This window comes from Vidua macroura, chromosome 7 (genome assembly GCF_024509145.1).
Source record: "Vidua macroura isolate BioBank_ID:100142 chromosome 7, ASM2450914v1, whole genome shotgun sequence".
Classification (NCBI taxonomy): Eukaryota; Metazoa; Chordata; class Aves; order Passeriformes; family Viduidae; genus Vidua; species Vidua macroura.
Genome location: NC_071577.1, coordinates 24,098,429 through 24,170,517, shown reverse-complemented (window position 1 = coordinate 24,170,517; position 72,089 = coordinate 24,098,429). Strand labels below are relative to the sequence as shown.

At 37.6% G+C, this 72,089-nt stretch overlaps 1 protein-coding gene and 1 long non-coding RNA gene across 5 annotated transcripts; both read left to right on the top strand.

Moving 5' to 3' along the window:
• The first annotated feature begins 32,509 nt into the window (after window positions 1-32,509).
• Window positions 32,510-62,696, top strand: TANK (TRAF family member associated NFKB activator). 4 transcript variants are annotated; one of them, XM_053982005.1, is made up of 10 exons: window positions 32,510-32,576; window positions 37,237-37,383; window positions 40,466-40,574; window positions 41,414-41,523; window positions 49,060-49,239; window positions 50,498-50,568; window positions 52,711-52,829; window positions 54,482-55,062; window positions 59,349-59,517; window positions 62,202-62,696. In XM_053982005.1, exons 2-9 carry the CDS (start codon window positions 37,285-37,287, stop codon window positions 59,514-59,516), a joined length of 1,437 nt encoding a protein of 478 aa, XP_053837980.1. In that variant the 5' UTR covers window positions 32,510-32,576; window positions 37,237-37,284; the 3' UTR covers window position 59,517; window positions 62,202-62,696. The 4 variants fall into 4 exon arrangements, with proteins under 4 accessions (XP_053837980.1, XP_053837981.1, XP_053837979.1 ...); XM_053982006.1 differs by lacking the exon at window positions 62,202-62,696 and adding an exon at window positions 55,221-55,259 and having other exon boundaries at window positions 59,349-59,436; XM_053982004.1 differs by lacking the exon at window positions 62,202-62,696 and having other exon boundaries at window positions 59,349-60,785.
• A 5,355-nt stretch (window positions 62,697-68,051) lies between these two features.
• LOC128809760 (uncharacterized) lies at window positions 68,052-69,012 on the top strand. The gene is made up of 3 exons (XR_008437841.1): window positions 68,052-68,409; window positions 68,499-68,577; window positions 68,936-69,012. It is a non-coding gene; the product is annotated as an uncharacterized LOC128809760 (long non-coding RNA).
• The last annotated feature ends 3,077 nt before the right edge of the window (window positions 69,013-72,089 follow it).

Here is a 72,089-nt window from a genome sequence, read left to right as displayed (position 1 = left end):
TGAATGCAGCATTAAGTTTTTTCAAAGATGTTTCATATGATTCTGCACAGTAAATGTAGTTTTCAGAACTGTATATTCATGATTCAAAATCCATGCTCACTGTTTGACAGTGATTAAACTAATAAAATACTGACTACTGTGAGTTAATATTATTCTTGGAACAGAAAAAGGCAGTTCTTAAAGACTATAGTAATTAAATATCTTCTAAAATGCCACAGGCAAATTTATTCCACCTAATCACAAACTCTGTCCAATATAGTGTGAATATTAATGAGATGTGTATTCATTTTAGGCAAAGTAGAAGGGGAAATCTGGGAAAATTCTATAGAAATCTAAAACAAATTTGGATTATATTTAGGACAATGACCTATGTCAGCTTGATTTCATTATCTTCTTCTAGAACCACAGCTTTCTGGCTTTGTCTCTCATTTTTAAAAGTATAAGTAGCCAATAATCAAAGAAAATAGCTGTGCAAGGTTGGCACCATCTGCCACTGTCATGAATATGCTTGGCTTTTTGTTTTCACTTCTGTCCTCCGAGTGAAATAAAGGAAACACACATTTTACTTTTTTTACATATGCAATGAGCTAGTCACCTTCTCCAGGCTGCTCCTTTATCTCCTACTTGATGAAAGAAACCAATGTAGGCAGTAAAATACTGGCTAATACATGGCTGGCAGAATTTCTTGGAAGTTACTTTAACAATCACTTTTTGGTTACAGGCAGATTTGCTATAATTACTGCTTTTCTGTACAATTTATGAATCCAATTATGCAAAATCTCTCACTTTTGCTGTTATTGATAAACAATTATAGGAAAAAATATTTTGTACAAGGAAGACAGAACTGGTGATCTTCTGTTACATGCCATGCAAGAATGACATGTGGGTGGATGCTGCAGTTGTAATGTTGAAATATCTTTAATTAGAACTGTTGGGACTTTCCCTCTCATGTTTCATTTACAGTTTCTTCTTTCTTTTATCTTTTGTTGCTTTTTCCTTTTTTTCAACCAAGAACTCTCAAATGTCAGTTTGCATTCATTTCAAATTATTGAACTAGAGGGTTGCTGTCTTTTATCTTCTGTTAGTATGATTATAATGTATGTTACAATTCACATTCCATTCTATAAATATATATTCATTACTTATTATCAAAAAATAATTACTAAAGTAAAAGCATTATTAAATCATTGTACTAAATTTTCTGAAAAGTAATATCCATTTCACCTTTAATTTAATATTAGTGGAGTCAGGTCCGCACTAAACATGAAACAAATATTGCAGCATTAACAGAAGAATTATGCCTAAAATAACAAAGACGTTAATGAATTAAGATTACTTACATTATATAACTGCATTAGGCACAGCCAATTTAAAAAATTAGTTTCAAGGCTGTTAAAATATATATCAATTCTACTGCTAACTTTTTTTTCTTAGAATATTGTAAAGTATATTCAAAATTTTTATGCTACCATGAACGTTTATTAAACAAACCATCAAGCAGTCAAAAGGCAAGTATTTTAAAGGTCTGGCTTAAAAATATTCATGCCAATTGTATTACTTCATAGAAAGTGCTGTTTAATAGCTCTTAAAGATTACAATTTGAGACTAAATTTGAGGTTGATTCTCTGATCCCTTTCGTTCAGGTTCTGCAAAATTGCACACAGTAGTTTAAAATTTGAATCCTTACAATTTCTAGATTACAGTGTGAAAGGTAAAATAATTCACATGCTTTTCTTTGTCTATCAGAGTGAAGCATACAAAAAAAAATTAATAACAACTATTTATCCATCCTAATGATGGAGTATCCTTACAAAGACAACAGTATTTTGCAAAACAATTCATTTAGGAAACAGTCACATGACCTCTTTAACTGCCTTTAAGATAGCAATAAAATTGGCTCAGTCAGCCAGCCCTAATGAGGAAGAGAGAGAAAACATCAACCTTTTCCCTTTCCTCTATCTAATTATAAACAGCATTGTCAACTGACTCCAAGATCAACCAAATCCTAATTGACCTCAGACACTGTACAATAAAAGATAGTGAGAAGTGCCAAAATGAATGTTAAAAACATAAACTGTAATTCACGTTTAACTCTTCATTTTTCATTACATTTTTCTGCTCTTCGCAATCACAGCTTTTTCTTTAAGAGTCATTTTTAGGCTGAAATTTACTAAAATTGGGCACATTCTAGAAAGTCTATACAATGTGTCCCTGAAAAGGAGTAGTCAGTGAGATCGTAAAATTCAGTGGGAAATAAAAAATGGTGACTGTGAAGTACATCTTTTAATACCTCTACCAGTGATCTATGGAATTATTAACTTTTATTTGAACACAGCATGGTCTTACCCAATCATCTAAGTTTTAGTTATATTTTCAAGAGCTTCTTCAAGGACTGTGATCCTCCAAATATTTAAATGAATGTCTTAATTTAATTCCATATTGCTGTCCTGGGCTTAATATAAATGGTTGAAACTATTAATACCAATAAGAAGCATGACTTAGTCCTAAATCTTCACAAGGTTTTACAGTCGTAATGTTTTTAATATTAGTTAATGGAATCGCCATACACAGAATTTATACTGGTAAGTAGTTTATCTAGATTTCTAGCTACATAGATGGGGCACACAGACTTATGGTTTTTATTACATTATTGTATCTGCCATAGCTATTCCAAGGACAAACTTATAAAGGCTGAAGCCTTTCTCAAATCTTGCCTTACAGATGAAATCCTTAACATGGGCTGTATTCTGCACATATTCCCTATATTTACTTTAACCTATATATTTATACCTAATATAAATACCTGTCTCATACAAAATCAATCTTACCATAAGAAAGCATCTAGAAAGGCTTAAAAATGCAATCATCACCTTCCAACATTTTACTCATCACTTGCACCTAGCATCTATCTTAATGCAACATCCAATCAATCCAATTAGATCTTACACATTTGCACGATAATATTTCATTAAGACATAGCTTAGTTTTGACAAGCAGCCTTCTTTTTTTTTTTAATCTCTAGGTCTAAAGAAATGGCTATTTCGAGTTCTGATCCATAAATGACTAGCCCTCTCAAATTTAGAAATTGGTTGCTGCAATTCCATATGTTTTCATCTCTTAGCCCTCACTAATGCTGTAATGATTTCTAATTTTATATTGCCATCCTCCCACAATTTCATTTGTTGTATTTTTCTTCCATTGCTACCTGAATGTCATTCCTACAGGGCACTTCAGTAATGCAAATCACCCTCTAGCAGGGATGATGCTTCTAATCTCAATTTCCATGATTATTCAGGTAACATGATGATGAGTCTAGAAAATCAGGCTAAAGTGGTCACTCTCGTCTAGCCCTTCAAAGACTAAAAGGAGGATGCTTACTTGAGGAAAAAAAAATGGTAATAAGGAGGAAGACTACTTTTTCTAAGTTCTTACTCCTTCAAAGTCTCCCTGACAGTCATCTTCTCTAGATCTGTCATTTCAGAATTTAATTATTTTCAGAATTGCTAGAGCCTCAGCAGACTGAATTTGTATGTATGTTATATTTTTGCAGCAAATGAGACCATAGTTTGATAATACATTAAATTTAGCAGTGTTATTGGCTTAATACATCCACTTTCCAAAAAAAAAAAAAAAAAAAGAAAAAAAGGGAAATTTGCCTTATACTCCACAATCAACTGCATTGGCACAACAGAGAGATGGTTACAGAGCAGGAGCTGGTGCTGGGAACTGGTGCAGTCAGAAAGCAAACTGGTCTTAGTGCCCAAGGCAATCAATGCTCAAGCCACAGTCCCAGTTGCAATGGTAATGTGCACTACTGTAATCTGAATTTCTTATCCATGTTACTTTATAGAAATGCAATGGAAAGGGTCTTATCCTTCAGCAGCAAACAAGTTACAAAATCTATAGGGATTTTGGGTGGCTAACAAATACTATCACTTTTTCTGCTGTGTTTTCACCATGATTATTAGGTTTGCAAAATAGCATCTACAGGAATAAGTCCTCCTTTCATTTACAGCACAAATACATGTCCATCTTTCTGTTCCATCAAGCTTGTAAATTGGCTGACATTTCTAAATTTTAAAAGGTATGGTGAGAGTGTTAGTAATTATTACTTCAGGCAATAAGTGATCATTGACTATAATTGTGTATATTACTGCTCAGCAAATAAATAATAGCATAAAGAAAGAGGACAAATTCATAGTGAAATCATAAAATGTATATTTCTTGCATTAATTTATGTAAGAGAGAAGTTCCTTTAAAAATGCAGATATAAGCGTTTTTTAAATTAAGCACCCTTTTTAAAGCGTGCATTTTACATGGATCAAAATGTGTCTTGGTATTTTTAATCTTAGGCCAAGTGGTTAAAGATATTTTGACACAAATGTTTCAAGTGTGAAATCCTCCACATAATTTCTAAGCAATCTCTTCTGAGTTTAAAGAAATAAACCACTTATTTCTGTAATTTAAGATGTGCAATACTAAACTTTATAACAACAAAGTCATTATAGATGCAAAGATCTCTAGATAAATACCAGCCACAGATACTAATGTCAGTATTACAAGCACGGGTAGTAAAATAATTTAATATGAAAATAAAGCTATCTATAAATTAAAATCTTAGGTTTCACCACATGACAGTTTGCACAAAAATCTTATGTAAGCCACCACTTTGTTTCCTTTTTCTTTCCCCTCCAATGTGACATTCTTTGGCTTATTCTTTTGAAACCAATGCTATAACACAAAAGAAATTATATGAGACCATTTTTATGTTACAGGCTATAGTCGTGCATTTATATGAATTTCTCAAATTTAATTATATGAAATTCTCAAATTGTATCTATCAAATAGATACATATAGTCATAATGATTATAAAATCAAAGCATTTTTTATTATTTTGGTTTTATTTTCCAGTTTATTGCATTGTCTCTTCTAAAAAATCCTGTGATGTACTTAATAATAATGGGAAAAGCATAACTGAAACTGAAAACACTTTGAAGTTAAAACCAATAGGTTCGGAACACAGAATTTCTTTTCTGTATGCCTTCTCATAGTTCTGTAATGCCAAGTAAAATCACAGCTAAGTATCAGGTAAATCCAAGTTTCTAAATGCTTCATTCCAAATGGGAGAATATATGTTATTCAACACTTTTTTTAGTATGATGATTCTTTTCAGGTAGGATAAGGATTATAAGAAAAATGAATACCAGAATCAAATCCTAGCAGCAGATAGAAAGGAATTTTATGATCACAAGCAAAAGAATGACTATGGGTATGTGAAACATTTGTTTGCAAGATACAATGGTGTTTTAAGCACATACCTAGTGCTTTCTCCACATGCTGAGTAACCAGGCTAATTAAAAAGCCCATACAGCTCTTGTTAAAATCTGTTCAAATTTTTGGAGCACCTGTTATAACAGAATGCCCACAGACTTGATAGTTTAGAGCCAAGACACCTGCTACCTTATGTCTCACAGTATGTTCAGTTTTATACTGATAGTGAAAAAAAAGTCCACTTTCTGACATTTAACAATCTCATAAATTATGAGAAATAAATTGCAAAATTTCGTAATTTAACCCTTGACTGTCACTTCTCTTTACCTATAATTTCTTGTGAGCAAGCAATGCAATGTACTTTTGGAACTATCTCATTTCTTTGTTGCTGAATTTATTGTATGTTATGCTACACTGAGCACAGTGTAAAATTCTTGCTTGGCTTTGCCCCATACATTTTAAAGGTATGGCAGGTATATAAGTAAATGTAGCTTATCTGAAAAGGGAATGTGCTTCACACTTGCAGCAAAATCCAGTAGTCAGTATTTGTGCCTCCTTGAACCAGACTTTCTTCTCCACTACTGATCAAAAACTAATTAAACAATTACATTTTACTTCCAAACTTTGTTTAAATATGATTTGGCAATATTAATAGAAATGTACTTCAGCACACAATTTTGTTAATAAACGCTATAAGCCCCGATCTCTTGAGAGTGGAAGAATTTTTGGAATTCCAAAAAAAGGGAAAGTTATTAACAAGCAGTTACCAACAGGTATAACAAGTAGAGAAATATTTTATTAATTAAAAAAAATCATCACAGTAGCCTTGTGACAGTGACTCAAACCTTGTCAATATTTAGGTATATGATTAATTTTACATGTATGTAAATAGAGTGTATCTGCAGAATCATGACAGTTACCTTTTGTAGGTATCTGAGCCATGCTGGAATCCCTTTATGTAACTGATTGCACTGGGAACTATGCATCTATGGATTCTACAAGAAACTGTTGTACTTATGTAGCCATAGCTACTGGTTTAATCAGACTTTAGTATTTAGAAAGAAATTGGGAATGAAGAGACTCCATGAGCACATCTTGAAGTCAGCTTACTTTCCTATTCTGCAGTTTAGATCTATAAAAATCTGGATTTAAATATTTTTTTCATATAATAATGTTTTAGATATACTGATGAACAGAAATACAAACCTCTCAGGTTCACAACTACATTTTCTTGGATGACTAGTCGAGACCTCACACACTAAGTACTAGATATCAAGCTATTCCCATATCAGAATACACTACAAACTTGGACAAAAATGTGGAACAACACTCCTTCAAAGTACTTTGTATACTTCTGCTTTTTGTATTTAACATTTTTATATGAATACAACTAATAGTGAATGAAAACCTGGTCTTCAAAGCATAACATAAAAAAAAATACATGAAAGAACAGAAATGAAGCAAAAATAACAGAGTAATAAACCAAATCACATCAGCACAGCTCTTCAACAGGTAGATTTTATTTACCCATAACACTTAGAAGTGCACAGTGAATATTTTACTGAGAATAATGAACTATAACTTAAATAATTATTTTAATTCTTTAAATACTTTGTATTTCAAAACTCATTTTTACATAGCTTTTCTATGCATTAGAAGCATACATGTTGTTGGTTTGCACATCCCATTTCCATTTAGAATTTATCTTAATTTAAGCCAGGAAAACTAATTGGTAACAGATATTAAAAGTTCTTGCAAGTTTTATTAACTCTTAGTTGTGGAAATGGCATTTTTTTCCATATTCTGCCTATTGATTTGCCTTGGAGATAAAATACAGCAAGAAAGCAGGTGATAAGCCTTTGTTAATGCCTCTGGGATGAAATGCTGTAGCTACAGGCTACTGTTGATAAACAGATTTTGAATTAATTACTTCTGCATAATTATCTGAGTTACTAAGTCTTAAAATTGAATGCAACTGGTCTTCATACATTTGTTTATATACCTTCTGCCAGACATGAAAAATGTTTTTATTTTATAAAAGATCATCAATTAAAAAAACTAATTTTAAATAAGGTAATAATAGAATCGTCTGCTACCGTGCAATGGCATATGGCAGAAGAAATACTAATTGCAGTTATTTTTGTTGAATTCCAGAGGCAAGTAGGACAGCTAGCTCTGCAAAATTCAGGTCACTCTGTTGGCAAATGAAAAGGTGGGCTCTCTGCTGTAATTATTTTAGTATATTTACATTGAAAAAGCTAGACACTTAGACTTTAGAATTGAAGGGAATTAAGAGAAAAGCACTCTGTACTTTATTGACTTGGACATCATGATTTGAACCATTTCAGACTGAAGCAATTTTGAAATATTGAAACATTACAGCTTTATACTTCATATTATTTTGAAAGGTTAGGTGTTTTGCAATACTCTGGGTTTATTTATTTCTCTGCTAAAACCTGACTCCAAAGCTCAGGGTGACTCTTGCCAAAGCTTTGAAGAATGTTAATATACAAAACAAGAACAGAAAGCTGTATTCTGCAACCATAATCTCCATTTTAAATTGCCTGTTTTGTTTTTTTTTTTATATTTGCGTATGTCAAAGATAAAACATGCAGGAAAAAAATTATTTATTCCAAAGGGTAGCACATAGGACATGATGTCCTGACAGATATAAGCAAATTATATTATTTTAAATATTTAAATTTTAGTGTGGATATTGTAATTTGTACAAATTACATGTCCACTAATAATTAGGATTTAAATCCCATAAGTTGGAACAGCATTTTGATCCAACTTCTTTGAAATTGCAGAGAAGAAATGTTTACTTGCGCCTCATCAATTTCAAAAATTTCAAGGAACCATTGATACCAAAAACCGTAAGACTGTGACTTGTATTTATTATAAGTAAGCTCTGAACTTCTCTTCAACACTGAGATGTATTCAAATATTTAAACCTGCCAGAATATCTTTAAAGAGCAGTGCCAACCACCAGACTCTATATTTCAAAATCTGCCCATATAACTCGACATAGTCCTTTACTGCACCAGCTATTTCCAGGGTACTATTATCTTCTGCCAAAAAGTGACCATAGTTCCCAAACTTCACTTTCAAAAAACTGGACTTCTCCAGTTTTCAGCAGGAACTATTGGGACACAGTGATCCTGGTTTACATTGTCAAGTAGCAGAATCGATTTGCAGATTAATGCAGGTGTTAGTATTTGTCCTTCAGTGAGATAAAAACACTGCATACTTGGTACACCTTATGCTCTGTAAGTACTGAAACTGGACATTACATCAATGAGATTTAACTGTAAAATTAAGAAAATAGTAGAAAAAATACATTGAAATTCAGCATCTATAGCACATATGTTGCTAATAATATTCAATTATTTTAATATTAAATTTTTTCACATTATAATATAGCTTAGCTGATCAAAAACATCCTCTAATACAGGGCATTCTTAGGTAGATGTGTTTGCATTTTGCATTTATTTGCCTATGTTAAAGAAACAGCAATTTTTGGATATAGTTCACCCCATTTTCATGAAGTTGGTCTTTAGAACTAGTGTTAATAGCTTGAAGTAGTTCATTTTTTTTCATACACTTTTCATGTTGCCTGAAATTATTGTAATATGACTATATATTGGTTTGGTAAGAGTGACTTACTGATTTGTAAGACTGAATAAGAATTTTATAAAAATATTTACCTGAAGACACACTTTTATTATCTTGGTATGTGGATACAGAAGACTTTTTGCCCATGTCTACAGAACGACTGCAGCATTACAAAGCCTGGGTGCTCAGCTATTACCAACTGCGGGCTCTGGCAATACCTGCATGGCAAGGCCTGGGCTGGATTTGATGTGCAAATGCAAACCACACACAACAGCTCAAAGCCAAGAACTGCTAAGGACAAATATAAAGCCCAGTTTGAGCACTAGAGTGTCCACATTCATTGATCCAAATGGAAAAAGCAAAAAGATAAGCAGAAGTTAGTTCAGTCAACGAGAAGACCCCAAGATGAAGGGCAGGCAGAAATGAAACAGATCAAGGCAGCATGACTCCAGTCAGAATCAAGGCTAAAAGATTAGAAAGTCAGAGCTCAGATTCCAGGATCAGGACTGAAGGGAAATCAGAAATAAACCAACACAGTGAATCTTTCTCTCTGGGAGCTTTTCTTTAGACCAATTTCATTTCTGCTGACTCACCGAGAGTTTTGAGCACAGACATGATCCTGCTGACTAGAAGTTTCTAGGAGCCAGAAAAGAAGTTTTTAAGCAAGAACCTCACTTAAGACTAGGGACAAGACCATTTATTTTGGAGATGACCTGCACATAGGTCCCTAATATATTGGACTGCTTCTTTTTTTCAGAGTTTGTAGAGAAAAACACAGAAGTAAAGTTCTTGGGACGGTGAGAAAAAAAAGGAAAGGTTTCTTTGAGGAACTTTGAAATTTAGGAACTTTGAATATCTAAGCTTCTAACATGGTGGGGGACAAAAACACCTCAAATGTAAAGATACACAGATTTTTAGACAACCTTTCTCCTTCGGCACTTATGTAAGCGTGTTGTCCTATTCTTCATTGTTTTACTTCCCAACTGTGTCCCAGTGTCCCAGCTATTGGGACATCTTGATTGCCATTGGGAGATCTGTATACAGTAGGAACATTTCCCCCAGTTTGCAGTTCTTTGAGCTCTCTGAGAATTGAGCTACCTAATAGATGCAATACGTTAGCATAAACATCTGGATCAGCAGCAATAGGCTGAGTCCTGAGGACTCAGTGCTGCTCTTTGGAGCTGGATCCTGGCTGCAGTCACACTCTGGTGCTCAGCACGCGATGGCAGCAGCTTGCTCACACAGTACTGCCTGTGCAGAGGCAAACTGAGTGGGAGGGCAGTGGTTTCCTGGGACACTGAATGTTAGGCAAGGCCTCAGCACTTCCCTTCACATCTTCTGTGAGTCAGAACAAGAAAAGTGATAAAAATAGGCATGTGGGAGGTGGGGAAAATGCATTATAGTTCTACTTTAATTGCAAATGGATCACTCAAGTCACAGTGCCTTTACAGATACAAATTTTGTATTGTGCAGAAAATAGCAACGGGAGGCTTAAGCAACTTAAGAAAGTAGCAGTGCTAAATGTGGGATAATCCTAAAATGGGTGGGTGTCAAATGTGTCTACAGGACGTCAAGGGATCACAATTTTTTAACAGAAATCATGGTGGTGATCAAGTAGTTCTCAGCTGGTTTCTTCCTCCCTGGAGTTCACACTCACAGACACATAAAATAAAACAACAAAACACCCTCAACAAATTGATTAATTGCTTACAGCTCAACCTTCTCTTGAGCTTCTCTGTGTCTGAAGATCATCAGATCTACCTTTAAAATATATGAGTTTCCTGTATAACTTTTTGAAGGGATCAAAACGTAATCCCATGTCATTTGGGATTTTCCAAAGGAGGAGACAAGGTATACAAGTTCTCCTGAAGTATACTGATGTCCCACCACTCAAAGCTATAGTCAAGGGTTTGCTCACAGTAGTTGAAGCTAGACCAGAGTATTTTCTTTTCTAGAGCTATTGCAGGTACAGGAGATTTCTTTCTTTACTTTGTAAAGTAGATCAAAAAGTCTATTTCTTCCCTTTGATACGAATATAAAATTTAGATAAAAACTGATTTGCACTGTGTGTACAAACTAGAAGTCTGTTGTTCATTGAGAGATGATGCTATTATTCATCATTTGTATGTGCTGTAAATAGAACATTGGAGTTGAGAGTGAATTATTAGCTACTGAAGATTTATCTATCTAAATTAAATCAAGAGCTCATGCATGAAGCATTAGCCAAAGGAAAAGAAGAAAAGAAAGATCAAGAAGAAAATGTAGTTTTTACAGGGTCACATGAAAATTTTATCCTGGTGCTAGATGGCAATGAAAGCTCTTCCTATTAAAAAAAAAAAAAAAAGATTATTTATAGCCTGTGGTGACAGTGTGACTATCTAAGCTCTTGGTTTCTCAACATTACATCTCTAGCATGTCTAAATATCTATAAAAAGTACCCACAAAATTCTGTTGGGCTACCTAACTGAATCTTCTTAAAGACAGACTGCTTTTTTCTTCTGAAAATCTTGCAGAAATAAGAGCTACCAAGTAAAAAATACAGAATTTGAACATTGCAATGAACAAAAGCACTGTCAGACTTCCCTGCTGCCTTCTGAACAAAACTTACATTAAAGAGCAAGGATTGTGCAAGATGAGTACACAACTTCTATTTATCCAGTGCCTAATTCTCACAGTTCAGTGCCCAGGTCCCAGCTGGCGTTGAACACAGTGCTAAATCTCACCTCAGAGTCACCTACACATTCTGGATTCAGCTCTCCTTTAATCTGTCCCCAGAGGTATCATCACCTCGATTTCTAACATGTGACTGTTGTTCATCTCTGAAAGTCACTTGCTACCCTCTGCCTGAAAGTGGAGCCCATGGGAATCTACACCTTGTGACAGACAGATCAGGGAAGCTTCTGTGTTTGTTGTGCTTTCAGAAAACTCTCTTGCCTAACTTGAACTTGTCTGAGTACACACCTACAGCTGAATGCAAGATAGACTTGTGACAAAATTTTCATAGCAAATTCAAAAAGCTGGTATTGTCACCAGTAATATTAAAATATGAATGCCATAGTAATGACTATTATACACAGATAATAAATGTATATGGAATTACAGCTCCATTCACAATTTAGCAATAAAAAGGGCATCTTAAGGTATGTTAATAAGTATGCCTGCCATATACTACTCTTCAGGAAAATTGTGCAAATTGGTTAGCAAAGACATAGAATTATTTCAGAGCCCTGGATACATAAAATACCTGGGTTTTGCAATAGGACTACCTTTGTGAGATTCAGAAACTAAAATAGTTTCAAGTATTTAACTCAACATGCTTAAAACATAATCAGAGTTGAACCATCTAGCAATGCAAACAAGATCAATGCATGGGTCTGAAAGCCTAGGTCTGAGGGATATTTCTATTTTAAAACTAATAATTTATTTAGGCCAAAGAATATGCTTAGCACTTAATAAAATGGAAAATAAAAGAGGCTCTACTTTGAAATAGGCAACCAACTGTTGCATCCTGGGTTTGGGTTCAGATTAGGGGTTCTGATCTTTGTTAGTTTGCCAGTTCTGTGTACCCTCATGTATCCCCGTGTTTCCTCGCCCCCCCGCGGTGGTTAGCTCCAGGCTGCCTGCCATTGGAGCTTCCCCCGTCACTCCTGTAGCCGCTTCCTGCCCACTCCTGAGGATTCTGTGTCCATCACCCCATTCCCACAATCCCTCTTGCCCCGAAGCCCCATGTCCTCCCCTGCCGCATTCCCATTGGTCGCCGTGGTCACGTCATCGCCACGGTGTCTGCCCTCATTGGGCAGGAGGGCCTTTGCCCTCCCCTATCCCTCCCCCATATCATTCCGCAGCTCCCCAGCCCCGGCGCCATTTTCGTCCATGCGAGGTTGGGAGCAGTCTGTGGCTTCTCCATCACGACTCCCGCGGCCAGGAAAGCATCCAGCCACCACGTGGACGGATTTGGATGTTTTCCCTGCCTTTTTCTTTCCTCCCTCGCGCCGATGACAAAGCGCGGCCAGCCCGCCCTGGAGCGCGGAAGCAGAAGCGCCCGGAAATCACGACAAGCACCGGCCCCATCGAGAAGCCGAGACGCCCAAGCCAGACACTCGGGAGCTGACCGGGGCCAAGAAAAATAACACACTGTCGCACCAACAAACCTTGGCTGCTAGAAAACAGAGCTGACACAGAGATTTGAAGTACCACCTCTCTAATCCTGTATTCATAACATTTGGCAAAACTTATCTCAAAAACAATGTGAATTACACTTACATAAAAACTACAAAATTACCCCCCTGCTCTGTTACATGATTACTAGTTCAGTTCTTGTCTCTGTTGTGACAGTACACCAGAGGTCTCAGACTTTGAGAGTTCACATACTGTACAAATACACTGAAAACGTTACTGACTGTCCTGAAAATTCTACCTAGATTTGAAGAAAATGTGACAACAGGAAGACAAAAAATAAGAGTAATTTATTTATGCAGAAATAAGGGGAGTATTAGTATACATAAAGGTATCAGAATGTGGTTTCTATTTTCATATGACCATAATTTCTATGCAGAATGTGCATCTGCATTTAATTTATTGTGATGGACAATACTTTTTTTGGACAACTTTTGCGGTTATTTTTTGTTTGGGTTGTTTCTGTAGGGTTTTTAGCTGCAATAACTGTTTGAATTTCTTACTGATGTAATGAGGTGTTATTGGTCACTACTTTTCATGTCTTATACACATACATTTCTAAATGTCTTGTACTCAAGGATAGCCTCCGTTTGTATTACAGTGCGCAGAAAGTGCATTACAGAGGAGACATATGTAGGGATTTAATTCTTTTGTTTTCTGTTTATTTTTTATTTTAATTTAAAGGAAAATTAATTCAGACAGAATGTCTAGAGTTGATCTCTGGGTAGGGAAAAACATGATTATTATTCATGCAGCAGTGTTTATTTCCATCTGTCACCATAGCAGTTCTTTTAATAACTTATTATACAATTAGTTCAATAACCTTTCTGCTCCTTTGCTACCACTGCAACATGAAACACTCTTATTCCTATAATGTTTTCACTGTCCACATTATACAATCCATAAGTAATTCTGTTTTCAAGGTTTTATTGGTATGCTGCATGTATTTCCTGTGTAGTTTCTGAGATTAATCTGCTAAACCTTAACCTCAACCTCTAGAAACTACATATACAAAATACATACATGGTGACTTGTGAGAGATGAAACCAAGGACTATTTTTGGAATCAATTTAAATAGTGTTTACATCTCAAATAAAAAATAAGTTTTACATCTGCAGAACTTTTCTGGAATTCTTCATGAGGACATTTCATTCAATCTTCAGGGAAGTGGCTGAGCTCCTTCAGATCAGCAGCTTCACCAAGGGAAAACTAATGCAAAGGCTTTGTACTCTTTCACAACCCCACAGGCTGAACAGGAAGTTTTATAGCAAAGAAAGAGCATATAGGGTAAGTTTATATTTACAGAACCCACAGACCTTACCAAAACAAAACAAAACAACCAAACAAATGCCTGAAATGTTATTGGGAAAGGAAGAGAGAAGCTGGGAGCAGAGGAGAGAAAGAACATGAGACCAACAGCACCTCTGCAAGGAAAGATCTGGGATCCTGCTGAGCAAGTGGAACATGAGTCAGCAGCTGTGCATTTGTGGGGACAAAGGCTGTATTAGCAAGGACGTTTGGAAAAGCAATGTAGTATTGCTGCTCAGAGAAGTTGGGAAATTGCCACTTTTTTGAGATTTTTGGAACTTAGATGGGTGAATTCCTCATGAAATGCATTCAGCTTTGAAGTTGACTTTTTTGAGGATGACATTGGGCTAAATAATCTTCAGAGGCCTCTTCTAACCTAAACAAGCCTCTGATTGTAAATATAATGCTACAGAGGTGCATCTTTTCTCATCATTGTATCTCATCTTTTTAGCTAGGTCTGCTTCATCAATATTCCTGCCCCTAGAGGAGAAAATAGGAACCTGAGAGTCTACTCTATCAGTTCTGTTCTTAATTTCCAGCCCATGTATCTCTAAAGAGCTGATATCTAGAGAATAATTTCCTGCCAAATCTCTCTCACAGAATTACAGAGAAAAAAAGTATAAGAATGTATTAGCTAAGGAAAAATATTTTATTTCTATTTGCCTAAAATGCTGGATGAGGGACAATATATTTCCTAATATATTTCCCCTAAAAAAATAGGGGGGGTTGATATAAATGTTTTAAATGATCACACAGTGCATAAGATCCATTTAAAATCTGTGTATAATTTATAAATACAGAACATGTGAAAAAGCAGTTGTGACTGTCATTTGATTTAAAAAAAAAAAAGAGGCCAGGGACATTCATGGCCTGTGGAGATGCAGGTGAACAAATCCAATGAAGAGATATTGACATTTCAATAGTTGCTATTTCAGTAAAAAAATACAGAAACCTGTTAGTGAGTGTGGTACTTTTTACTTCTCATTGTAAGGCTAAAAAACCGCCCATCTGCCATTCTGAAACCTTAAACAGTCTCTGAACAGGAAATGTAACTAAAAGTTTTATATCTATAGCACAAATGAGAGCATCACACTACCAAAGAACATAGAGCTTTGCAGTTTTATATCTGTAGTGACTGATTTCTGCAGTCCTGGAAGACTGAAAATGTATTAAAATTATTCATTGGGTTTGGTGTACTCCAGAAATGCTGATAGGCTTTAAGTGATTCTGTGGATGGTCATCACTGAAGAAGACAGCTTTTCCTGAATTTGCCCCTCCTCACTCAGGGTTTGAGAAGCATCCCCGGTTGCCTGAGATGAAAGCTATGGGATAGGTATGGTGTTCTCCTCCTATCTCTCTCATAGGTCAGAACATGACACTTAAAGCTGCAACATATTGCTGCAAAGACATTTCTGTTTTGTTTAGTTCAAAACAATTCAAAACTCATGATCTGAAATCTAAATGTGTTGAGAGATAAGAAAGGAAAGAAACTCAAATAAAAATAGGCATGCTATAAAATATATGTGTAGTGTTTCACTAAAAAGGCTTTCTTCCTGTTGTAAAATTAAGATAACCACGGTTTTATGGGCAGCTGGTAGCCCATATGCCAGAACTACCAGATTTGAGTAAAGGAATTTGGACTAATCTAGTAAGTGTGCTATGGGAGAAAAGGGGGGAGATCCTGTAGCATTTTATTATACCAAGTGAAATGCCAAGAAATTTAGCTATTTCGGCCTGACCTGAACACATCACTGGGAAAAAAAGGGACCCCGACCATATGAAACTTGATTTTCACCAAACCATGCATGATTTTTTATCTTCACTCCTTTTGTCAGACACAGATTCTTTTCTTTATCATATGTTACAGGAATTCAGTTCTTTTTGCTCTTCCTGCGTTTGGGGCATTTTGTGTTGTTTATTTGTGGTTTTTGTATTCAAGATGTTAGCTTCTTTTTCCCATTTGAACTACAGAAACAAAGGTACTTAAAGCCATGGAATTTGTGAATAAATAGGCTAGCTCCTTATAAAATCCATGGTTTATAGTAAAACTTTTGTGTACTAATGATTATCTTTGTGTAAATATGTTTGGATTAAATGTTTTCTTGCTATTGCACCTCTTCCTGCAGAAGTTCCTTTTAGCATATACCCACAAACCTGACTTCCCACTGAAGTCTCCAGCCTGTATTATAATGTGCATAGAAAGGTATCGGCAAATAACAAAAAAGTTCTCTAAATGTCAATATATAAAATGATAAGACAAATTGCTGTACTGAAGAGAAATTACAAACTGATTTAGATTTCTCTAAATTTCTCTCTATAGAATAATTAATATTTAATAGATGAAACTGAGCCTTGGTGAGTGTAAAGGAAATGTTTTCAAAAGCAGCTTAGTTAGTCACTAAGAGATTGCACATAGCAGGCAAACTTATCACACAAAAAATTTACACCTTCATCAGATATCTTGTGAAGTCAATCATTCTCGTTTGGACATTGATTTACAGCACTGTGTTGATGGAGTCTTTTGAGTAGTCTTCACTGGTGCAGGGCAAAAAGACCTGAGCAAATCACAAAGCCTGATTTGCTGATCTGCCTGAAGGTTCCCCTGCTAGTTCCAAAAGTACAGGTCAGATGATTGCAATGATGGAGGAACTTGGTAAAAAATACCTATTTTTGAGTGGGTCAGAAAGTCAATGGCAAATAATGAACATAATGTTCAGAATGCTTTCATTCCCTTGTAAATTAACCACAGAGCTTCAGTTCAAAGTGTGCCCAGGTAAAGAAGTTGTCATCATTGATACTGGTACACTGGGTATAGGCAAAGAGAGCAGAAAATGTAGTAAGCATCAAGACAGAGTGTGGTACAAAACAGGGATTATACCCATCTGCTGTTGTAGATTAAGTTAAAGAGTTGAAAAAAAGAAACCAGAAGAAGTGAAGAGGAATAGAGAGCTTCTGTTTTTGTTGTGAGGAAGTGGAATCTATGTACATTTTTGTACACTAGAAATGTTTAGGATATATTTATACTGGAAACCATTAAGCCATCAAATCTGTGTTAGAGCTGCAAGCAAACAGAAACCTAATTAGAGTCAGGTAATTCTTGGTTATCCTAATTGGAAGAAACATTTTAATGAGACAGCTAGAAACTATCATGGAAACAAATGGCACTAGATTGTACACATCTGATAAACAGTGATGCTCTAAGCCAAGGTTCCTCTTTGGAGTGGCTGCAAATTTAAAAAGGGCAAAGCATGAGACAGTCATGTGCTAGACCTTAGAAGGGAGTCAAAGCAGCTCCCTCAGGGAGCAGGAGTAACTGGAAAGTCAGACAGAGAAACTATTAGCAAACTGTCTGTTGTTGTTTATTCATAAAGTATGTACTGAAAAAGACTTTGTATTACCTGACCAGAAAACAAAACAAAGAACCCCAAAACATCCTCAACCATTAATTAACTTCTTCATGTAATCATAAAAGGTCTCAAAACAGTGGCTGTCTGCTTGGGTCAGGGAGCAATAATAAAGCATTTTGGTAAGAACTACCTGCTTTTGAGAAATATAGAATACCATTTCAAAGATTTTAAAAGAAAATTTTAATTTAAGACATTATCAAGCTCAGTAATGTGATACTCACTACAAAGCACCTTAGCAAGTCCAAGGCTATCTTAGCTCTGATGAAAAATCTCACAGATGGTTGCCAAAAGGAAAGAAAGATAAACTGAGGTTGCAAGTACTACTCTATCTGTGGATGGTGAAAAAGAGGAATGCAATGTAGACTAGGGTCAGTCATCTCTTAAGCAGAAGGTAAAATATAACTCATTAAAAAAAAAAAAAATACCCTACTCTCTATGCTTGCTAGCTCTGCTTAGTTAATATTAGCCAAAATCCAAAATTAAATCAACTTGCTTCTATACTAGGCAAGTGATTGACTGAACAATGTCAGGAGTTGAATCCATAATTCAGAGGGCAAGTTATATCCAAGCTGATGCACACCTAATAGTGTTTAGTTTGTACTCCTTGCCATCAATATTCCATGGAAAAGTCTTGGTGTGGAAGCTAGCTGTCACATAGAAATATTTTCAAAAGAATTTTGCAGGAAGAAGTATGACAGGAAGAAAATCAAGAGTCCAAACCTATTTATGAAAATGCAATAAAAAAGCCTCATGAAAATTTATAGTCTAGATCATGCCATCCTATCTTTTCAGAAATTATATGTTTGTAAATACTTCATTCCTATACTTCAGGTAGGAATGCAGGTCTGTAGTTCACCAGATTCTCCTCCTTGCCTTTTCAGAAGATAGGCATAGTATTTGTCTTTTTGCTAGTCAGCAGGAATTTTCCCTAATAATTATGACTTTTCAAACAATTTTTTAGAGACCACTTACACTGAGGAACTCCCTTAGCAATACGAGATTAATCCTATGGTCTTAACACATGCCCCGTTTCTCAAGCTGATTCTGATTCAGTTGTCTGTTGTGGACAGTAACTTTCTCCTGTGAACTTTGCTGCTGGGAACAGAGATCTGTGAGGCCTGAGAGCAGACCTTGCCAACGAAGACAGAAACAAAGACATCCTTGGCGTCACTATTAGATTGCCTGCCCCATTCATCAAGGGGAACCATTTTCTGAGGTCTTCCATCTGTTGCCAATGTACCCACACAAGTTTGTTCAGCTTTTTTTGCTGCCCACATTCCTTTCAGTTTCAGCTCCAGCTCTAGCTCTGGTCTTCCTAATTCCATCCTTGCATGCCCAAGCAATGCTTCCATATTCCTTCTTGATATCCCATCCATGTTCATGCCAACTGTACACTGTCTTTTTGTGCTTGAATTGCCAAGAGGAAATTATCAGAATACGAATGGTAATTATGTGACATTACGAATGACCAAGAGATAATCCAAGTTTCAAGACTGTATTGATGCAAAATCTGATTAATTTGTGAATACCAGATAAAACTTAAGTACTCTGTATTATTCCTTACACTTTAATAACTCTGGGTTTCATCTAGAAGTTCACCACTGTCTCAATGGCCTAACACAAAGACTTGAAATCCATTATATAAGACAATTATTGGGAAAACTACAAACCTGAAATTTTGTGAGCAATCAAGAAGCACCATCTGTAATATTCTGTTAAAAGCCTATTATAAGAAAAAAAAATGTTGAGGTAGAATGTCTGTTGTTTTGATATTCAAAAACATATGATGAACCTAAATGCCAAACTAGGCATTTAATGAATCATGCTGTTTTATGATATACACACAAAAATTATGAAAATTAAGATCATAAGAGGACAGCACTTTTAATAATTTCCAAAAACACCTTCTCGATTTAACAGCATTTCAAATCTTTTAGTGCTTTTGTATTTTCCACCAGCCTATTTATATCCTTTGCATTATTCATGTAGACATGCTGAGACATGATTACTAGCAATGTATGCATGCTCATCCTCAAGGATTAGCAATAAAAAAATTAAAAATAATAGGGAAATGGGACCTGAAGCACAGAGCAAAAATCCAAGAAGAATTGGATAAGCTTAAGGTAAATGTCATTTTTCTAAATTAATCACCCCCCCCCCCACAAACTTCAAGTCAGTTTTTGTTTTCTAGAAGCCATTTACTCAACTTTAGCCAAGCAGTTTGTTTGGGTTATTTTTAACATTACCCTACTGCTAAACACAGTCAGACATGAAACATAGTCAAAATGAAATAGGGGTAGAGACAAAAAAGATAAAGAAATATGCTAAATTAAGTAAATTTGGTAAAATAAATAAAATTGGTAATATAATAATTGTATATTCATTACCCTTACTGCCAGGCCAACATTTGTAGGGCTCTCAAACATCAAAAAAACGTAAATAGATGTTTGCTTTCAAATCAATTCGTTTTGAAAACGTACCGATTTAAACAACAACAATTTGGTTCATGTGGATATTCTCAGCTCAGTCAGAGAGAAAAGAAAAGGTTTCCTAAGCAGGCGAGAGCCTGGAAAACAGTTGGAAAGAATGTAAATAATTATCTAATCTATCTTGTCGTTCATATTGTTTATAGATATGTCCTGCCACTGTGCGTCATTCACTGCCCACCAATAGTGTGGGATGTTTTTACTCTAAGACCAATGAAATTAGTCTTCTCGATGTTCTCTGTATATAGAGCAGTACATTTGAAATAAATCAGAGCTCATTTTCTTAGCCTTCTGATCTAGAGTTTTCTGTTCCCGTCCTGCTCAACAGCGTCAGGTCCAAGCCCCCATCTAGTGTATTCTGAATGCTGAGTGCATTTAAAGGTTCAGTCTGAACATTACACTGGAGGTTGTGAAGGCAGTGAGATTGGACAGTGAAAAATTTGCAATACAGAGAAAAGGCAAAGATGGCCAGAGAAGTAACAAGCGCTATGCAGGCTAGAACCCAAGAAATCCTCTCTTTACTTTCTATCACTTCTAGAATCTGCTTCACAATCCAGTGTGCTTTGTTATTTTAACAGTCAAGAGCAAGAGAGCATCTTGGCAAATAGAATCTGTCTTGTTGCAGCTGCAGCCACTCTTTAGGAAGAACTTAAAGCTGACAACAATCACAGTTCCTTCAGGTTGCTGGTTGAAAAATCAGAGAAATTGCAGAAGCTATACCATTCGAAGGCTAGGGAGTTTCTGAGGTACAAGAACCAGAATAGGAAGGAATGACTGAGTTAGAGAGAGATGGTGGAGTCTGGGTAAAGGCAGAGCAAAAACTGAGAAACTCTTATAAGTCATGCAGAAGCAGCAGAGGATGATGATAGGAAGATCTAGAAGGAATGGAAGTGATTCTAAGTGAAAAAGAACAAAGAAATATCAATGCATGCATGCAGAAAGAAAGCTTTACCTAGCATTGCCCAGCTTTGTTGGCAAAAAAATCCCAATATAGAGTACCCTTCCTAAAATACCCTTTGCATATTAATTGGTCACCAAAGGTAGTAATAGGAGTGAAAGCTGTATTTGTAATGTAACAAAATACTACTATTATAGATGAAATAACTGCTGTCTGACATCTCTCCAAAATTAACTTTTTTCATTATACTATATATCCATATTAACCTCTTATCAACTGCCAGTTTTTCCTGTAGTGAGATATATCCTCTCATTTCTTTTAATATTAAAGTGGCCAAGAGATTAATTATCACTGTTTATTATCATTATTCTTAATGATATGATGAGGTATTATTCATGGCATTTTACTGCATGTCTGCTCAAGTAGAGTGGGTTTTGCAGCAAGGTCCTGTTTAGACACTGAATGAACCCAACAGTCATGTTTAATAAGTCTTATGTTCTGTCAGAAAAAGCAGCTTATTACTAATGAGATGTATTATGTTCTTTAATACCCAAATAAAACTCTATTTCTCAAGTATGCATGCCTGGGGCACAAATCTGACAAACGCTTAGGGAAGCAAAATGCTGTCCAAAGAGACAGTGATTAATAAAGACCAGTTGGGGGGGTGTTGTTTCCATGTTCTTTGATACTGGCTTTGATATACTTATTTTTTGGAGTGACTCCAGTATGAGAAAAGAGTGTAAGCATGCTAGGGAGAGCTTCAGGGAACCAAGGAATATTCACTGAGTCTCTGCCTACTGGCTGAAATGCTGACATCTTACATGGTATGTTGCTGGAAACAAGAAGAAAGCTTTGCTTAACTACCAAAGTTATGCTTGGGCGTCTTCAGTTTCTTTAGCTGGAGTAGAAGCATAAATAATAATTATGTTGAACTAGCATTACATTTTGCATAACATTTTAGCCTGGCTTCATACTATGGATGTGGCCTTTGCTCAACAAGAATTTGATCATTGAATTTGATAATTGATCATTCAATTAACACCAATTTTCACAAGCTACACTATTGCTTTCACCCTCTGCTAAGATACTAGTGGTAAAACCTAAAACCTGGTATATAGAGTGATCTAACCTAGCTTTCTCACACCTTGGAGCAGTCACATCTACAGAACTGATTACCTTTAGTGGTTTTGTGACAATCATGTCTTTGTCCCTTGCTTTCCTCCACAAAAGTAGAAGTTCCTGCACAGCAGAAATCCCTAATTGATTCAGAAATCTCAACAGCAACTAGATATTTATGTCTAGGGAAGTGAGTTCTATGCACAGAAGATTCTTGGAGTAGTTTACTTTACCTTTCCTACTTCTGCTCCATTTTATTTAAAGCTGGCCTAAACACACCTGCCAAATGTCCAGATAGCATAGTAAAGCCTCCACCACAGAGAAGTCAAAATACAGGAGAAATATTTTGGGAGAAATACCCAGGGTGTAATTAATGATAATAGTTATTTTCAGATTATTTCCATGTAAAAGGAAAAATTGCCAAAAAAATTAAAAGAAATATTATATATTCTATAGCAGTTACCAAAAATATAAAAAGTTAGAAAAATGCTATAGTCTACTTTAAAATCATATGAATTTACATCATTTTCTCCTATTTAATTCCTCTACAGCAAACTCCACTTAAAATTGGAATTTTATTAAGGTTTATAACTTTGTAGTTTTTTTCCTGTTTTCTAATTGCTTACAAGCTATTCAAATATGTTATCTATATTTTTAGCTATTTTGAATACAGATGTAGTTTAGGTTTCTCCTTGACACTGTCCCTTTTTTTTTTTTTTTTGAAAGAATGCTCTTTTAACATTTATTTATCTTGTTATCTATAATCAGTATGATTGTATTGACTGATTTAAATATTTTTATTGAAATGAAAATAATTTTTAAAAGAAAATAATTAAACCATACATCAATTTTTAAATGGCTGGCTTTTCTCTTGACAAAATGGAAAAGAAACAGAATAATGTCTTTGCAACACAGTTGCTGTAGCCAGACATTTGGGTTATGAGTTAATACACAACACATTGTCTGTAAGTGGCTTTATAGTGGAAAAAGAGGTTTAATACTCAAGAAAGGGAATAAAATTATTCTTGATCCAGTCTGGTATTGCCCAAAACAAAGCAGGAGCTGACCTTTGGACTCGGGAAAGCAGAATGGGCACTGAATAAACTCTGGGGAAAGAGTAAGGAAGAGGTCGTACCTGTTTTGCTGCTTTTCATTGTTCCCCAATGAAGGAATATTAATTGAGAACTGCTGTTACATATTTTATGACATTCTGAGTACACGTTCTGAAATCCCATGAGGCCTTGTTTAAATACAAATTAATCCTAAACTACACTTAATTAGCATTGATATAGTTGATTTTGCTTTTTCTGCTGTAAGGAAGAATACAATATCTTAGACTTTTGCATTTTTAAAATGTTAAAATATACGATGGAGGTGAAGAAGTGATTTCGGAGCTGAATGACTTCCTGGCAGGAGAGAATCTGACAGGATGGCATTTTACTAATTAAGAAGAGTGCTGGACTAACCAGATGGGAAAAATACGTACTGAAACTTTTTTTCTTTCGTTAGTTCTTTTTTTTTTCCCCACAATACAATGTAGAAATAATCAAGGACAATGAAGGGCATGTGAAGAAGAACTGGTAAGTAAGGAAATTTGCTAGCATAAAATAAACCTACAGAAATCAGATAATAACCAAATATTCCTGCTTTAATAAGATCAAAAATTAAGCAGGAATCAGAAGCCACTGATGTGAGCAAGACATTTCTATGCTTCAGACCCATCTCTAACAAAAATGCACAGTGTGATTTCTGGCAAGTCAGTCACGACTACATCTACACAGACATTTTAGCTCCTAAATCTAGTATTTAGATATCATCATGACCCTTGGAAAAAATAAATTAAGGAGTTTAAGAGATTATCCATCTCCTATAGAAAAAGTGGAGATAAAACAAACCACCCTAATGCTAGGAACAAAGTAAGAAATACACTTTAAAAAATCCCAACATGCTAAATAACAGTAAGAAGGTTTTTCTAGGTAAATTAAGCTCAATAAAGTTACCAGTGAGTGTAAAAGAATGTAAAAAAAGAAAAGGCAAAATCAGAAAAGTCAAAATGGGATAAATAGCAATGCAGAAAAGTGATGCATTCCTGTAATACATTCATAGCAAGACAAAGACAAGGAAAGGGAGATCTGCTACTCAGTGGAGAAAAAATATTATTAGAGATGATGTCAAAAAGGTTCATACCTTTATTACTTTTGTTCACTAAAGGGTCAGCCTCAATCAGGTGGCTAAAAAGTCTCAGAGACGGGAAAGAGACCACAGGACAATAACTTAGATAAAATATTTTCAAACCAGCTGAGCTCAGACAAATTCCTTTCAGGATACTTAGAGTACAGAATAAAGACATTTTGGAGTCATTAGCAACAGTCTTTGAGAACTCGTGGAGAACAGATGAGCTTCTAAAAGAATGAAAAAGGACAGATGTCATGTTTATCTTTAAGAGCAGAGAACAGAAGAAATCGGGAAATTACATACTGTTCTGTCTTTCTTCCTGAGAAAAATACTGGAGCAAATAATCGAACAAGTTTCCTTAAAAGCTTACATTTTTGTCCCGTTTTATGGATATAAAACAGTCAGCATGTATTTGTTGAAAACTATGGTGGAAAGTCAGCTGGATCATGTTGTCCAGTTTATTCATTGTACCTTGTGGAAAATGTGGTTCAACTGAAGAATAATTAGAGATTTAGAAAAAAAATCTGTAAGAAAGAACAGAAGGTCCCTTGGGAGGCTGTGAAATCTTTATCACCAATATAGATCTTCAAAACAGGCAAACATATGTTAGAAATGGTTTAGGTAAAGCTGATGCTGCCTTTGGCAAGGATGGTATCTTCAGAGGGCTGTTCTAGGCACCAGTAAAGTAGAAAATTAGTCAGTAAAACTGATTGTCAAAAGCAGAAAAGTGGGAATGACCTAATGCCTACTGTGCCAAAAAAACATGTAAACAGTGTTAAAAGGAGACTGGAACCCAAAGATTGTTGTAGCCAAGAAAGAAATATAGTCTCTGTGATCTCTCCCAATTAGTCCATGCAAAATCTAATTCTCATCTCCAGGAGATGTGACTAGAAAGGATTCAGAACTACAGAGTATTACCCAGAGACAGCCGCTTAACTTAAAATACTCCTTTTCAGCAAGTTCCACATTCTGTGTAGCAAAGTTATGTACCAGAGGCTGTAGCAGCTTCCATGAAGCTACTGGTACCATAACCATAAACTCCTTTTCTGATTCTTGTCTTTAGCTACTCTACTATCTGTCAACAAAGTAGGAGGGGATAGGTTGGAAGATATAAGTGTGTGAGGGGTACAAGTGATAGAACAATACTTTATCTGTCCATTGCCTCTGAAGAATTTGGAGAAAAATCTTGAGAACATTTCTTTAAGTTCCAGGCCACCGTGTAGGTCGCATCTTTTAAAAGAGAAGTTTAGAGACAGCTGTCAGTTTGGTTGTACTTCAGAGCATGGACAGAAAGGTAAGGCCAGGCACCAGGGAAGGAGGTCCTCTGGGGTACTTCAGTTCCTTACTCCCAACCAACCTGACACATATGATTCTATCTTTTCTGGTTTTATCCCTCATATTAAGAGTTGCCTTTCTTTAATATTCTTTTTGCCTGATATCCTTTTGCAATCTAAAATGCAGTTGTTACTGCTGCAGGAGCTAATTTTTCAGTTCTGTAAGTTCTCACACTTGAATTAAGACACAATAAACTGATTGCAGTGCAATTTAAGAGCACTAGCAGGTATGTGATGATGCTATGGCAATGGCTAAAACCTGTTCAAATAAAAGTATTTTCAAATGATACAAAGGCAGAAAATAATATGAGGAAAATGCCACTTTGATCATGTCATTCTAGACCCTTGGTGTGTATCTAAAGAAGTAAATTGATAATTAATAAATACAAATGCATGTATAATTGCTTTTATAAGACTGGAATTATCCTGTCCTAATTGAGATCTCTGCTACAAGCCAAAATCCTCTTACATCTTTTGCTTCCAGAAAGCCAACAATAAGTGGATACAATGCTAGAAGAGCAGGTGTGTTTTCACTCAGAGGAAGCAGCTACAGATAGGAAAATGTCTTAGCAGCTGATGTATCAGAAGACTGAAGCTGTGCCAGACTAAGTGAGTGTGTGCGTGTGTATGTGTGTGTGCACATGCATTTTGCCACTAATTATGCAAAAAGGCCCAAACCCATTGATCATGTGTTTCTCTCCCTACTTCACCGGGAATAAATCTTGAAGTGTGACAGCTCTTCCAGAAAGTCAGAGTTATTACCATTGATGTAATTTCTGTATTAGAACTGACAACACACAATGAATCATTTTTTCTCCTTATGTTTTGTACATATATTCCTGTTTGCTGCATTATAAGAACAAATATCATTGCAAGAAGCTGGTCTGAATTTTTATTATCTAACTCCTCTTAGTTTCACTGATGATGAGACTTTATTCAACCCAGCACAGTGTCAACACACGATGAGCTACACTGCACATGGCTTCAAGCTTTCTTTGCTTAGAGTTGGGAAAGATTTACCACAAAATTCAGCAGGCACAGCTGCTGATTTCTCCTTGGTGCATGCAGATATCAAGAAATTTTAGTTAAAACTTGAGCAGCCTGACTGCTCAATGACTGCTCCATTTTATTTATTTTTATTTTTATTTTGGTTTGGTTTGGTTTGGGTTTTTGGTTTGGTTTGGTTTGGTTTTTTTGGGGGTTTTTTTTTGTTGTTTTGTTTTGTTTTGTTTTTTGTTTTTTGTTTATTCATTTATAGAACTTCACTGCAATGGTACATTTTAAGACTTACAGAAACATTCATCTGAGATTCTTGTTTTGTCTTGCCACTTTAAGTAGTCAACCTCAGACCCACCAAACTCTCATAGGAAGATTGTGAGTAAGAATCAAGAAAAGTGCTTTGTTGAAGTCACAAAACCACATTTTCACTTATACAAAGATTTAAAAATTAAAACGAGGAGTTAGAACAACTATATCACAAAAAAAAAAAAAAAAAAAAAACAAAAAAAAAAAAAAAAAAAAAAAAAAAACAAAAAAAAAAACCAGATATAGTTATATATACTATAGTTATAGTGGTTCTATTAAAAGGTTACACAGGAGAAGAAGGTCACCTGCGTATTTACACAGACATACCTTCTGTTAAGCCTTGTGAGCAGTTACAATGATATTATGCAGCTGATCTGTTAGTCGTCATAATTCAAGTAGAAACACAGTCAAATTATACATAGCATCTTTGAGATAAACCAGATAAAACTGATTATCTTTAAAAAACTTGCCCAAAGTTTCTTCTTTCAAATGGATATTCTCAAAATATGAATAATTTTGAATTTCCAAGACCTTTTGGAGCTTCTGCAATAGTAATGTTCCCTATACTTCTACAGAATCCAGTCTTTTACAGGAAATTGTTTAATGTAGAGAAATTCCTACACATTTGTATCAGCATGAAGTCATTAACATAAGAACATATGCCACATTGGTTCAGACCCATCTTCTCTTCAGCAGTGGCTAGAAATCAATGCCCTGAGAAGAATGAGAACAGGGCAAGCATATGTAATACTTCCTCAGAGTCTTCTCCCAGCTGCCAGCTATTTTCAGGTCAGAGAACTTCCTGAGATTGATGCTGCCTGTCTCTTTAGTTTCCCTCAGTGAATCTCTCAAGTATTTACTTGTCCAATCTCCCCCTGAACACCAAAATTTTCATATCCTGAACAGTTCTGACAAGAAATTCCAGAGGTATACTAACACAGGTCCATTAATGTAATCACTTTGCATGAACAGCTGTCTCTTCCTTCTCCCCAAACTTTGGAATTCTATGACACTACAGAAACAAAAATAATACTGTGGAATCTGTGGTCTTGATGTATGACAGAGCTCCCCTTTTTGTAGAAGAGGAAAAGAGGTCATAAGATTCCAGAAATTAAATGTTTCAATTCAAATACATCTTCCTTGATTTCTTCCACTCTTACTCCACACTGAAAACCTAAATAGAGGCTTGGTATCAAAAAACATTTAATAAATAGTGCAAAGGCTCTGTTTATCAATCCTGTTTTCTTATATTAGATATTGTATATAATGTAGTTCTATACAAATGAGCTATCAAGATTTAATGAATTTTAGCATGGAACAAAGGAAAAAGGCCTATGTAATGTAGTTGATACCAAAATATCTCACTTTTTCACGTTGACAGATCTAGGGAATTAATGATTATATGTTAAATTTCCTGAATATTTGCCTCTATGGCAAAAAAGGCACTCATGCTAGAACATGAATTTTTCAAGGTGTTTTCCCTACATTGTTCTACAGAACTCAGTTTCAGTGGTTTGAGGGGAAGTGGGGAGAGACACAATTAGAACAAAACAGAGCTTAAGAGTCTGTCTAATAAAGTTTATTTGAAGCTTAACTAAGAATCAGTGGATTGGCTATTCTTCTCAAAGTATTACACTCCATATCTTTTACTCCCTCTATATGTAACACAGGTTATATTCTATATAGAGGAATAGCATTTGTTTTCTAAAGCTGTTGCTACTTTCTTTTGGTGTCATTATCATCACAGGCTTTTTCTTCACAATATATTAAAAAGTATGTATTATATTTGGTCCAAGAGTTGCTCTGTATGTTAACTGTTCCCATGCATACAGGGTTGCCTGTTCATGCACTGCTCCTTTTTCATGCAGGGTAGCCTTTCTCCAGGGTAGGGAGCCTCTAGAAACCATTGACATCACTTACAGAAATAAAAAATGTTGCACTGGGTCCAAAACCGGTTTGCAGGCTGTCTCTGCTAAAGTCTCTGTTTCAGAGAATGACTGTCTGCACGCTGTTGCATTTAAGGAAGTTCTTCAGTGGGGTACTTCTCAGTGGAAGTTCCCAGCTAATATTAGTCATAAGAAGCACAAAACCACATTTCATAATCCTGTTGATACTCCTCCAGGCAACATAAAGATTGCCTATACTGTTACCAAAACAAGAGAAAAGAAAATCCAAACTTTTTGTTCCTACACTTTGCAGAGACAATGAGTAAATTAGATTTATCAGCTTCAGCATTCAGATACACTGAAAAAGTATAAGACATTACTTTTATGTTGCTTATAGTGCTCCAAATCAATGTGTCTGCATTTTGATTAAATAGCCTTTAGTTTCTGGAACCCAAAAACTAATTTTGTCTTTTACAACCTATAGGTAAATTACATACTAAGGTTTACACAGGCTCATTAACTACTATTCTTGATGTTGGGAAAAAAATAATCAGCCTCAACTTCCTTTACACTAAGGAACAATGACATTTGGTCTAAATTAATCCACAGTTCTCATTTTCTGACCAGGAAACACATTTCAAGATCAAAACACGCTTTTTATTTTGTTAAAGCAGCAACAGATTAAAAGAAAACACCCCAGAGCAACAGAGACTTCCAGCACCCAGCACACTCCTTTGGGAGCACAATATCTAAGTTCTGGAAAAGGTTTAACATCTGACGTGAGCCACCTAGCGTCGGAATGAATGGCTACATTAAAAACTTGCAACAAACATTTTAACCTCCTTCTAGTAGAAGCCAATTTGCATTTATAAGCTTAGAGAATCACAAAAAGGAATCAGATGAAACCTTTGATGAACTACAGCCCTTTGCCAGCTGCTCCAGCAGCAGCCTCTCCCGAAAGCAGTGAGTTCCTGCCCAGGCCTCAGCGCAGTGTAACCAATGAGCACCGTGTTAGCACATCAGCACAGGCTGTTAAAATACCATTTTGGAAGTAATGTAAACCAGCAAACTGCATATAGATGAAGCAAGTATTTAAATAGGCTGTTTGACCCACTGAGCACAAACTTGAATTTTCACGATGAAAAAAGTATCAACTCGCTAATTCCCAATCACCAAGAAAAAACAAACAAACAAAAAAACCCAAACAAAACCCCCTACCAAGGACAAAAAAACACCCCACTCTAAGTTTCTAAACATAAGTAGTCAAAGTAAAACTTTCTCTGACTCTGAACACAAAGTAAAATAAAATATTAAAAACAAGAAGCCCTGCGCCACCACTCCCAAAGCCCAGATAAGTGGTTTGCAACTGTTTTTAAGATCACTAGATTCCTAAAATCCTAAATCATTTTTATACACACTGACATGTGCTTCTTCTTTCCAGCTATCTTGTGAGGACTACATACAGGAAAGCAATCCTGCCTTGACAATGACATAAAAGTGTGAAATTTTGATGTGGGGCAGAAATACAGAAAGCTGTTCCTGGAAAAGCTGTAGGGAAGGGAATACAGAGACAGAAGAGGAGAAAGTAAAAAACAAAGAAAAAGAAAGCAAGATGAGGAAGAAAAGGACAAAAAGTTATTTAATCATTGACTGTAAAGCAGAAAATGCTCTAAAAGATCAGAGATCAATTTAGCTACGAAATAGAGGTTTTGTACTATTTTCATGGGTATTTTTCTTTTCTTCTATTTAATTTATTCAAAGGTTGGAGGTCTCTAAGATTATCAAGACAGGTTACTGTAAAGCTTGTAAAATATACCTTATTGTATTGGGGGAGGAAATGTAAAGAAAGAAGGCACTAAATAATGAAGAGAGAGGAAAAACCAGCTTCTCCCATGTTTTACTGTGAAAGAATATTACTGATAAAGCACTAAGAGATTAATGCATGTCCTTTGAAAAGTCATGTTTGTAGACAGTTGTCAGTTTTGAGTTGCTGAGTTTGAGACCTTCACAGCAAATTTACATTAAGTACATTCCTACAATTAAATAAACAATTTTTTTCCCCTAAAACAACTAACATGCAATGGTAGTATTTCAGAGGTGGTATACATGTTATGGCTATTTGAATTCATGTAGCCATAATTTTAGTTGAGGCATGCTTACCATCAGATGACACCCACTTGTACTTTTCTGTACATTATCCCTTCTTAAATATAGCATAAGTTAAATTATATTGCATCTATTGATCTGAATTTAAGAAATGCAGGTAATGTTTCAGCTGAGATATCCATTATAATTTTAAGTGCATAACTACTTGCCAAAACTGACTAAAAATGTAACATGTAGAATTAAAAGATAAACAATAGCCTTTTTTGCCCATACCCTAATTTATTTTTTTAAGACCCTGTTTAATGAAACCTTAACTTGGACATCTCAAGCACTCTCTCCGAAAAAGGAAATTGAATTCCCCTTTCTTGGAAATGTGCTAAAAGAGCAAACTCTCTCTGAATCTTAATAGTTCATTAGGACCTCACCTGAAGTTCTTAAAAATGGCCAAACAGGAAGTATATTTATAGGCTCATTCACCTATCTGTCTGCAAGTCTTTTTAGCCTTAGTACAGGCCAAAACAGACCAAAAGAGTTGCTAAGGACTTTACAGGAAAGATAAATTATAATAAAAATAATCTTCAAAAGACCACAGAAAGCAACACTTGGCTACTATTTTTATGGCGACGTTTGAGCTCAGTCCTCAAGCTTCCAAGGGCAGGCGCCCAGGGTAGGTAGGTTGTAATAGCTAGAATGCAAGTTCTGATCCATGAGTGGGCAAAGCAAAAAGCTCTGCCCTAGAAGAAACACCGCAGCTCGGCTGCATGCATATATTCACTAGGGTTCAGAGACAGCCGAGATGAATTCAAAATCTGTAGTGCTTCTCTGTCGCTGGCTCTGTGACGGTATCCTGGGCAAGTATATACAAATGCCTCGTGTTCTTCCATCAGCTCCCATCCTCCTACACACCTTCAGGAAAAAAATTTGTAACGTGACCTAAAGAGAGAAGGGCTTGTAGCAGTAGCAAAATTAAAACCGTATGTTTCCATTATAATCTTACCTATAGTATTCATCGCCTGCATTAAATAAACGCAGGCATGGAAACGCCTCAGTAGTAAACTACAACAGACCCTTCAGAGAGAAACTACGCTGAGCATGAAAAGTATATTACAAATGTAACTACTGTTATTTACAAATCACCCCAAGTCATGGAAAGACAGAAATAGGAAAGGGCTGTGGACTTCGGGGGCAGCACAGAGGTTGCTTGAGCGGTCTTCTGCAGCCAGACAGGAGAGGCACTGCCCGACAGCCGGAGGCGAGCGGACAGGCTCCCATCCTTGCGCGGGGCGGACAAGGAAGGTGCCGTCCCTACGCGAGCCCGCAGCTCCGGTGGCCGCCGCCCTGCCCTGCCCCGACCCGGGGCCGGCGCGGACAGGGCCCCGTCACAGGGCGGGGAGAGGCACGGCAGGAAGTCGGTTCTGGTTCCTGGGTTAAGGCGCCCGGGCAGGAGCGAGCGCCGTGTGCCGGGAGCGGCCGCGGGCTCCGTGAGGCGCTCGTAAGTCTGAGTCGCTTTGGAAACCACGCGCTCCTCGCGCTGTCGCTGGAGCGGCGGGGCTCGGCCCGGGGCCGCAGTGCGCACCAGGGGATCCCGAGCCGGGGATCCCGGGCCGCGCTTCCGCCCCCCGCTCCCGAGGGTGCCGCTTCCCCCTCGGCGCCTCTCGGCCCGGCTCGGGAGCGGGGCCGGGGCCGCGTCGTTTGCGTGCGGAGGCGCACCGGGAGCGGGGAATCGGGGGACGGGATGAGCGGGCTCGCTGCCGGGAGGCGATGGCCCGGGCGGGCGAGCGCAGGAGCAGGAAGAGGCGGCTGCCCCCGCGGGCAGCGGCGGCGCGGCGGGGGGAGCGAGCCCCAGCGCTCCGGGACTCGCCGTCCCGAGCCCTGAGCGCACAGGGGCTGCTCAGCTCTAACGCTGCCGTGCCATGAGGGGCTCCTGCTGTGTTAACGACACGTCCCGCCGTCGGGCAAAGCAGGAATTGTGTCTACTCAGAAAAAACTCAGGGAAAAAACAAAACACAAAAAAGTTCAATGAGCTCTCAGTATCTCACAAATGATTACCTCAACAGACTTCCAGTTCCCAAGATGATGGCAGTGTAACTTAGAAAATATAGCAATCGAAAAATCTGTTTTGAGAGCAGAAATATGTAGAGTACTTGTGGTTGGATGGCACCTGTGTTCTCATCTCTCATTAAACTATGAGAGGTAGGAAAGTGTATTATGAATTAAAGTACATATACACATGATTAGCTAAAACCTTTCATAATCTAAAGTAGTTTTTGAGGCAATATGAAAACTAGTATGAAAACTAGTGAGCTGTGAGCTGGGATTGCAGCAGAAATATGTTGCTAATCTTTGTGTTGGAGCTTTTTTGGCATTTGACTAAGAAAATGCATATTACTACTTCTTTTCTTCCCACCACCTACCTATATCAGCAAAATGTTTCTGAATTTAAGCAAGTATTTTAATATAACCTGCAGGTTTCATTTGTTGTTTGCTTAGAAGTTTGTCTTAAAACGTTAGTTGTACCCAGTGGTTATCCAGTATACAAGTCTTTACTCAAATATGAAATTCCAGTTGTCACTGCCATAGCTCCAGCAGCATAGCACTCACAGGTATTCAGACTTGCAGGACAACCTCTATAACTAAACTCTTCCTCTATTTCTTGCTCTGTTAGAATAAATGCAGCATATTGTAGTGCTGCATTTCTGCTAACTACATATTGCTGGTAATAATTGTGAAAGTCTTTAGGATCTAATGAATATCCAGAATGTAAATTCCTAAAGATCGGGATTGTCAGCTTTGAGCTGAATTATGTTCCAGCTGCAACTTGGATACAGCATAACTAATCATAACTGATTAAAATAGTGGGGATATTTGGGTTGGGGTTTTTTGGTTTGTTGGTTTTTGGGGGTTTTTATTAGGGCTCTTGGGAGGGAGTTTTTTCCTCCTCATTGGATGCAGGGAGAAGGGTAAATGACAAGGAACAGTTGGCAAATTCCCTGATAAATATTGATGCCTATGGAGGAGAAGCAGGAAAGTGAGCCAGTTTTTCTGACTGCAAGGAGTTCTGGATATGAGACAGATAACATAAGAAGCAGTTATTTATTCCAGCAGCAGGCAACCCGGGGTGTGACTACAGAGTAGTTTAATCCAATCTAAATCTAGACTGCGGCAGTCCTGCCCACGGCTAGTCGCATGTTCCCACTGCCTCCTTGTGCTGGTAGTAGTGCTCCAGCAGCCTTGCAGTGAGCTAGCTCCAGTTTTAATTTCGAGGTTGGTTTTTTTAGGGGGTTTGTTGTTGCTTTTTTGAGGAAGTAGGGAGCTACTTTGGCATACTCAACTGTGTAGCATAGAAGTACTGATAGCGGTACCAGTAAGCAGCAGAAATGCACGGCCAGAGATGGGGAAGGCTGGCCTATCCTTCTCAGTGCAGACTTGTGACAATGTTACACAACTCTGACTTCGTGTTACAATTCAAAGCCAGTGCTGCTGTTGAATGCAGGAGTTCTGTGTGCCTATTGCTGATTTCTGTCTCTGAGCAGGCTTCCTTGTATTATCGTGCCGTTTGAAGTGGTCTGTGGCTCTGACCTGCATTAAAACTAATGCAGCAAAAATACATTTAGTATTTAGTTTTAAACTGGATTGGTTGACTGATACAGTTTACAGAAAGATTTCTCATGCTGGAGGAAAGGGAAGGGTAAGGTCAAAGAAGAATGTCTAGGGTATGGGGCGAATATAGGACCAATTCTTCTAGTTAAAATGCCATCTTATAGTATCACTAGTAATGGCTTTCACTGGGCTTTCTTTGCACGGAGTCTGAAGTTTAGGGAGCTACCAGTAAGTTAATTTTCCATAACAAGTAGAAAATCAGGCACTGTGCTATAGTTCTGGCTGTTGGATCACTTACTTTTGATACCATCAGTCCAAATGACAGCAGCACTCTTTGTTAATGTTCCCAGTCACAATGAATGACTAAAAGGCTGGAAATTTGGTATAAGTTTTAAATATTGCTGTTCAAATGGAGGTTTGAGTTTGCATGAATGAAATGAAAACTTCCATTTTCTGTGAACTGTGAGTCACATGGAGCTGAGCTCTATTCTCTCCATTAGAAGCTGAACATAGTTTCTTAGATCCCATTGCATTCATTTTTTGAAGTTATGTCATATGTATGCCATTTACTAGGTAAGGTGTTAACAGTGGAGGATTTCAGAAGAGTACAAAATCAATACTGATGCAAACTTCACAAGCGTTTAAAGATTGTGAGAACACACTTCCAGTCACTTTCAGCTATAACAATGCCTTCTGCAGTTTAGCACCTGTCCGTGAAGGCAGATATAATATCTTATTTTATTCATTGAACTACATAGAACAGTCCTTCATCTGAAAAGGAAAGAAAGCCTATCCATTTTGTTAAAGGTGTGCCCCAGATATGTGTTGTAGCATGAATATTCTGTTTATTGAAGGGATACTGTTTGGGGGAGGAAGGAGGTAAATGAAAGTAGCCTGTGGTACTAACAATGCTTTGAGACACTATGCGCTGTCAGGGATTATAAACTATTGAACACACTACCGGTGTTTAGGAAAACAAAACAAGTCAAAACAAACAAAGCCTTTAATGTGAAACACTGTAGGCCTTCTTTGCAAAACTTATAAACTTGGATTTCAGTAACATTTATGACATCAAAGGATCCCTAAAAAATTCCAAGTAGTTAAAGAATTTGCTTTGCTGCTATTCAAGTACAGCCATGCCAGAGGTGAGATACAATTGCTTTTCCTGTAGGAACATACCGGTAAAATAAAATTTGCAGGACAAAAAAGTGTGATGTCCATACAGTACTCTCTTGAACCTTCTAGAAAAGTCAGACCACATTTCTGTATTCAAGCCCTATGATAGGGAATGTATTCAAAAGCAAGGAAACATTAACAAAATCTTCAAGCTGCAATCTTCATAATTTTGAGCAGTGTCCAAGGCAAGTTACCCTTATACTCTTCTTGCCGGGCTTATCCTCATGTGACTTTCTTTCGTAGTATTTGTGGTTTATGCATAATCCCAGGAGATAGTGAGAGATGATAGTGGCAGTCCACAGTGCTTTAAATACTAGATAGATAGATAGATAGATAGATAGATAGATAGATAGATAGAAAAGCTCCAAGTCTTGAAAATTCATACTGGTTGGTATCACTGATTTTTAGATAATTTTTTTTTTAATTCTACCTTAGGGTAGCTTGTGTTGATATTTTCAAATTTAGCACAGAATAGGATAGGTTTGTGTGACCTAATTGAGTTTTTATATTTCTAATTATTTCTCATTATTTCTTAATGCTGATGAGAAAGATGTGTGCTAATGTCTTTACAAACAATTCCATGGGTGTTAAGATCTTTGAAATGGATCTTAATGTCTTTACCAACTTCAAGCAGCAGGTTTGTCGCACAGCCCAGTTTGACTCCTGAAACAGACAAATGGGTCCTTACAAGCCCAAGTTTCTGAACTTTGGGGTAAAATGACAGGTTCAAGGGGGGATTTGTGGGAGGCAGTCTGGGAAGGCAATATCTTCCTAGTACCTCAGCCAACGGGGAAAGGAAGAGGGCGACATATGGCCGGATGTTTAGGATAAAATGAGGCTGTGCCCTCTGAAAGGAGAGAAAATTCCACGAGTGTGTGCTCCAGGGACTCTCCCTCCCTTTATTTGAATACAGTTGCAGGAATCCTCTGTCTCTGGACACTGGCTTTTCATAGCATGATTTTTCCACACAATGCCAAAAGCTGAGTTTAGCTTTGGTCATTAATGCTGTCTTTATTTCGCAATTTTGCAAACGTTAAACTTTTGGAGATCACATAAAATCAGGTAACTGTTAATCTGCACCAATTTTAAGTCTTAGTCTTAAACACTTTAACTGCAGGTGCATTTACACATTCTATACATCCAGAATTGGATTAAGAGTTAAGTTGCTTTTGTTTGTCTTTTGTTTAAACCTATCCCTGGACATGAAATTAAATGTTGAGGTGAACAGAGCTATAGTTCAAGCTATGCTGTTAATGGTCAAACATACTGCATGTATCAGTTGAATACAACAGTGGTACAAGTCATGCTATATATATGTTTAGTTATATACTGCTGCTTCTAAGTGTTCTTTCTTTTTCCTTCTGATTACATTTCAGGCCTGTTAACTTGACCATCTTTCCAGTGATGAAACAACATTGGGAATTATGGACAAAAACATTGGAGAGCAGCTTAACAAAGCTTACGAAGCCTATCGACAAGCATGCATGGATAGGGACCATGCTGTGAAAGAACTACAGCAAAAAGTAGGTGTTGGAATCTGAATTCTATCTTTAAAGCCATCCTTCCCATGGAGGATGGTAGTACGTGTAGATACCAGTTTCACTTTAGCTATGCACACTTTAGTGCATCTGTTAAAGTTGGAAATTGCCATTATGAAACCATGCCAGTATGCTGCAAAGTAACTCATTAGGCTTTGAATTTAGGTGGGTTTCTGGCTTTTGACATTGTATTTTTATTAGTTTTAAAGGTTGGAAAAGTATTGTCTATTTTGGATGACTAATGAAGTCTTCTAATGTAAATACAGCAAAGATTTATATAAAATTTACCTAACTTTAACAAAGTACTTTCTGGAATTTAATTTGCATTCTTAAAAATTAATTTTTATATTATTAATATAAATAGCTTAAATTAAACAATCTTAGTGACAAATGTACCTGAAAGTTGCTAGAATAAGTATTCCTCTTTTAAAAATAACGGGTACATTTATTTTTTAATTAAATAACAGAAAGTTTCTGGAGGCATTCTGACCAGTAAGAAGCACCTTTGAAGTTTTAGTTAGTCTGTTGCAGAAAACATTAGTTCAGTCTAAATTCTTCTAGAACTTCTCAGGTAGGACAGCATATTTCAAGGCTATCAGGTTTGGGCTTTGTCATAGTCTTTTTATCATGCCTATTCTGCCCAGGAGTGGAATCTCTGTTCCAGGAAGGCTTGAATGATTTTGTTGCTACAGGGCTTTCTGATACTCAGTAGGACTGGTAGGCTGGGACTTTGTTCAGGGGCCGATGAACCATATTCCATGTCAAGTTATGGAGCTGTAGTAGAATTGGAAGCAGGGAAGGATCCAATAGAGAATATTCTGATATCTGGGCCCAATCTTGCTATCTCCTTGCATGGCAAAAGAAACTAGCCAAGGCATCACAGAACAAACACATTTCAAGTCAGTCATGTGGGCAATCATCCACTGTGCAGTCTGTCTCTATTCATAGCCTTGCAGCAGTGCTGGTGTAAATCTGTAGAGGTTTCTTTACATAACAAGCATAAGTAGTGTGATTTTTGTACTGAAATTGCAACTGATTAACAAAAGGCAAGACATTTGAGAATGTTAGGGATCTTTTAAATTCTGTCTCTTAAGATGAGCTATGAACTATTTGAAGGAAAGGCAGTTAAGTTAATACACCTAAATCATCTAAAAGTACATGAAAGAATCTTCTGACCAAGAAACAAGGCACAAGTACAAGATGAGATAGTCCTTCCAAGGTCTATGCAAGAAAGCCAGAGAAGTGTGAGATCATCAGTACTAAGTGAACTAAATGCTTGCCAGATTGCTCTCTGCATTTTCACTGGTTCAGAAATTAAAAATTTAAAGCCTTTGATAAAGGATTACTATCAGTTTAAATCTTTGTCCTAATCAAACTTTCAGTAGTTGAATTTTGTGATTTCAAAAGAGAACAAAAGTATTTTGTCAAGAAGAGTTGATACTAAAATTACTTGCGTTTTATTATTTGTGTTGCTTTTTTTGAACCAAACTCCTCTGTTTTTTGAATGACCTTTGTACAGTGCTTTACTCTAGTAACTTCCTCTGTTCACTGTGTGGCCTCCACACACTGTTGGATTGTCCACCATGCTGTTGTTAACAGTTTACTACTTAAGTTACCGATAGGCCACTTGTTTTGCCAGTCTCTAGAGCTGGGAGCCATGTCAAGCACACAGAAGCCAGAGTCATCTCGGCCAGATGGTGTTTGATACAGATGGATGGTTGGTTGTCATGCAGATCTTCTAGTTGGTAACTTGTTGCTGCCATCTGACTCAAGGAATAATTTGTGCACACTGGCTGTCAAAAGCATCTTCTCTTCTGTCTGTTTTAGCTGTCATGTCTGTGCTCTGTACAGAAGTGTTGACAAGACATTGCTGTTGTACATTTTCAATTTGGTTCTCAGTGATTTTTCTGCTTCGTGAGGTCTCTTATAGCTGCTGGAGTGTACTGCTCTTTGATCACTTTTTTTTTTTTTAAACACAACAAAAAATCACCTCATAGTACAACTACTACCTGGCCTTTTAAAATCAATTTTGCTTGTGGATTTTTTTCCTGCCTGCTTTACAGACAAACACAGCGGACATTAGGAGGGTATAGAATTTAAATGTGGCTGAGGTTTGAGAATTAGATAGCACTATAGCTAAACTATGAATAGATGTGAAAACAATGCTGAGTCTTGTCCCAGATGGTGGCAGGTGGTGACCTGTTCAGTAATAGACATATTCCTAATTTCAGAAAAATTCAGTGCATTCCTGAAAGTTTTCTTGTTGGGATTTCACAAGTTTTCTTGCTTGTTTTAGCACTGCTGTAACTGCAGCATTAGGCATGTGCTAATGAAATAATAGTTTTGAATATTAGCATCTTCCTGCCACCTGGCCATTCATTCAATTAATGGACTGTCTAACAAAATTTACAGTTTGATGAAATATAAGCAGTATTATTAAAGGAGTCTGTGTGGCCTGTTTGTAGCATGAGTTGTAATATTGGAGACAAAGGATGGGGCTTTTTGCTTACCTTCCTCCCCAGCCCCATTATGTAGGTTAGAAAAACTAGTCCACTGCATTCAAAGAAATGTACAAAACTGTTCATAGGCAGTCAAAATGGTTTACAGAGTATCTGTTGTATGGAATAAACAATGTTGATGTTTTCCATTTAAAATCTATCTTTTTAAAAGCCTATATTTATATTATTTGTTAGAAAATATGGGGGGAAATTACTCTTTTCTATAGATAAACTGACAAGCATTCTGAAGAATATTAAAATTTGAACTTGAGCCCGATGCATTCTACATCTGTAAATGAGGAATCCTAACTTTAAAGTTACCCTTTACAACTGCCACAGCTGTTGTAAAAAACTCAGTGTACAACACTGTGTTGTAAAACTCAGGGGTTATTTCCTATAATACCTTTTCTAATCAGTACAGTCCCACAAAGATGGACTTGCCAAAGGTTTTTACACAGACGACCACAACTACTGTTATCTTTAAAAATCAGAGCTGCTTTTTATATGCCAAACAGGAGACCCCTAGTCAAAATAGAATAAGATTAATGCTAATTAAATTATATTTGCAGACAGAAAACTACACGCAGCAAATACGTGAACAGCAGGAAAAGATAGAGCTTCAAAACAGCATTATTGCAAAACTGAAATCACAGTTGGCTGCTCTGAATGCTAATAGAGGTATGTACTCCAGTTTGCACATGATTGCTTTTTATGCTGTGTTGCACTGATGAATAGTTCTGACTTTGTTGCTTCAGTTTTTACAATATACATATTTCAAATGAGTATCATACTTTCCTGTGAATGTGAGAGTTAACACAAATGTGCCGTTTCAAGATCTATTTATAAATTTCAACACTTCTGGGGTCTCTCTTTATCCTCTGCAAGAAATGGTGAGATTTTCTATAGAGGTAGAATCTGCTTACACTGAAGCCAATAAAAGTTACAAAAATATGGGTTCAAATCATTCATGACATTTTTTTTATAATTATTACATAATTATTTTTACACTTACCTCTTAATAAGTTTATCTCAGGTTGTTCTAGATGTGAGTGCTATGATTATATGTCTTTTATGTTAGATGAGTCTTGTGATACTAATCTTACTGCATAGCCAGAACGTTATAAGCAGGTAATTCTCTTTCAGATCAAATAGTCATTGATGGATAATTTTTCACTGTTTGACTGTATTACACAAATAAGAGAAAAGAGTCAAAGTAACCATGTGTTAATCTGCCATGCTCATTAAATATTTATTCACACTAGCCTAACACTCCTGGTTTTCATAAATACTAGCAAAGTGGCTGACTTTTATTTCTAAGAGTACATGTACATTTCTTTATTGCCGATTTAGTCTTGCATTGTCTCCAAGCACAGAATTTAGCACCTCTTGCTTGTTTAATATGAAGGCTTGCTCAAAGAACATAAATAAATTAATATAAGCTTCTTTTAATTTTGCTTGTACTTAGAAGCTGACTGTGAAAAATGCGATAGTCAGTGGCTTTTTTTTTTTAATTTAAGGCAATGCGCATCCTTATATTCTGATGCATGAAGATATTGAAACATCCAACTTACCTTTCAGGCAGCTGTCTGAACTGAACATAGCAAAGCAAAGAGAAAAACTCCTAAAGGTATGTCACCTGCAGTAAGTTCACTTTTGTGCTGGGATTATACTTTGAGAACTTAAAAGACAAGTGAGATTTTTATGGGTGCCTTTGAACGGAACAGGAAATACCATCTCACACATTAATCCCGACCCTGGCAGAAAGAAGATAAGATGCCACACATGAAGTGTGCCACACAAAGTTGTGCCACTGCAGCCTGTTTAGGTGAACTAAGCATTATCTTTGGTCCTTCCCGGTGAAATCTCTGTTTGGCCATCAAGCTCTCCAGAACAGTTTTGATCATAAAGCAGGAACTTAGTTGCTTATTTATTTCTTAACTTGTCAAAACCCAAAAAAGGGCTGTTTCTTTCTTACAAGAGCATTTCACATTGCAAATGGTCTCTATTTTTGCAAGAAATGGAGAATCTGCACTCAAAAAATGGTGGAGCAGGAAATAAATGACCCATTGCTCTGGAGATGCTGATTTGTTTGGGTTTTTAAAATAGCCAGTGTTAAGATGATGTCTCTTCTACCTCTCCTCATTGAAGTAACATTAAGATTTTCATTACAGCCTATTGAGTGTAACAGGAATAAGAAAAAAGTAATAGCCCAGAATAGCTGGGAAATGCCTTGAATGGATTTTACATATTGAGAGAAGACAGTGACAGAGATGCACAAAGTTGCATTGTTCTTATTGTAAATCATCTTACTGTGGTTTTTGAGAGCTATCTTGTAACAGAAAGTCTCTTACTTTTGAATGTGAATCTCCATAGCTCCATAGCAGAGACTTTGTAAGGGTCTTAAAATGACCCTTGTGAGAAATCAGATGTTAGAATTAAAAAGAATCAATTTCAGGATTTATTTCCTAAGCTACAAACAAATTAATTGTGATAAATTCACAGAAACACATTTTTATCAGAAATGCAATTCCATTAAATCAAAAGTTGGATTACTGGTGCTTGCTTAGTTATCCTGAAGGAATCTTATATGAGACTAAGTCTTTGCAAACATTTTAAACATACTGTCAGCAAATATTCCTATACACTCCTTTTCTATTTAAAATAAAGTCTTTATATAATTTTTCTACACCAGAATCTGTAATTATAAGATGTCATTTCTTTCCTAATCTTTGCACTTACTTGGATTAAAACATAGCTAGAGAGTTAATTCTTTGATGGAATATCTTTGCATATTTTTGCAGTTTGCTCTCTTGAGCTGGATAAAAATTATATCTTATGGTTGCACATGAAGATCTGACCAAGTCTAGTTAGCCTTCTTTCAGAATGCTTACTAAAGAACAATAGTTATAAGCAACTTAGTCATATAATGAGTAAGGAATGAAAGGAAGCTGTGTTACCTGCTCACCTGATTGGGAAACACTGAAATAATGTGATCTCTAGAGGAGATTATAGGCAATGCATGAGAAGCTGGAATCATTATTTCTGGAGCTATTTTCCTAATGGAATGTAGGTTATTTTCTTTATCTGCATATTTGTTTTGTATAGCCCGTTACTTCAGTTACCTCTCAGCAACAGGTATTTCACCTGAATTTTGCTTCCTCTATTCCATGAACAAAAATATTTCTGAAATACCTCCATGCAGAATGAACTATATGAGTCTGTCTGCATGGTGGTGCATTTAAACCCAGGGACATTGCTATTCAAATAAGGTCTTTTTAGAGGGGATGTGTAGAGATTTAAACCCATGCAAAATTGGGCAATTCTCTGTTCCTGTAACTGGGAAAAAAGCATGGAGCTTGAGAAAGTATGTTTGACTGGACAAAGGCTGCCTTCTGCAGAGGCACATGGATGTATTTACACCATCCTTCCAATGCAAGGAGGACCCTAATGTTTGTTATTGTGTCTAGTAAACTTGCACTTATCTGACAAGAGTGATACAAAAATGTCCAGACAGCACAGCACAGGCACACACACTTGTACTAGCTCTGGCTGTGTCTTGGCCATGCAATTCGTGGCTACAAGTGAAGACATACAGCAGTGTCTCTGCACAAGTTATCATTTTATTGAATAAAAACAAAAAAAAAAACAGTAAGCCAGTGGAATTCATGCTTCAAGGGAAAATTGGACAACTCCGTGGAAGAGACATCTGTTGAGAGTTAATAAATAGATGGAAACTATTACTAAGAAGATCTGGGAATTAACAGATAGATCATGAATGTCTCCTGTTTTCTTGTACTTTTTTTTCCCCAGATGTCATATTTTGACATCTCTTAAACTGAAAATCCACCATCCTGTCACTGATCCAGTATAGTTTTCTTTTACATAATTCAATAAAGTATTGGCTTTTTCAGGTATTGAAATTTGGAAGTTTGAATATTCTATTTGAAAGCCTGTATTTTTCTAATCATATTCTATCCACAATCTGCTCTAAACCAAATAAATTTTTCCTACAGCAATTATCCTCTACATTGTCCTTGAAATTCAGAGTCTCTCCTGTGGCATAAGATGCTTGGGTTTATTGTAACCTTTTGAAACTGTCATTTGCTAAGTCCAGTGGGATTTTTCAGTGGACTGTATTCTGTCCTGCAGTAAAGTTAATAGAAATCCTGAATTGATTGTAATAGATGCATGATTAGAGCTTGAATTTTAGAGGTTTAAAGTGAGAGAGGAGCTAGCTTTTCTTTGTTTTCTAGTAGGTGGCCATATCTGTGTATTTCTATGCTATTGTCAAGGTCTGTTGCCTGTGTGTCATAAAAAAACAGTGGGATTTTTTTTGTTCACATTTGTTTTCACTGAAAGAAGTAAGTGGGCCAGATTGGCTTGGTGTTCAGTTCCCAACTATATACAACATTACCAGAATTTTTCAGCCCTCTGCTTGAGAAGACCAAAGGTGTCTGTATTGCTGCCTAGTTTTGAGACCTGGCTAAATTTTATTAAGTAGGAAGAACTGGGATCCAGCCACTGTCTCAGAGCCAAAGCTATGCAGCAAACCAAAAGCCTTAGAGATGAGACAATGTCAAGCTTCTACTTTTTTGTACAATCAGACATGAGGATCCTTGTGAACTTAATAAGACATGAAGCTAAAGTCAACTCCTGTGACAAGAAAACGTGCTTATGATCCCATTTTGCTGGTTCAAGAATCTCAGTATTAAACACTGTCTGGAATTTGTCAAGAGCATCTTGTGCCATGAAAAGGAGGAAGAAGCTCTGTGTCAGGAATGAATGATACAAATCCTATACAAAACTCTTCATCCTGCAATAAATATTTAGCTCTTTTGTGCAGGACATAAGAGCAGCTACTGCTGCAGTCTCGTGAATTTCCATGTTCCAGTACATACCAGCTTCCCTGGTGCCACTTTGTTTCCTATCTTTAATGCAAAGAAAGCTGTACTTGATTTTTTTGCTGGCTGATAATATTGTGTTTTTAGCTGTTCTTTGCTGCTGGTACGATGTATGCAGTAAGATTAGGCTCTAATATAAGAAATTCTGATTCTGATAGCCTTTTCTCTTATTGCTTCATCTGTTTAATCTCTCTGTGCCCAATACAGAGAAGAGTTTGTGGAGAAACTGTTAAAAGTCACAGTTAATATTCCTTGAGACCACTTACAGTTCATCAGTTGAATTGTGTTTTTCCTTGAAACTACCTGACCATTTGTTAGTTTTAGGACACCACTGAAACCGGCCTTTATAGCACACTTCAGGGAAAAATAAAGGGACCTGCCTTTGCTGCAGTGCAGTCTGGGGGCTGACTGGCTGCGGAGCTGGAAAAGAGCTGGGATCTTGTTAGACAGCAAGCTGAGCATGAGCCAGCAGCATGTCCTTACAGAAAAGAAGGGCAACAGCTCCCTGTGCTGTATTAACAGGAGCACAGCTAGCACAGCCAGGGAAGTATCTCCCTCTATTCAGTGTTCATTGGACTGCATCTGGAATGCTACATTGGGCTTAGGGACCTCCAGTACAGGAAAAACATTGACAAACTGCAGTGAGTTCAGCAGAAGCCCCACTGAGCTAACTGGGGGCTGGAGTACATATCCCATGAGAAGGTGCAAAAACTGCTCTTGTCCAACCTGGAGAAAAGGTGGCATCAGGGAAAGTTAATAGCGTTCCAATACCTACATTCAGGTTATCAGGCAGATGGAGCCAGGCTCTTAATGGTGTTGCTGATGCCTAGAGAGGCTGCCTAGAACAGAGGCTAGACAGTGTTAAAGGAATAAAGGGAATAAAGTAGGTATTTATTAAAAGGCCTTTAAAGGACACACCTTGGGCAGTACAAGAGCCCAGCCATGGCTCCACTCAAGATGGACCCCAACCACGAGTTTTCGCACTTTTCTAAGTTTTGGTCCATTTACATACTGGGGTTAATTGTCCAGTTACAGCTTCAGGTTATGAAGTCCCATCCTCCCAGATTGCTCTCCTCAATTTGCCATTGTTTACACTTTTTGGGCCTGAAGCTGCAACGGTGTCCTTGGTTCTCAGGCTGAAAAAAGATTGTTTAGTCTAATGAAACTGTGAAGAGAACTTGTTAATACTTTATATGAAGTTCAGAGTTACATACTAATGCAGTGCAGAATCTGGAAAATATGAAAGTTAAAACTTAAGGCATCAGTTGATAAGGGGCAGGAGGGTAAGAGACAATGGGAAGATGGAACAGGAAAGGTTAAACTGAACATAGGGGAAAATATTTCACCATGAGGACAGACATGGGAAAAGTGCAGTCTTCATCCTTGGGAAATTCAAGGCCAAAATGAGTAACCTGATCAGATATTGTAACTGACCCTGATTTGATTAGAAATTAGAGAATCCTGGAAGTCCCTTCCAATTTCAGTTATCCTCTGATCCTATAAAGTCTCTGCAAAAAAAAAAAGATACTGATCTGTTCATAACACATATATGACCACTTTGCTGACAGCTAATACCAGCGTGCTTAAAAGATCCATTGTGTTGCCACATACTTAAGTGAGCAGGTATGACCTGTGTGACGTATTTATAAAGTTTATGAAGTTTATCAAGCATTAGCTTTGTAATCTTTAGCCAGTTTAGAAGGGTTATTACCAGATAATTGCAAACCACCAGGCACAGTATTGGAAACTCTTAAGATCATCAAACTGTGAAGGGTTGTATTATTGAAAGATCCCAAAAGGTGTAATTGTTTCTCCAGTGTTTTTCCTGGTATCCTGATTGTGCTCAAGAATGATGATTTCCATCAGTAACATTTAACATGTTTAACATGTTGCATGGCTCTTCTCATGTGGCTTTTTTCAGTGCTTGCTTAAATCTTTTCCTCACTTCCTGAAGATGTAGGAGAAATGGAGGAGAGCTACTGGCCATTACTGCAGGGTCTCCAGTTCTCGGAGGGCCTTTGAAAGCCACACGTGAATTGGAGCTGTAATAGTCTCAAAGAGATAGATTATGCTGTATCACAGGTTCAGTAAGTTATTTTACTGTCCTTAAGATACAATTGTTCCTCAAGGGCAAGTGTTACCTTTGATGAAAGCTTTTTCCTAGGTGTTTGGATTAACAGCAAATAATGATGAAGGAAAACAGAAAAAGCTGTATCCCCTTACCTTATATTTAAATGGGAAATTGAATTTGACTTGTCAGAAATGCAAAGTTAGGATTAAGGAGTTTTGCTGGGATTGAAACATGCCGTTTTTAGACAATATTTTGAAGTCACTGAGCTGAAGAGGCTTAATCTGGATCTTTAAGATGCCACCCAAGTCTGGAGTTGCATTGAGGCTCTTACTGTAGATTTGCTATTCAAAGTTGCAATTGAGACTATAAACCAATGCCTTCATAGCTATTTTTCTGCAGGTTTTTCTTTTTTATCTAGCTAGTATAACTTTTTGAGGCTAAATAGTTGTGTCAGCTGCATGTACACACATCCACGCTTAGCCAGCTGGTGTCTTGGTAAAGCAGCTCTGGACCTATCCCTGCATGGGTGTCTTTGTCTAGTGGGGTAGCCCCTACCTTCCGCATCTCCAAATGCACACCCTCACCCTACATAAGTTCCATTTGAAAATAAAACAAAATATCTTGAAAAAGCACTTAGTTGCTCCTTTCCTCTTCATCTTACCCTACCTGTCTACAGACTATTTAACTGCATTTCACTTACATTCTTCTTTAAGTGTTAACCCTTGGGGCTTACTTCTCTTGCAGAGATAATCATGGGGCTTGGGGACATTTTCTGTGACACTTGATACAGTTCCCTAGATTTCATAAACTTAACAGCTATAAGGTTTTTATAGTAGCAGTTTTTAAATGTTGGTTGTTTCTTGAAGATTTTTGCAACTACTATCTTTGAGCATATTAAAAAATTATTTGTTTTTTTCTTCTTTATTCCACAAAAATCCCACATAGTTAAAAGTTCCATGAATTACTAAATGGATCATACAAGTGACAGCAGCCAGGGCTTTTTATTCCACAAATCTTTATAGGACTGAAATATCTGCAATACAATCATGGTTATACATAAAGATTGGAGGATGAGAGGCTAGAGAGCAGCTCTACAGAAAGAGACCTGCAGTTTGGGTTGATGGCAAGTTGATAGGAGTCAACAGTGTGCCTTGGCAGCCAAAAGGGCCAACTGCCCTGGGGGCCATCAGGCACAGCATTGCGAGCCAGGCAAGGGATGGGGTTGTCCCACTCTGCTCTGCAATGCTGTAGCCCCACCTCGAGCCCTGTGTGCAGTTTTGGGTGCCACAGAAAAGACATCAAACTATTAGAGTGTGTCCAGAGGAGGGTGACCAAGATGGTGAAAAATTTTGAAGACAAGAATTAGGAGAAGCAGCTGAGGTCACTTGTTTGTTGGGCCTGGAAAAGAGAAGGCTCAGGGGTGACCTCATCGCAGTTGAGGATTCCCTCAAGGGTGGCGGTGGACGGGGAGGTGCTGCTCTCCTCTCTGGTGAGCAGCAACAGGACACGAGGCAACAGAATGAAGCCACATCAGGGGAAACTCAGGTTGGACGTTAGGAAAGGGTCCTTCACTGAGCCCGTTGTTGGTCACTGGAACAGGCTCTCCAGGGAAGCCATCATGGCACCGAGCCTCTGAGAATTCGAAGAGTGTCTGGACAATGCTCTTAGTTCGGTGGTTTAGGTTTATGTAGTCCTGCGAGGAGCAGGGAGTTGGACTTGATCCATATGGGCCCCTTGCAATTGGAGATATTCTAGGATTCTGTGACTGTGTGATTGTGTTCTTGGCTTTGCTCAATTTGCAGAATCATCACCATGTTCAAAATGGTATAAGATTGAAATTAATGAAATACTATTTTATGTATCATATATGGAAAATATTATACATAAAATGTTAATGTAAATGATACAGTAAGTGAACCGAGAAAGTGTCTTCATTTTGTATAAACACTAATACAACTTTCAGAAATTCAGAAAATACAGTTGTTTAGAGTAATCACCTATGATGAGTTACAGCTATGTGTAGTGGTAGAAGATCTTTACTATCAATTGAAAATCATTAACATAATAAACAAGACTGACCCTTCCTTATGATGCAAAACCTACATTTAGCTTATTATAGACTGCTGAATAGTGATATTCCACAAGCCTCAAACTTATTAATTGTACTGGTGTTTCTAAAATTATTTTTTAGGAACAGTTAGACAGTGCGAGCATGAAATTGAAGCAACTTGAGGACAAAAGCAATCAAAAGGAAAGGAAGCTTTTATGTATTATTTCCAATCAAGATGATAAAATAAGGAATCTGGAAAGCAAATTGCAAGAATTAAATGAAGTACAAAAGGGTATGCAGACACCAACGTATAAAAGGGAGGTAAGATAAGAAAGCAAGTAGAGATAAAATAAAAAAGACAAACATTGAATGTTTGGAATGCATACTAATTATTCTGATAAATTTGTTTTAAATTTCATCATTCTATAATTACTAGGAAATGGTCAAATTATACAAAACACATAGGGAACACCATTAAATACTTATTGGTTAGTTGGTGTGTTAATTATTTTATGGTATGTATTGAAAATTTTCATATTTGTCAAAACTCCAGATTAGCATTTCTGATTTATAATTTTCTGTTGGAAGTTTTCACCAAAACTGAGTTGATTTTTTTATTTTTATGCCACCCTGTTTTTGTTACAGAATAGCATCCAGGGTGCTATTCTGTCCTTGTGGGATAGCTGGAGTGCAGTCATTGATGTGAATCTAACCATGTATACACATATTAGCTACCTGATTTAAAGTGAACACAGGTAAGCATAGGAGCACAGCAACACAGAACTTGTTGCTATTAAACCTCCTAAGAATTGCTTCGTTTGCTGTGGCAAGGACTTGTATCCTGTGTTGCTGGGTGTAAGGCAGCTCCAATGCATCTACAGGAGCTGCAGCTGCACTTCAGCCTTACAGGTAAGACACGCCTGTGGTTATAGGCAATGGATCAGTTTATACAGATTTCTAAGCTTAGACATCTTTGAAATCAGCTGATTTGGCAGGCATGCTCAAGTTCGTGTCTGACTTGGAGCACATATGAACTACTCAGGCCATCTGGTAATGTAGCTCTAGTGGAACTGCAGCTTAGTGACTGGTTATTATGAAAACTTCCCTTAATGCCTGGCAGATGTAAAACTATGTAATACTGGAATGAACCACACGGTGGTAGTCAAAGTTAATAACTTATTTTAAAAACTGCTAGAACTCCTGACATATTAGCTTCCAATGTGTTCATTGAAATTTTCAGTGAATAAATTGATTTTTAAGAGGTAAAATAGCCGGGTAACAAGCTAATACAAAAGACAGAATCTTACCTTACACATGACTGAAAATAATTACCATCAAGCAATATTCTTAGAACTAGTTCCCTTTCAAGGGAGTATGAACAGAGAAATGCCACATTGAGTTAATAAGTTAACCTAAAAGGAACTAGCAATTTCACACAAACTGCTTTTGTCATTTTGACAATGCTTTGAGAGCTTTCAACAGGACTAGGTAAAGGACCCCGTGACATTTTTATTCATATGAAGGTGAAGAGCAAAATTAATATGCTAACATGCTCAATATTTTCATATTTTACTTCAAGGTGAAAAGTAAGAAAGTTGTTCCAGATAAGCCTGAATTATCTCTAGGGATCTCTGGTATTTCACCTGAAAGGTAAATACTTCTGCAGCATTTTTCAAATTTGCTCTTGGCTTTTCTGCAATTAAGTAAGGCCAGCTATTGCCCTCTTTTCTACGCATTACTTTAAGAACTGGCTGGGCAGGGAGTTGGGAGGGGGCAGCATCAAAGGTCAAAGAGCTAATGCAGGAAGATAATAGAGCCAACAACTATGTGGAATCATAGCTAGGCCTTTACAAGTGTGGAGGGCTAAGCTGGGAGGGAGAAAGATAGCCACTCGGTTCAGCAGGAGGTTAAACTCTGGGAAATGGCAGTGGATGTTAATGCTGGGGTTTGGATAAGCATTAACTGCCTTGCATTAAATCTTCTGGACAGGAATGTACAGCCATTATAGATTAACTGATGGCAGCACAGCACAGGAGCCTCCTGTGTTGCCAGGAAGTGCTCTGATAGGCAGCATGAAGAAATAATTCTTGGCCTGATCCATCCCAAATTAGATGGTTTGAAACCAAGTTGATCTGTAAGCTGAAGGCAGCAAGTCCCTGTTATGACCGAGGCGTCAAAGCAGTAGATTTCTTCTTCTGCCAGTAATTTCAGAAAAATATTGAACAAAGTCTTAGGTTTGCATTTTTCATAGGATAGCCAGTAATGCCACTTTTAACAACTTTGTTAAAGTTTGTTGTGAGTCCAATAGAAGACTCACTAAGATGAGATTAGGGAAGTATTAAGGGAAAGTATCAATTTCTTGCTTTCTTATTCTCTTGCCTAGGCATTTGCTTTTGACCACTCCCATACATAGGCTAGGTAAACCACGTGGATCTTTAGTCTAGCTCACTACTCTTTTATGATATGAAAGAGAGGAAATAAGACTGTAATGTGAGAAACACTGGTCTTTTTGATTTATATCTAAAAAATGAAAAACCTTTACCTGTCTTCTGTCCCCCTGCTCTCAAATAGCTTCCTTACTTTACTGTTTTCTTGGAAAGAGGTATGTGACTGGTAAGATTGCTGGTAATCTTACACTAGTAAGATTATAGTATCACAAATGTCTAGCAAATTAAGACTACTTCATCTAATCATAGCTATATTTTAAAGTTCTGAATAGAAACTTTAATTTTTTTTATTTCTTATTTATCAAAACATCTGGAAAATCATCAGAATGTATTAAGAGTAGTAACTTTAACTACTTCTGTAGATCTTTTTTTCAAATGAGATACAAATAGAGATCTGTGTCTTCAGAAAGAGAAACACAACAGAAGTAGGAACACAGTCAGAATTCTGTATGAATAAGCCATAAAAAGGAAAACAATTCACTGGATTAAAGAAAAATCCCTTTTGAGATCTTTTGATGAAAAGATAGAAAAGAGAACACAAATCCAACTCCACTTTTTCATCTTTGAAGTTCATTTTATAAAATCCATTATATTTTGCTTAAAAATATAAATTACTCAGCAAGTTTATCAAAATTTCACAGTGGAATTTTATGGATGCATCAGTAACTAAATAACAGTGCCTTTGGGGAAATAAACTCACACCAGCATGAACTATTTTTGCCATTCTCAGTGCAGATAACTAAATATCAGATTCCCATATGATACTCTGGAAGAGATATAATACAATAAATCTCTCAGAATAAAAAGAAAAGTCATATCATATTGTATGAAACCAGAGGGAATGAGTTCACAAACTCCTCCCCAAAATTCCAGGTAGACAGAGAAAGAAAGAGCCATAACAAATGCTTGTGTGTTCCTTCTACAGCCTGAAATGCACTGGCAACGACAGCAAAGAATAAATGTTCATAGTGGCAGCATCTTATTTTCCCTAGAACTGAGGTGGAAACAGTACCCTTGGGAAAGATAAACTCTTCCACAAAATACCTGAAAGACTGAAAGAACTGAAAGGCTGGATTTTTGGGGGTGATCCTTGCAGGGTCAGTTCCTATGTTCAAATATATATGTGTATGATAGGACTAAACAACTCTTTGACAACATTTCCTTTTCCTTTTTTTGCTTGCTTTTACTGAGGAGAACAAAAATATGTATGCATATGTTGAGAAACAAGATATCCAAGAAAAGTAGCTTATACTATTGTTTTTCTCTGGTTTGTGTGTGTGACTAGATTAAAGGACACAACAAGCTGAATTGGTTGACTCTTTAATTTACAATTTTGATCTTCCAGAGAGAATCTGGAGACTATTTTCCAGGACATGAAAGAAGAGTGTCATCGAATATGTATGCTAGCCAGAGAACAAACAGACCAACTGAGTATATTTAAGATAAAGCCAGAACCTGAAACTGGTAATATCATACTTAAGCTCTTATTGTGATTCAACTGTTTGAAAGCTTTGCTTTATATTTGAAAATACTGCAAATTACACATACATAGAAGTACTTCCACTGTTTACCATCTGCCTTTTTCAAGTCTGTTCACATGGTGCTCAGTATTTCACCAAGAAAACGCACCGCCAGTTTTGGCATTCTATGACGAATGCTCCAAATCACATGCTATAAAAGACAGTCATCACATCAATGGCTCTTGTAATTGTTTTGTCCCTTGGAGTGAGAGGCAGGCACTTACTACATGTGATATCCCATCATACTGTGTGAATGACAGCACTTGCTTGCTTTTAATTTAGCTGTCAGTTCAAAAGATGTCTGCTATGAATGCCTCTAGCCCCATATCTGTTAGAGGAAAACTGCAGGACTGAGGAGAGTCAGAGGACTTATTTTCTAGACTTCCTTGTGCAGACTTTTAAATACTGTTTTTTTATATGGGACAAGAGCTTAATCCAACACTTCCTGAAAACAAAGGGAAGGCTTGATTTGTTTTGAAACTGTGAGAGATCCTGAATGTCTGGTTCTGCTAATGCTTACTTTTAATACAATGTAAGCTACTATGGGTATTCTCTACTAACTTTTCCTAATAGTAGGATAAGACTCTTATAAAGTGATTTCAATAAACACCTGCCAAATGCATACAGCTGAAGCAAAATATGCTGATTTCAGCACATTTTAATTTAGGTCATCCATTACTGAAGTTTTGTTACATTAAGTGCTAACAGGTATCTTGTTGCTTCAAATTGCTCTGTCTAAACTGCATTGTGGTAGTCTGTTTGTATGCTAATAACTTCATTATTTGGAGGTGGGAATTTTGGAGGAAGTGTGTTTGGCAACTTACTTTACAAGAATGGTTTTGATTCCCAACAAAGTGCCTAACTCAACTGTGTGAAAAGCCATACATGATGTAAGCCATGTAGATATAAAAGAAGTGCTTAAATCAACTGTGTGTAAAGGTATACATGACAAAAGTAATATAGATTTAATGTCTGATTTGTTACTTCTGTGTTCCACTGTCAGAAGCTGCTGTACAATCAGTTTTACTGAAGTTTTTCTCTCAACTGGTTAGGAGTAACCATTACCATTTTTATTAATATAGTGCCAAAAATGAAGGACGAATTCTTGAAACAAAGGGAAAACGTGGTCCCATTTCTGAATAGCTATTCAGTTTAAATATTTAACTAATTTGGAAACCAGTGGGAGTTGGGTACCTGAATACCTTCTAAAATCGTGCTCATAGTGCCTAGCATGTTCTTGGCACTGTGTGAAGTGGTTTGGGTTCCAGCTTCTATTTCTGCCAGAACACTTCAGTGAATATGCAAGTATGTGTTAAGAGTATGGGACAACATAATTTTCAATAAAATGAAAATGTTTATAGCCATAAATCAAAGAAAAATATAATTACTAGAAGAGAATATTTCCTTTTATTTCTATTCTGATAGTTTTTGTGTCAGAACTAATGTTTGTGAAAGAGAACTACAACTCAATCTGATTTTAAAGATAAAATAGTTTAAAAAGCAGGGAAGGAAGACAAAAAAAATACACCAGCACCACATTTTTAATATCTATATTTCAATGGACTATTTAATATTTTCTTCATTCTTTCTTCACAGAAATACAGTTTTCCATGCCAATACAGTGCACAGATAAAACTGATGAACAAGCAGAAGAGCTTTTTAAGCCTCGGGTTATAAAGGATATAAATAGAGGTGCATCATGCATCACATCTATCACACCAAGAGGAGTGGGCCAAGATGAGGACAACAACTCTGTAGAATCACTTTCTAAATTTAATGTCAAGTTTCCACCTACAGACAATGACTCTGCTTTCTTGCAGAGCACTCAGGAAAAACCAACAGTTCCTTGTACTGGTATATCTGAAAACATGCTTCAAGATCATCATTTTAACTTGGAGCACAGAGACTGTGCTGTTAACCTCAGTAAATTGGAACCTAACTCATTTGAAGCTCATGGCATTGATCTCATGACCTCAGCTTTACAAAGTTTAACTACTGTTGACAAAACAAACCCCTCAGATCATGCAAAGATGTCCATAGAAAATATCTGTGACAAACCATGTTTAAAAACAACAGACAGTGGTTTCACATTTGTACCTAAGCACACAAACCAGGGTGTACCTGAAGTAATTTTTCCTTTAGAAGCTGCTGGAACAACCGTCAGAGGTCCTCATCAGGTATCTTTCTATAAATATTCTACATTTCAAAAAATTATAATGATTCAGACACCCATTTTGCAAAAATTTTTGAGACTGGATTAATATATTCTCTAAGAAAGCTGGTCAGTCTTTTTTTAATATAATATCTCTTGTCATTCTTCTTCCTAATGCTGCAGAATGTGTTCAAGATGCTTTTCCAGTGAAACATCAGGAATGTAAGCAGACATAAGCACTGGATGTTTTTACAAATTTCAGTTTATCTAGATATTAATTGTTGTAAATGCTTCTATATCTATTTCAAAGCTGTCATTAATCCCAATTTGCCCCCTAGATTGCTTTCTTTCTACACTTGATCTCAGTTGTATAGGGTACACATTTGTTTTAATTGTTTTTCATGTGCAGCAGAGAATTGGAAAAATGAACCAATTAAAAAGCTAAACAGATAAATACTTCTGCTATAAAAAATAGCTACTTTTTGTCTCAATCTGAGGTACCAGCAACACCCTATTCCTCTTTTCTAAGAAGCTTAAATTTTTGTCATTGTAGGAAAAAAACATAATTATTTTTTGAATGAAGGAAAGTTCGCTAAAATACTTTATTTTAGGTTTATGTATGCAATTTGGGCTTAAATTTCAGTTATAGCCTGAAGTCCATGGGAGCTTCTGAAAACAAGGCCCAGTAGCTGTAATACAGAAAAACATATTGGCATGTTCTGACACTCATGTCTCCAAATACTTTGCTTCTTTTCTGTAACATCCAGTCTCAGATGAAAGCTTGCAAAATTATGGAGCTTTATAGACTGATTTTGTGTTTGTTTGGTTTTTTATTTCTGTGGGTTTTCTGGTACCTTGTGAAAGGACAGATTTTCAAGAATAAGCAAATAGTGATAATTTGGAATTCTGTGAGGGTCAAAATCACCTATTTTTACCATTTACATGGATGAAGTTTATGTTCTTTCCCTAATGACAAGGTACATGCAGCAGAAGAGCTTTACCTCTCCATTTGGTCACTGCATGACCTGCAAAACCAGCATTTAGAAAGTGTTGTAGGCCATTATAACTTTGATGTTTTCTTCTCCTAAAATTTACCCAGTCTAGTTTAATTTTCTATTGCAAACCACTTTTTGAGTGAAAATTTTTAAGTTTGAAAGATTGCTGCTATAAGCTTGATTTTTTTCAAAAGCTATTTTAAATATCTATTTGTAATGTAGGAGATCTCAATTCTTTACCAACTTACTAATTACAGTTTTTGTTGTATTTTTCATTGGGTCCTCAGTTAAAATTGTGACTAAGTTAAACAAATTAACACATTTCTTTTACTGCTAGTAAATTCCTGTGGAACTGCAAAGAATTCACTCCATTGCTTGTTACTATCCTCCTTTTTTGTATTCCCTCTACAGCCTGTTCTTTTACTAGTTAGTCTGTGTATTCATTTTTCAATAGATGGCACCCTGCATTGTACATTACAGCAAGTGAAACAGCTGGTATGTGATTATAAATTGATAGGAGAGTATGCAGCTTAAAAAGTACAGAACAGTGGTTGAATAGCAGTAAGCCTTTGACCACTGGTATTTCTGCAAAATAAGGAAATTAGTTTGGAGCCAGCATTTAAAATGTGAGTGATCTGTTTTGTGGGGAAAAATGTACTAATGCTAGCACACAGAGAAAAAAAAAGCTAATGGTGAACTGTTTAGTATTTGAAAGTCATATCTACAATAGCACTGCATTGATTAAAATATTATTTCTTATTCAGAAGTTTGTTTGAAACAAGCCAGTAGTACTTTAGAATCCATTGAATGTACATCTGTGTATATCAGTATATTTAAATATCCATCACCTTTATTCAGCTGCTTTCAAACTAGGTTTTAAATATTTTTCCCAATTAATTGGACTCAGCTCTAGAGGTTTTTTCTGACTGTAAATTTTGCTAAAGATTTGGTCACAGATAATATATATGTATAGATTAAAAGAGTAATTTTTTTAAAGTTACTTGTATACATGCCCTTTCCACTGTGGTAACCTTAGCAAAATTTATGTATAAACTTCTTCTTAGTATTTTTACCACCTTTCTAGGGGGTGGTTATGCTGCTTACAGCTTCTATCATCCCTTCCAAAAATGAAGGAAAAGCCAAAAAGGAGGGAATTATATATGTCTTTTTTTTTTTTTTCCTAGTGTAGATAAAACTTTCAAGTATTTACTACATATGTTAACTTATAAAATGGAAAACCCCATAAATGCAATAGATTTGGCAACTGCAAGTTCTTGGAACTGCTCTCAGTTGGTGTAATAAATTTAGCTCTTTCCTTCTATGTGGATACTAAATCTAAAAACTCAGTACTGTTTTCTTAGAATGTAACTTTAAAAAAAAAACGTGACTGAAAAGAGCAGTAGATTAAAATAAACATGGATATTAGTGAACCTAGGATTTTACAGACTACATTTAGCTGAGACTTTCATATAGATGCACATGTTTATTGGTATTTGCAGTTTGAGGGAGTTGTTTCCACCAAAAATATTTCGAAGTATGTTCATGATTTTAAAAGTAAATCAGTAGTCTATTAAACTCAATATTAATGTTTTTGAAATTGAATGTCTGGTTAAATAGATCCTTGTTCTGACAAGGATATTAAGCACAAGCTTAGTACTCAAGAAATTGAAGTTAAGTGCCTGCGTGTGTGGGTTGCTGGATGGGTACCTCACCTCGTTATGTTTCCAAGATGACAAATAATTTTTACAATACAATTTTATCTTTTTTTTCAAATAATGCTTTACATCATATCAGAAACAAATAATTTGAAACACATTTATGTAGTGTGTTTAAGTGTGTTAACTTGTTTAAGTGTGTCAGTGTCTAGATAGATTTAATATGCAATTTACACCAGCAACATACAATAAGTAGACTCTTTGAGCTGAAAAAAGTGGTGCGATTGCACTTAATTACTAATTAGTCAATTTAATTATATGGATTGCTGACCATAATGAAAGACAGTAAGTCTGCTATTGCTATGTGATAAGCTAAACACTGTTTAAATACAGAATGGGCAGGAAATTGACTCCCAAGAAGTTCAGGGTGGTTTAAACAGAAGGTTTAACCACTGTGAAAGTCAGTTTAGTTGTACAGTGGGTTACTGTGGGAGAAATAAACAATAGAGTCTAACTATTTGGCATGATGAAATTTAAAGAAGAGATAAAAATTAAAAATCTTGGGTATCAGTAGCAAGAAATTTAAAATTTCTAAAGAAATTACTTTGTATTCTTGCCTTCCTTCCCATGTATGAGTGAAGCAAGAGGAAAAAACTGAGCCAAAAAAAACCCTGTAGGGCACACTGTCTTCTAAGTTCCATCCCTACATAGAGCTCATAGCAGCCTGCTGCCATTCTTTCTACTTCGTACTAACAATAGGATGCATTTGGTTTTCAATTTACTCAAAACCTGATTGTCCTGGCCATATAATTTAACTATTTGATCTTATGTTGCTAATACTAAAGTTATGAAACTTAAGTTTTAACTTTGAAAACTGATAGAAGACTTTTTGATTCCTATTTGATACGATTCTAAATAGTGTATACTCTGGGCTTAAGTGGCTCAAATTCCAGTGTTGAATAAACAGACTTGCTGGCTTGAAACTAACTAGCTCAGGGACCAAGAGCAGTGCAGCTGCTGAACCAAATACAACATAGCTTATAGAATTGCCTGAATGCGTGGATAGATACTCATGGTTCCAGTGAGTTTGACGCTGTCATGGCAGGAGGAATCCCAAACAAGATTATTTGTGACACATTTATACTAAAAGGCAGCCAGAGCAAGTAAGTACCTTAAGCCATGACATGGATGTAGTCATTTTGGAAGTAAACTGAAAAGTAGTTTTATGTGAATAAGAATGGAAATAAAATATGAATCATATTAACTCTGTACAAGAAACATTTTATTCTAAGGTAAAAATGTATTTTCTCATTTCTGCTAAATGGCTATTGTGTACTATGACTTCTTCAGTAAAATACTGAAATGCAAAGTTAAAGAAAAGTTTTAGGATGTACCAGACTGATATTACAGACTTCTGCTCATAGCAATATTTATTGTTAATAGATACCAAGGTATTTTTAAATATTTGCAAGGATAGAGTGTTTATAGAACTTTAAAAAAACCTAAGTCCTATCTTGCTTTTCTTAAATGAGAACTCTCTAGTTAACGTCTCTGGCCAGTCAGGTGTAAAGGAATCCTAATTTAAAGAGGCAGGTATTTTTTTTAATATAAACGACAGCATAATGTAAACCTCAGCAATAATAATTTTCTGTTTCTTTTAGCCTATTTGGCAGCCTCAAGACAATGATTTGCTGGCACAAGCATATGCAGACTCTGAACTGAATCAGTGTGGAATATGTGAATTCTGTCGAGAAGTTTTCCCACCATCTCTAACATCTAAGGAAGATTTTCTTCGGCATCTCAATTCCCACTTTAAAGTACAGTCTTAATGTATGAGAATTAAATGGTTCACTGTTTTTGCATACATTTATACATTTTTTTATTCAATAGATATGATAAGAGTTTAAGAATTAAGACTTCTTGTAACAAGAACTCATGACTGAAATTGTTTGTCAGATAAGTAAATTTTTAGTTGTCTTTTGACAAGGCAAAATGAAACTAAGTCACTCAGTACTGCAATTCACATTATTGCTTGTTATGCTTCACTATTAACTTTGAGAGTGATGTCAAACATGTTTTTTGCCCAATTAATCTTTGCCTGACTAGGCCTGAAGTTGTGACTGTATTTATGAATGTAGACTTGCAGGATTAGTGCCTTAATCTGGCTGGCAAAAATTGGTGTAATGCTAGGATTTTTTTTACAATATCCAGTGATGTGCTTATGTTCTTCCTGAAGTAAACAGGAAGAGAAATAGGCCCTCATTTTTAATTTATATTATATAATTCCCAAATAGTGAACCTCTTGATTCAGATTCTTGTAAAATTACCATAATAGCTGAATCCAGATGTGCCAGAATTAGGATAGGTTTGTACATTAGTAACATAAGTGAGTGGTTGACTTTCCCAGATGAATTTTTTACTAAAGCAAGTAATCAAAAGTAACATATAAATGACCCTTTTGGCAAAATGGAACAGTAATGATTTTATTAATATGTTTCATGTTATAAAAAAAATTATTATCTTGTTCATGTACCTTTATAGCATTAATAATTACTAAAAATGCTTTCAGGGAATGGGTTATATTAATATGAAGGATAGAAAAGGTTAAACTTTCCCCAAAACTAATAATACCAAAGATTATTTGCCCTCACCTAAATCTCAGTGAATTTATTTTTAACCTGAATATAGTGGCTTTCTCAATGCAATTAAAATTTGTGTTTAGTTGAAACATTGAAGTCTCATAAAGCTTGCACATTTTCTGGATTTACTGGTATCAAATTTAAAAATAGGGGTGTTGCCAAGTATTTTAAATTAATGATAAAGGGTGCTTGCTTTTTGCATTTGAACTGAATATAGAGTTTAGCCCTGATACTGATAATTAGCATTAATATTTTCATAGCAGCAAAGCACAACACTTTTTATTTTTAAAGATTTGTTTGCAGGTGACAAATTTCTGGAAGAATTAACACCTACGTAATTTTTAGAAATGGATTTTTCTGCAATTATTTTCTCTATTTTAAACATGTCATGTTTGCGACGGGCTGTCAACAGAGTGTACTGTAATAAACAGCACTGTACAGTGCACGTCTGCTACATGACCTGGAGGAAGAGTTTGTTACTCTTCGGAGCTCTAAACCCTGCCGGTGCGCAGCGCTGAAGAGGCGATGTTCGGCCGCGGCCGCGCCGTGCGGAGTGTGAAGCACCTCCCCGGAGAGCACGGCTGGGGGTGGTGCCCAGGAGAGGCACAAGTTCCAGCCTTGGGAGGAGGGACAGGGATTCGCACATCTCCAGCCAGCCCGACACACAGTCCGACTCGTCCTCTCAACCGTGAAATTCGAGCTCAGAAGCTCGCGTTATTAAGGGATGCACAAACTGCGAATCACCTTTGAAGAAAATAAAGTCATCTGTTTCTCCCCCCCGCCCCCACGCGTGGATGCGGTTCCCCAGGAGCCCTTGAGCTAGCAGAGCCGGGAGCCCAGCGCGGGGACAAGGCTCTTTGTTGCTGGAGGCAGCCTGGGGTCCGCCGCAGCCAGGGCACAGCGGGGAGGGCGGCAGGAGGTGGGGAGAACACGCTTGACCAAAGTCTCGTCGACCAGCAGAACCCATCCATCTCCCACTGTGAGGGCTCCTGCCTAGTGCGGCGTTTTAGGAAGCTGTTTAATCCTGCGTGCGTAAAACTGTTGCTGCCCGAGGGCATCCAGATAGGCTCACCGATCAGACCACTGCGAGGAGCACTAGTTTAGTTTTTAAATAAACAATAAGTAAATAAATAAATAAATATCACGCTAAGCAGTTGTGAGCGACTCGAAGTGGGAGGCGAGTGCGGTCCCTGAACGGGCCCCCCTTATACAGCTTTCCTGGAGGCGGCTGCTGCTGCCAGCAGGGACATCTGCTTTATTACACTCACCAGAGGAGGCTCAGTATTCCTCCCCTTCCCTCCCTCTTCAACACAAACTCAACCCGGCAGAGGAGGTTGAATCCAAATGGGAAGTAGAATGTCATTAAAAATCATAAATATGGTGGAAGGAACTTGAGAGGACCGGAAGAGCAGCAAACTCGTGCCAAGGTGTTCTACCCAATTCCACCTCCGCCAGGGCCAGCGGAGCCCTCGCCAGGGCAGCGCCGGGGCTGGAGCAATTTCAGGGCTCCCGTACGAGTTCATTGTCACCCCGCCCCGCGCTGACGGTGCGCGACGCGTGAAGCCCCCGCGCTCACAGGCAGCGCTCGCAAGGAAAATGCTCCCGTTTCCTCTCGGGAGCTCTCTGAGGAACACTGCGGCGGTACGGCTGCCTCAGCCTGCTGCGAGGGCTCGGTGCCGGCGGCCGCGTAGAACACATGTAGCTCCTCTGTCTCTCCGGCTAACTCGACAGCTGCTCGTAGCTCCAGTAATTAGACTGTCATTGCTAGTTAGAGGAGAGGAAAACGCTCCTATGACAGATTCCACGAGTCCTCTGGTTTTTTTTAAATCTCGCAGAAATCACCAGAGCATTAACTGAGATTTCTTATTTCTCTAGAATCAGAAGGAAAGAAGTTCCCTCTCCGATCTCGCACTCCAATGAGATTTCTCTTCCGACTCCCATGAAACAGTGAATTCGCTCTAAGAGGCTGAGGAAGTTACCTTCCTTCCCCTGCCTACCCGGGAGGAAGAGGGAGCTTCCTGGCCTTGTGAACTTGCTTTTTAAATCCCTTCCCCGTATGGCTATATCTAACCAGATAATAGAAATGCAGTCTTTTCTCCATTAACTAAGCGGAGGAGTCGCTCAACACACAACACGCTCAACACATCCTTCCCCATTCGAGATAATATTAATTCAGAGGTTGCTCAGGAGAGGCTGTTACCCCTTATGAACAAAAGCACTGGAGGATCAAGCCGAGATGCTGCTACCCCCACCCCATGGTTCTCTCAGCAGATGAGACTCAGAGGAAGCGATTTCTTCCCCTCCCTACCGTACATTCCCCTTTCCCCCGCAATCATACAAGGTTAACTCAACAGAGGAGTCTCAATCCAAATGGCAACTGGGATTGCATTAAAAAAAAAAAAAAAAAAGAAGAAGAAGAAAAAAAAATAAAAAGAAAAAAAAAGGAAGGAAGGGGGAGAAAAAAAAATCAGAAATAGGGAAAGAAAAGAGAAAAAGCAGCAGGCTGATTACGAGGTGTCAAAACTGCCAGGAGCAAGAAGGTGATAGCAATCAGGGGTGAGAAGAGTGCGCCATTCGTGCGGGGCAGCTAATTATCCGTCTCATTTGAGAAGAGCAGCATTCGAGGCAGCAGCGTTCGCCTGCTGAACGGTGACAGATTGGCGCGGAGGAGAGGGGAGGTGTTAAAACAATGGAGCCGGGCTTGCGAGCGCTGCTGCATGCTAATCAGGCCGGCCTCCTTCCTTCCTTCCCTCCGCCTGCCTGCCTGCCGCGATCCCTCCTTCTCGCTGGCCGCATGGCAAGCCCAACGCTACCCGGCCCCTCCGCAGCAGGCGGCACCGCACCCGCCATAGGTGGTAACCCAGAGAGTTCCGGCGGGACCGCGCAGCGGGGCTGGCGGCACCCGGAGAACTTAGCAGGCTGCTGGGTATCGGTGGTAGATTTGAGACCTCGCCCCCGGCGGCCGGGCTGGCAGTAGCCCGTCAGTGCACTCCCCGCAAGGGGCAGAGGCGAGGAGCTCTTCGTGCGAGTCCTGCGGGTTCTGCGGGCTGACCTCCCGGCGCCCTCCCCGCCAGAGGCCAGGCCATAGCCGGCAGCACAGCAGGTTGCCCAGTGAGAGACAATCTATCGCCGCACCCCAGACCAGGCCGCCGAGATGAGGGAAATGTAGAGCTGTGCCAATTACTGATGGACTCCAGGGGCTCCACTGCCCTCTCAGCTCTGCACGGGAATTAGAGACCGGAATGCTAAAACCTGCAGTAAAGCAAGTGGCCTCTCTTCACCACTGCCTTTTGCCTCTCGGATTGCTTGGCCTTGTAAGCCTGAATGACTCTGCATGTATACAGTGTGTGCCTTGTGAGGAGGTTCTAAAAGGTCTGACCTTCTCTCAGACCAGGAACAACCATTCCCTTTCACACACAGTACAACAGGGTCTGCAGAGACAGCAGAAGTGCTTTCTGAGGGATCTCTTTGGCCCTAGCTTTCCCGGGAAGTCCATGCTCCGCAGGACTTACAGGGCAAGCCCCGGGGCTGGAGCATTAGCAGCCCAGCTACAGTAAGTGCTCCACTCTGCCAGGGAGAAGCAGAGGAATGAGCGTTGGAATGTTTACTCTCCAATATTTCTCAGTTTCCATTCCATCCTGCCCTGAAAGATTTTTGATTACTATACACTTCAAAATAGTATTTATTACAGATTTACATAATCTGTATGTTTTATGTTAAGGCAATAACACATTGATGCTGTACTACTGAAAGGAGTTAATCTAAACTATGTAGTGTCTGTTATAACAGAGTTCCAACTAAAACATATCCTTGCTTTCTGGCACTGACAAGAAACACGTATCCAGAAGGACATTGCCCAGCACATTAGATAAACTGCCAGGTGAAGCCGTTGCTCGACTCCTGAACCTTCACTGGGTTATGGATCAGCACTTGGCCAAATTAAAGGATGTAAGTCTGTGTGTAACCTCACATTTAATTAAACAAATGTTATTTCAAATAGCATGTGTCTGGTTTACAGCAGGATTCATGGGGATAAGAAAGCACTGAAAGGGAATAAACTGGTTTAGGCCTGAGGTAAGCAGCATGATAACTCAGGTTGAATGCTATTTAAAGTAGATTTGAGTGCATGTACAGCTAGGCGGTAGTAATAGCGTTTAAATTTTGTTATTCTAAGTCTGTCGTTGAGTGTACTTGATGAGATTGTCCATGAGCATACAGATGGTGAGATTTTCATGCTTCTGTGGCATACTGACATCTCAGGCTGTAAAAATAAATTCCCAGATCGCTGTAATACCTAAGAAATTGAAAAATGCAGTCCACCTTAATGCTCTACATTTGAGACCTTTATATTTTAAGAGATTTTATATACTAGATACATAAGTTAGTGCACATTAGGAAGACATTTACAATATGAAGCAAAATTTGAGATAAACTCTGCACCCTTTTTTATGTGCTTCTGAATTTAGAGATATGGGGGATGGCGATAAAAACTTGCCTTTGCTATTATCTGTATTTTTTTAAACTGTTGTCGTGGTTTGTTTGTGGCCCCCTGCTACCAAAAACCAGGCTGTGCCAAACCAATACATTTGTACCTAAGGATAAAAGGCAGAAATAAGTTTTCATTAGGTTAAGTTTAGTTTTCATTAAAAGATTCTTGGATTGTTTCTTGATTTCATATAATTTTTCAACTTGGAAACAAGCTATTATATCTATTTTGATGATTTACACTGCACTAAAATGGTATTTGATTCAAAGACGAATGCCGAGATATTTTCTCTAATATAATAAGTTTTTCCCTGCCTAAGGAGCCATAATGTGGAGCAATCCATGCCTGTTCAGCCCAGAAACCAGCAGTGATATTGCTCATAAATACCCAGGGTAGGGCATCCCTATTGGTTACTGCCTGGTTGCAAACAAGGTGCTGTACTTATCCAGGTTTCTGAACTGACCAAATTAAAATTTTAAATAAAAATATATAGCAGGGTGGTATGGTGCAAATGAGCTAAAAGAAAAACATTTTGCAGAGACAAGTATATAGTTTAAAAAGGTTTAAAATATTCAATTGGTGTAAAAAATAACTACTTGTAAAAACGTGTGTATTTTCATTATGCTTAATTTGCCATTCAAAACAAGTTTTTCTTAATAAGCTCTATTGTTTCTATCTGTTTTGTGAAATGTAATACGTGTGAGACAGAAAGCAGACTCGGAATGTGAATGAGTTTTGTTTTCTCTTTCTCTCTTTCGTTTTTAAAATACAACTTTATTCATATTCACAGGGATCTTTAAGTTGAGAAAAGGATTAATGGAAGTGGATGACACTCCTGAGGTCACGATCTGAAAAGATGAAACATGAAATTCTGTCTGCTAGTCTTTTCCTATATCTTATTTGCATGCAATAGAAAAGTATCCATAAGCAAAACACTCAATAGTTATGTTTTCGCTCTCAGCAATGACACAAGCTTTGCCAGGTTTTCACTGTTTGTATAGTTCATTAAAATACTTTAATAACTGACTCGTTGTTTTAAAAAATCACCACACGATCACCCGAGTAAAAACATCTATATCCTCCCAATTTCTGCAGTGTCAAAAGTACAGTCTCTGAGGGCAAGAAGTTATGGAGCCTTCATAAAGGTTTCCCATCTGTCATCAAGCACAACATCAAGCCCTCTAGGTGCTGTGAAAATGATTTTCTCCGGAATTCTCCAGCCCAAAGATGCCATCCTCTTAATTACAAGCTTTTGAGATAAGGAATGCCACTGAATTCCCTGGAGATTCACAGAAGATGTGCAAAAATAATCTCTTCTCTTGCTTGCTTGCCAGGGCTTCTGTACCTGACCACAAACTAGTCGGCTCATTTGCTAGGTAATGATGGATGAACCCAGGCAGTACATCTGCACTGCTCCCCCTCCTATCCTTGCTGACATGCAGTCTTTCAAAGTTTCTTCTTCATAATTGACTGCCAGGAAAAGAGTGACAAAGAACGGTTGTGGTTTGTTTTTTGGTTTGGGCTTTTTTTCTATTTGGGGAGGGGTGTAGTTTGTTGAGGGTTTTTGTTTGTTTGTTTTTAATTGATTAACTTTCCTTCTCACCATCACAAGCCTCCTGTAACAGAATGAAACAAATTCCTGAGTTCATGGACTATAAGATGTTCTAATAAGAACATCTGCTTATAACAGTTGCCCTAAAAAAAACCACAGAAACTATTCCTAGGATCAGTGTGCATGCAAAAGAGTATACGGACAGACAGGGTGTGGAGTAGAGGCTTTGTGTGACAAGCCCATGCCTGCACAGCAGAAACTGAGCCTCTGGTCAGGTCACAATCCTAACTACAAATGACCATTAGCACTTTTCCAGCGGTGACAACCAGGTGAAAGGCCATCCAACCTACCAATTTATCAACAGAGGAGTGCTGGAGGTTTCTGTGGGGTTAAAGGGATTACAGCAATTGTAGGAGGAGGTACAGAACATCAAGTGAGCAGGAAAAAATATCACAGTAGTTTTATGCAAGTTCTCTGCCAGTACAGAACCAGCCCAGAGGAACTGGCTAGCTGGAATGGTACTGTTCAGAGTGTACATAGATCTGGTGATGGATACGTCTGGAGAGGCTTAGCGTTGTAAATCTGAGCAGAATAGATTGCATTTTTAATACATAGAAACATGTACGTAACTCTGGCCATAAGGGTGGGGGCGTAGAAAAAGCCACGTCCAAGCTCAATAGGATCACAGGAGAGAAACCTTGGGCTCCATGCCATCCGAGATGTGAAAGCCCACAGAGACTCAGCAGCCAAAATCGCATACACTGATTTTTTAATAGAGTTCTTATCCATGTGTCCATTTAACTGCAGTTAATACAAATCAAATAAGCTTGTTACTTATAGATTCCCAGGTGCCTCAAGTGATACAAGACAGCAGCAACAGGAATATCCCTAATTAGAATGGATTCATCTGATTTCTTTATTCAGGGAGTTTAGTGTCCCTAAGTATTCAAAGAATGATAAAAATCTTGCAGAATAAAGCTGCTAGGTTTAGACCTCCTTCTGCCCAGGGAAGAGGAACAGCAGGTTTACTCCTACCTTTAATTTACTTATTTCATACTTCTACCATTACTTCTAACATACTTTGTCTCATTCCTATGTATCATTTCTGAAATCTCTTTCAGCACACTAGTCCTTGCATTTTTCCGAAGTTTTTATTCCATATAATTCTGTGCACACACAGAGGCATTTCAGGCAAGTAATACTGAGAAGAATATGGAGCTGGAAAGTAATACGAAATGTTGGTTATGAAATATCTTCCTACACCTTAGCAAGAAATTAAGAGTCATCATTTTAAAATTTACTTTGTGTAGTGATAACTTGGCATTATATGCCATGACTGCAAGTGCAACTCTTTGAAGACATGTAGAATGTGAATGCCTCCTCCAGGAGAAGAAAATGCTGTATGCTTCAGAAATTAAAAAGTTAGTTCAGTTCTACTTTGTAAATTTTATTATTTAACCATGTGTATGTTGTTCCTCTATGTGTCTCACTGACCTACCCATGAAAGAGGCAATCTGAGTGACATCCATACAGACAATCCCAGAGGTTCCACACAAAGCTCTGTTGTGAGTGTGTGGGGTGATCGATGGTCAAGTGTGCAAAAACACCAACATAGATGTCATTGGCAGAGAGCCTGTAGTCATGCATGCAAGCTCCCAAGCCGATTGAAACGCTACGGGTGCAACTACAGCAACAATTTGTAAGTTAGTCTTGCTTTTTCTTTCATGCAGAATAGCAAGAAATGCCCATTGAAAACTACAAACACAGAAAGAAAAGGCAGATCCCTCAGTCTTTTTCGACCTTGCCATCCAGTGGAAAATGCGTGCAAGACCTGGAAAGTGATGTGATTCTCAGACCTGTCATATTTCTTATAGACCTCAAAAGAATCACATGGCCACCAAGTCCAGCTTCACTTTGATTTAGTAGCCCATCACAGAGATCACCAGAAAAGGCAATCACCAGAATGGCAGAACAGAAATTTCCTAGCCTTTGTGCGAGGGTAGCAAGATGATAAGGATTATAAGACTCCCACAGCATTTCAGAAGGTCCGTATTTCTCACTGGGCCTAAGTGACTTTTTTATTTAAATGGTTATTATAAGAAAATGTGGTGAAGAAAATGTTACTATGTAACAGGCTGGTTGCATCTTCTGATGAAGACTCTGGAGGAGAGAACACAGAGAATGGACTTGCCAGCTTGCTTTCCTCAAAACCGGTACTGAAGCTAAGAGGGCATTAGCTTTCCTTTAAAAAATATTCATGGCATGCGTGGGTGTATTTGTGCTGGGAGGGAAAGTTTCTTTCTTTAAAAATAAAACTGTTCATTGGGTTGGTTTTTTTAGCCTAGGCTAAAGGGACACATCCCTTTCTTTGTCTTCAGAAAAAATGGCAGAAAGTTTGAATCTTCACGCTTTCTCCTCCCAAAATAAATGCCTTATTAAGATCAGAGATATGATGCCCTAAAATAAATACACAACAGCTTCCAGGTCCAAGCACACACCAAAAAATACCAAAAAAAAAGCCCTTGTTCAAAATATTTTTGAACAGACTAATCTCAACCTTTATATTTACAGTTGCAAAGCTGCAGTGAAATTCCATTCAACTGGGTTCTGAAAGTTTTACTCGGTGGCTTTTCCTGAGGTTAACTGCTCATGGTGATGAGATGCTGTAAGCAATAACACAACTCCCAGAGGGACCCATGCCTGAGAGCACTGGTGAATAGCTGAACTGCCATGTCTTCTATATCAGAGGCTGGGATGTACACTGGACTGATTTTACCATCTTATTTAAATGTGATGGTTTTCTCATTTGTTGCATTGTTTGTATTAATACGAATATCTTGTTATGTTTGTTTTGTCTCCTGGGAGCCAATAAAGCTGTGAAGTTTTTCTTTACACCAAATGCAGCTCTACGGGCGATCAATCAATGGGTAGTTTTTGGATAATCTGTGAGAGTGAGAAATCTAATAAAGCAAGAAACTAAAAAAGGAAAACAAAGTCTATTTTCTGTTAGGTTAGCTACGTCAGGAGTCAGGCTTTCCACCATGCCTTCAAAAGATATTTAAGCAGCTACATTTTGCTATCAGAGTAGCACCTCACTAAATTAACTTTCTGACATATAAAGGAAAAAGTTTAGACATCATGACCTCAGCATCAATGTGGGTTACTTACTTGTACAATTAAATTTACTTTGACATTTGCATTTCTCCCCACCTCCTCCTCCTCCACAGTGGTATATGAAAACACATTAATGCAAAATAAAGACTAATCATAAAGTGAGAAAACAAATAAGTGATATTTTAAAATTATTATTGCTTTGCTATACCAGGCATAATGTTAAGAAATAGGTAGACAAAGATTATATAGTTGGTTTCTAGGTTGCAGCAAGGTCCATAGGAAAACATGACATTTAATTTCAAGGCAGCAGTTCTCTTATCACAACAAAATGAGTTATCAACAGATCAAAATAACAATCTGAATTATCTAGCATTAGTGGCTGAACTGAACAGCCCCAGATTACGTGATGAATTGTTAAATTGTGGTAGCATTGTTTTGGAATTGCTAATTAAAAAACAAGTAAACCCCCATGACTCTGGATATGACAACTGAAAATATCCACAAATTATTTAATAAATGAAGCGTCTAACAACTCTAACACTTCCTGCTCTCCTTGTTAATAAATGTAATTTGAGGTAGATTTAAAAAATCTTCCATCTAAACAGTGAATTCATTACGCGACGTTCAGATCTCCAGATGCCTATGGACTCCTCGGAATTAGGTGTTAAATAGACAAAAGTGAACCAAACTGCCTTTAAAAGCACAGCATGACCATGTAATTCTTTTTCCAGTTTGTGGTAAAAAATGATGAAACTTCTTTCCAAGTAGCTATCACCCAGATTTAGTGTGAAAAGTAGTGTAATTGTAATTCACGCCATCAGGGTCTATCACTGATAGACTATCAGCTGTTCTGTAGTTAGGAAGGCTTTCTTTTCAAATAGGAAAGCTGCCAAGTGCTCTGCGATACCTCCAGCAAGCTTATCGGATGGAAGATCGGAGCCAAAACAGCAGCTGCACACATATGCAAATTGGCAATTAATAGTATAACATTCTGGGGAGGGTTGGTTTGGGTTTGTTTTTTTGTTTGGTTTTTTTTTTTTGTTTGTTTTTTTTTTTTTTAATATGGGAAAGTATAGCCGAGCTACCTTAATATTAAGCTTAAGAGTGACAGGGAACTTCTTGCCTGAGCGGCCAAAGAATAATTACCCTCTGGAGAGACTTTCACTCTATTACTTTCTTTCTTCACACAAAGATCAAAGCTTTGTTGTCCTGCCGAGTTTTTCTCCATCATGAAAGTTAACTTCAGGGGATTAAAAAAAAAAAAAATGGGGATACCTTGTAGCTGCAACTCTCGAAAGCAGGGAATCGTGGCGATTCGTGCTTCCCTCCGCCCCCCACCAAATGTCAAAAAAAAAAAAAAACCTCCCAAAAAGTTAGGTCGTTTTGGTTTTTGTTTAGGACGCTTGTCCTGTTCCTTGAAAAGATGTTCTATGCTACATGGGACTCCTACATTTGTTATGGATACTCTAATCATCGACAAAGTAATTGAAGGATTAGTTTTATATATTTTCCCCAGGCTGCCGCAGCAAACCAGCTTGCTTTATTTAGCCCAGCATGTATGAATACAAGACTTCCAATTAATGCAGTTGCTTGCTTAAGTCAGAACATTGCCTTTCAAAGAATCCTCACATGATCCTTTTCTTGTAATAGCAGGCTGGAGCTGGAAAGACTTTGCAAGGCTGCTGCATTTCACACCAGCCCGTCCCCAGCGCTTTCCCCAACGTCTGTCTGTCTCTTCTAGGACAGGCGTGGGGTGATTAACTGATGTTTTCGATAATCTGTGAATTCTTAATAGTCTTATTTTCACGATTAAATATCTCAGCGTCGTTAGAATTAGGATTCTCCACGAAGGCAGGCCAGAAAGTTTGCTCCTCTTTAGAGGCAGGAGCCTCAGGAAGGGATTTGCGTGGCGCGGTTTGTGCGGCGCCTGCCGTGCAGCGGGAGCCTGCCTCCGAGCGCCGCCACTTCTGTCGTCTTTTCCCGCGGCCGAGAGCGCTCCCGTCCTGATCCCTCTCCGTTGCCTGGCTCAGTAATTGCCGCGGCAGCGGGAACTCGCCGCTCCGTTCTGAGGCTCCCGGCGCTGCCTCGGCGGGCGCTGCCGACGGAGCCGCAACCGGCGCCGCTTGAGCCGCGCGCGGAGCCCGGCCCGAGGGGCGCGCCACAGCCCTGCGCCCGGCTGCGCCTCCCTCCCTTCCTCCATCCCTCCCTCCATCCCTCCTTTCCCAGCCAGCTCCTCCGCGGCTTTCCAAGCAGCGCCCGGGCGTTCCGACAAAGAATGTACGTTTCGATTTAGACGCTAATTCTTCACCGTTCTCTTCCATTATCAAATCAACTTAGGGGAAAGAGGGGCTATAAAAAGATCCATACGTTCTGGTTTTCAGCAGGAACTGGAAAATGTACCCATTTATGTTCACAGATCCTTAAAAAGTCAGATCTTTGAGAAGGACTATTTGCCCTGAAATAGCAAGGTTCCAAAAGCAGAACTATACAAATCCTCACCTGAAGTCGACTACAGCAAAAGGAAGACTAGCTTGACTAAAATATCAACTCAATCGGACACAGACAGGAAATATTAATCAAGTAGTATTTACATTCATCAAGTAGTATTTAC

Bases quoted from the DNA above. Each gene is read 5' to 3' on its own strand.
- TANK (XM_053982005.1), top strand. From the start codon at position 37,285: ATGGACAAAAACATTGGAGAGCAGCTTAACAAAGCTTACGAAGCCTAT. The intron at 37,384-40,465 runs GTAGGTGTTGGA...TTATATTTGCAG, and splicing joins TGAAAGAACTACAGCAAAAA to ACAGAAAACTACACGCAGCA. The intron at 40,575-41,413 runs GTATGTACTCCA...TTTTAATTTAAG, and splicing joins TGCTCTGAATGCTAATAGAG to GCAATGCGCATCCTTATATT.